The sequence below is a fragment of the Pistacia vera genome, unplaced genomic scaffold (assembly GCF_008641045.1).
Source record: "Pistacia vera cultivar Batoury unplaced genomic scaffold, PisVer_v2 Contig845, whole genome shotgun sequence".
NCBI classification, from domain to species: domain Eukaryota; kingdom Viridiplantae; phylum Streptophyta; class Magnoliopsida; order Sapindales; family Anacardiaceae; genus Pistacia; species Pistacia vera.
The window spans coordinates 1,282-73,370 of record NW_022196718.1 but is presented as its reverse complement, the minus strand read 5'-3'; the positions used below and the strand labels follow the sequence as shown (position 1 = coordinate 73,370).

Below are 72,089 nucleotides of genomic sequence, written 5' to 3'. Positions count from 1 at the left end.
CAAAACATCGAAGTATGCTCATCTTGAAGGATTTCCAAGTTTTACATCGTATCTTCAACGCGTCACAACTTTCTCATTTCAACTCCGATTCTTTCACCGTTTGTTCCTACTCGTCATGAATTCCATCGACATCATTATTCTTCATTCAAATATCATTTTTAACATGAAAATACTCAAAATATACCCGTGATCCCATAAAAGGTATTTGTGAAATAATTAACTGATCAAATTTCACATTAAAAACACATTTTTCCACAAATAATCCAATTAAATCACTAACAAAATATGTATTTTCAAGCTCTTATCACAACCCCTAACCAGTTCTTGCTACTCCCTAGCAAACTAAGTGATAAAACAAGTCTTTAAGCTTGAAAATAAAACAAACAATTAAAACATTAAACCTATATCTAAACTATCCTAAATCACTTTCGTAAATTGACACGATTGCATTTAACATATTTAACAAGCCTTTAAAGCCCTAGGCGACCCTAATTGGACGAGTTATAGCCTCATGAGGGTTTCCAACGATGATACCCACAAACATCCACACTAAACTTAACCTAGACCCCAAAAAAGAAAAAAACATAAAAAGAACTAAAACTAACAAAAATTCTTGGATCAATTCATAAAGTTGTCTTAAAAATCACATATACACAAAGCAAATAGAATAATTAAAAATCGCCTAAACTCACAGACAATGCAAACATCAATTCCATTTTTGTTATTGACCCTAGAACATCCATACAACCATGAACCATTAGTCTACAAACCCGAATGGTTTTATGCAAAACATTCATGAACAAAATTTTGATCTCAGTATTCGGGTTATGACTTATAGGTGAATCATGAAATCAATCTCCATAAGCTCACTTTTCAAAGCACTCTCCACTAATATAGAACTTCACACTACCTTGGATTAATAGGTCTTTGTAAAGGTTGTAATGTTAGGCCAGGGTATGGGTTCATAAAAGAACGGAAAGGGAATTCAACAAAAATCAAATTAAGAGACTTAATCTTTATTCATTTTTATTACTATCATATAAAAACACTTTCCTTTTTCACTCAGCAGCTTCCCAACCTTTATCGAGCTCTTTCTTTTCGAAACTAAAATATACTCAATTGCATAATTTTACATCTTCTCAATGCTTTTCAAAGCCCACTTTTCTTTTCTTTCTCTTTTTTTTTTTTTTTTTTTTTTTTTTTTTTTTTTTTTTTTTTTTTTTTTTTTTTTTTTTTTTTTTCAATACAAAGAAAGTAGAAAACACACACACAGTCCCACTGATTTTACAGGCACTCCACAACCCCCAATCAATTTCTTCGCATAAACCTAGGTTGTGGCAAAACTACACTTCCTCACCAACACTCGTAATAAGCTTGAATTACAATTAAGTCTCTTAAAGATAAAATGGTTAAGATTGTGTTTTAGGCTCATAATCAGGGTAGGGTAAAATAATTAAGTTCAAAGGAAGAAAAATAAGGCTAAATTGTGTTTAAAAGGCTCAAAGGGTTAACTAGCAATGATAATAAAAAAGGTCGGCTTGAAAGGCTCAATCGGTCCAAAAACAGCCTAAATCATTTCCTAAGTAATGCGAACTCTAGGATTTCACCTCAAGTGGTTATCAAATAAGTTCTAGAGTTTGTTGAGATCACAAAAATGTCAATGAAAACTTCACACATAAAACATCTCTAAATGAGTCAACTTAGCCACTTTCAATCCACAAACCATTAGGGTCTCAAACTAAATGTCATTAACACTCACAATCATCCATAATTAAAGGAAAAAATTAATTTCCTCTATTTGTTACATGTTATTGCAATCATTTCCTATCCTAGACATATAATTTAATCCAAGAATAGATCCAAAATTCAAAACAGAACACAAAAATAAAAATAAAAAATTCTCATAAATCCATAAATTCAAAATCTTTGGGAAGAAACTTCCCTTACCCCCAACCTAAAATCTACATTGTCCCCAATGTACAAATGTAAACAAAAGGAAAAAGAGAAAAGGAAAAGTTACCCCCTTTTGCAATAGTGAAGTACGAATACGCGTGACAATTCGATCTCCAACTCTTTTCATTCCATTGTTGCCTTTTCATTCTGTCGAAACAAAGAAACTTGCGGTGCACCTCATCGGAAACACACATCACGTGTTAAATTTATGAATTTAGAGAAACAAACACAACATCAAAATTATTTACACTAAACAGAAAAATAAAAATTAAGCATACTTGAAAATTAACAACTGCAAAAATAACACACTAATCAATAAAAGAAAAAAAGAAAAAAAAGCTTGGTTTGCCTCCCAAAAGCACTTGGTTAAAGTCGTAAGCTTGACTTTTCATTTTCTTCAATCTGGATCATCTAGGAGAATCCAAGCCCTCATATCCTTAATTTCACCATTCACATAGGGCTTTAATCGTTGTTCATCTACCATCTCAAAGTCAACCTCCATAGTCCTAGAGTTGACTAAACAATTCTCTAGGGGTGAACTAGGGTAGTTTTCTTCTTATTTTTTATTCACTATGTTATCAAGGACACTAATCTCAAAGCATGTGTCTAAGTCGGATGGACGATTCTTAACATCAAAAACATTAAACTCTATTTGCTCATCTTCTACCCTTAAGATTAGTTTCCCTTTATGAACATCTATCAATTCTTTACCCATTGCTAGAAAAGGTCTTCCTAGGATTAAAGGCATTTCCTAATCTTCTCCATGTCTAACACCATGAAATCTACTGGGAAAATCAGTTTGTCTACCTTAATCAAGACGTCTTTTACCACCCCGATCTGCCAATTGGAGGGACACGGTGGTCGGCTTCACTTCTCCTAATCCAAGTTTCTTGTAAATAGAAAATGACATTAAATTTATGCTTGCCCCTAAATCACATAAAACCTTATAAAAATAACAACTACCAATAATACAAGGGATAGTAAAACTACCTGCATCTCGTAGTTTAGGTTGTAGTTTCTTTTGAATCAGTGTGCTGCATTCCTCCATTAACATGACTTGCTCGTGTTCCTCAAATTTTCTCTTGTGTGTGAGGATCTCCTTCAGAAACTTTGCATATTTCTGCATTTGTTCTAACATATCAACAAAATGAATATTAATATGCAAACTTTGAAACATATCAATAAACTTACCGAATTGCTTGTTGTTGTGGATTTTCGCAAGCGTACAAAATTGTGCAAGTAATAAAGTGTATAAATATGGATATCAAACCCAAGGGAATTACTATTATCAATTACCAAAATTAACTATCTAATTACTATTTGATTTATCACTTTTTTTTTTTTATCAAGGAAAATCTAAACTAAATTAACAATTGAATTTAAAAGAAAATTGAAAAGAAAACAACTAAAATAAACCTTTGGGTTTAGAGCAAGATGATTAGACCTAGGGCATAGACTTCACACCGACTCTTATTCATATGTATCGATCACTTATGCTAATTTTATTAAGCTCTTCCTATAGGTCAAACTCCCTAAATTTCTAATAAATTTCTCCTAAACAATTATCAAATTAACTCCTAATTACTAACCTGAATTATCTTTAATCAGTTTAAGCAATTGAAGATTATTACGCTCTATGGAGTTTACCAGAACCTCACAAGTCGCGGTAACCTATCTCTAACATTCACTCAACCTATGATTTTACTACCGTAGACCAACTAAGTATCATCTCTCGATCTCAACCTAGTCCATTAGTTCCTTCAATTCAAGGGCCGTTAAGAATCAAAAGCATTAGGTATAATAGTAAAACTTAGAAAAATTCTTAATAACAATTAACAAGCATAAATCAACACATAATCAAGAGATTGGGCTACATCTTATGCCTAAAGAATAAATTTAGTTCATAATAAACATGAAAGAAACAATCATCTTTATTAAAACAATCATCATGAGTTAATAAGAAAGGAACAAGAAAAACTTCTCTATATTGTGAATCAAAGCTCCAGAACTTCTGTCACTTTCCTTTTCTATAGGTTTTCCTTCTCTTTTTTTTCCCTAATAATTATCTAAAGACATATATTTATACTCCTAGGGTTTTAGGGTTATGATTCCCACTATCTTAGTCACTTTAGAAGTCTTAAAACAGGAAATACACGTCATAAATTTAACGTAGAAAAATCTAGAATCGCAGTTGTGCTGAGGCATTGTGCCTATGCATAGTTGATTCTGCCCCAAAACTTGCAATCTTTAAAAGATGGTGATGTTTGAGCATGATAACGTTCGAATCTGGCAAAGTGATAAAGATATGAATTGTAGCCATTTGAATCAGATTTCCAAAGGTCCATGAATCATCTTAATCTGAGTTCTACAGCTTGAGATATTTTCAAAAGACCAAAGTATGCTCAAGCTAGAGCGTAATCTAGAATCTTCTCTTTCCTTCAAACCTCCATAACTTCTTCAATTCAACTCCGATTCTTGATCTGTTTGTTTCTACTTATCACTCATTCCGTTACCAACATGATTCTTCATCTGAGCACAACATTTAAGCACTAGTAGCCTAAAAAACACTCAAACACACCCATGATCTTGTAAAAGACAATTATGAAAATATTAAACAACTTTACCAAATTAAGCCCAATTTCCCACAAATAATCCCCATAAACCACTAACTAAAAGTGTATTTTCAAGCTCTTATCACAACCCCCAACCAGCTTCTTGCTAGTCCCTAGCAAGCTAAGTGATAGAACAAGTCTTTTATCTTGAAAACACAAACAAAATAAAATCTATATGTAAACTATCCTAAATCACTTTCGTAGATTGTCACGGTTGCATTTAGTATATGCAACAAACCTTTAAACCCCTAGGCAACCCTAGTTGGATGAGTTGTAGTCTCGTGAGGGTTTCCAGTGATGATACCCCCAAATATCCAAACCTAACCTCACCTAGACTCAAAACTAAAGACTCAATAAACATTTTAGGACCCATACAAATAATCATCTCAAAAATTGTGTCAATGTGAACAAATTGAATAATTAACAAACGCAAATATAAAGAATAAGCAAATTTCAACTACACTTTTGTTTTTGACTCTCTCATAATCATTCACAAACCGTTCATCCAAAAACCCGAATGATTTGCATAGCTTTCACAGGCAAAGTAAGAAAATAAAACAAATGTACAATCAAACTCCATGGGCTCACTTTTCAAACCACTCTTAACTAATGTAGAATCCAATCACTACCTCGGATCATTAGGTCTTTATCATGGTAGTAACGTTAGGCTAGGGTAATGGTTTATGAAAGAACAGAACAGAATTTTAACAAATGTAAGAGACTTAATATTTTACAGTAAATGACCATGAACAATCTCCTTCTTGCTTCCTTTCTCATTCACTCTCTAACCTTTCACATTGATTAAACTCTTCCTTCCAACATTAGCACAAACCCTGATGTAATGTACCTCATTTCAAGTTCTTCTCACTAGCTACTTCTTCCTATTTTCTACAAAAAAAAATTTTCTTTTTTCTTTTCATTTTTTTTTTTTTTTTTAAGGAAGATAGTAACTCATAAAAAAATTGTCTACCCCACCTTGCTTCTACTATCAATTTTTTTTCTTTTCACAACCCCCAACCTATCTCATTGCACATACTCAGGTTGTGGTCCAAAAGATATATTTATTTTCTTCTACCACACTTCTTTTCATGAGTTTTCTTCTAAGGTCATCTCAAATTAAGTCTCTCACAATAAGATGGGTCAGAAAGTGTTTTAGGCTTCATCATCAAGGTGAGATATAGTGGGTTTAAAACAAAAAAAAAATAAGGCTTACCAAGTATATATATAGGCTCAAAGGGTTAACTAGGGATAAAATAATATAGGTTGGCTTGAAAGGCTCAATCATTCCAAAGAAAATTGCCTAAATAATATACTAAGCAATGCGGATTCTAGGATTTTGCCTCAAGTGGTTATCAAATGAGTTCTAGAGTTTATGTACAATTTTCATAAAAAAATTATTGCCCATAAAAACACACATAAACGTCTCTAAGTTTCCAAATTATTCAACCAATCAAACCCATTCCCAAGAGAGTCATAACTAAATGCAATTGTCATCTACTATCATCTTTACACTACGCGAAAGTTAATAAAATCTCAATGTCACAAATTCACAATCATGGTCTTATCATTGACTTATGTATGAGTTCCAAAACAAGACAAAATACATTAACTCTTTGACCTTACAACACACCTAAAACAATTCCACCTAAAAGCTTTTAAAGAAATAATTCAAAGCAAAAGATATTCAACGATGTCTATTGAATGAAACTAAATTTGGCCATAAAAAAAAAAAAAATTCTTCCTTACCCCCAACGTTAGAGATGAACATTGTCCTCAATGTGCAAAGAGAACAACTACAATACTCTTCGTGCATAACATTTATGTGGAGATATGCTTGTGAAGCCATGCATATTGTTTGTTGTATCCAATAGTCATTGGGAATCTAGTCAAAGGAAAACAAACTATGCGCCTTTCTTGGCCAATTTAGTGTGCATAAAAGAAATTATGGGTGAAACACAAACAACTAACATATCAAGCCAAACCAAAGTTATCATAACTTAACACATTAAACAAAAATCTAAAATAAATTCAAAACAAAAACCAAAATTAAAGTAAAGAGCTTGGGTTGCCTCCCAAGAAGCGCTTTATTAGAGTCCTAAGCTTGACTTTTTGAATCCTTCAATCTGGATTATCTAGGAAAATCCAAACCCTTATATCCTTCAATCCACCATACACATAAGGCTTCACTTGTTGTTCATTTACCCTCTCAAATTCAGCCTCCATAATCCTAGAATTGACTAAACAATTTTCTAGGGGTGAGCTAGGGTAGTTTTCTTCTAAGGTTTCTGCTACTTTGTCATCAAGGATGCTAATCTCAAAGCAAGTATCTAACTCAGATGGACATTTCATTGTGTTAAAAATATTGAACTCCACTTGTTTGTCTTCCACCCTTAAGATTAGTTTACCTTGGTGTACATCTATTAAAGTCCTACTTGTAGCTTGAAAAGGCCTTCCTAATATTAAAGGTATGTTCCAGTCTTCTTCCATATCAAGAACTACAAAATCTACCAGAAAGATAAAGTTGTCTACCTCTATTAGGAAATCCTCCACCACTCTCCTAGGATATGTTATGGATCTATCTGCTAATTGAATATGAATCGTGGTTGGCTTCACCTCTCCTAAACCAAGTTTCCTAAAAATAGAAAATGGCATCAAGTTAATACTAGCTCCTAAATCACATAAAGCTTTATCAAAATAAAAACTACCAATTGTGCAAGGAATATTAAAACTCCTTGGATCTCTTAATTTCAATGGTAGTTTCTTTTGAAGCAACGCGCTACATTTCTCGGTGAGCATGACCATCTCATGTTCTTCAAACCTCCTTTTGTGTGTAAGGATCTCCTTTAAGAACTTGGCATACTTTGGCATTTGCTCCAACATATCTACAAAAGGAATATTTATGTGTAAGCTTCTAAACATATACATGAACTTACCAGATTGCTTGTCTAATCTTTGTTTTTGTAGTCTACGAGGATATGGAAGAGAGGCTTCATCTTTCTTCACATCTTGGGCTTTGTTCTCAAGTTCTGGTTTTGTGCCTAGGCATTGTGTTGAGGCATTGTTGGTTCTGTCCAATTTTGTGTCTTCAGATTTTTCCTCAGTTTCTTTAGCTTTTCTTGATTCTTTCAGCTCCTTACCACTTCTCAACATGATGGCATTGAGTTGCTCCTTTGGATTCTTCTCGATATCACTCGAAAACATTCCTTGAACTCTTCTCGCTAAGATACTATGAATTTGTCCCATTTGAGTTTCAAGGTTCCTTATGGAAGTGGATTGATTTTGCAACAAGACTTCATATTTCTAAAGTTAAGCTTCATTCTTGTCAAATCTTTTACCCGATTCCTCTATAAACTTAGTAAGCACATCCTTCAAATTTGATTTCACCTGTTGAACTTGAAAACCAAGAGGTGGCTTAGGATAATTATTATTACTTTAAGAAAAATTTGGATGGTTTCGCCATCCAAAAGTATATGTATTAGAGTATGGATTCCGTTGCTCTCTTTGAAAATTGTTGACATAATTTGCTTGTTGAGGTGGAGCAAATGGATTCCTTACTTGACAATCTTTGGACAAATGATTCCTTGCACAAAATTCAAAAGTTAGAGAATGAGTTTCAATAGCATTTACCTTTAGGGAAACTCTGATAAGAGCTTGAAAATAAATATTTAGTTAGTGGTTTTTGGGGATTAATTTTGGGAAATTAGGCTTAATTTGGTAAAGTTGCTTAATATTTTCATAATTGCCTTTTTACGGGATCATGGGTGTTTTTGAGTGTTTTTCAGGATACTAGTGCTTAAATGTTATGCTCGGATAAAGAATCATGTTGGAAACAGAATGAGTGATGAGTGAAAACAAACGGATCAAGAATCGGAGTTGAATTGAAGAAGTTATGGAAGTTGAAGTAAAGAGAAGATTCTAGATTACGTTCCAGCTTGAGCATATCTCGGTATTTTAAGAATATCTTGAGATGTAGAACTAGGATTAAGATGATTCTTAAACTTTTGGAAATATGATTCAAAGGGCTACATTTCATATGTTTACCACTTTTCCAAATTTCATTGTTATCGAGTTCAAAAATCACCATCTCTGAAGAGCATTGGAATAATGCAGGAAGAAAGCCAGTACCTACTGTGCCGCAGCACAGTACCGCGGCACACTTTTTCCAGTAGCTACTGTGCCGCAGCATAGTGCCGGGGCATAGTCACAGAAGTTAAAAATTGGTTATCCGTTTTTAGGTAGGAGAATAGGGTTAAGAGTCCTAAACCAAATAGAATTAAGAAAAATAAAACCTTAACCGTTGTGGGATATAAATAGAAGTCTTTTAACATTATTCGGGGGATTCTTTGGTGAGAAGAAGAGGAGAAAAATCTGCAGAGAAGAGAAGTAATAGAAGTTCTGGAGCTTTGATTCACAATATAGAGAAGTTTTCCTTGTTATTTTCTTATAAACTCATGATGATTGTTTTAATAAAGATGATTATTTCTTTCATGTTTATTATGAACTAAATTTATTCTCTAAGGATAAGATGTAGCCCAATCTCTTGATTATGTATTGATCTTTGATTGTTAATGTTTATTAAGAATTCTTCCTAAGTTTTGCTATTATTCCTAATGCTTTTGATTCTTAAGGGCCCAAGAATTGAATGAACTAATGGACCAGGTTGAGATCAAGAGATGATACTCAGTTGGTCTACAATAGTAAAACCATAGGTTGAACGAACGCTAGAGATAGGTTACTGCGACTTGTGAGGTTTTGGTAAACTCCATAGAGTGTAATGATTTCCAATTGCTTAAATCTGATTAGAGATAATTCAGGTTAGTAATTAGGGGTTAATTTGACAATTGTTCTAGAGAAAGTTATTAGAAATTTAGGGAGTTTGACCTATAAGAAGAGCTTAATAAAATTAGCATAAGAGATCAATTCATATGAATAAGAGTTGGTGTGAAGTCTATGCCCTAGATCTAGTCATCTTGTTTTTACCCAAAGGTTTATTTTAATTGTTCTCTGTTCAGTTTTCTTTTTAATTTCAAGTGTTAATTTAGTTTAGATCTTCCTTGATACAATTTGGATTGATCAAATAGTAATATGATAGTTTAATTGGTAATTGATAATAGTAATTCCCTTGGATTCGATATCCGTAATTTTACACTTTATTACTTGCACGATTTCATACACTTGTGAAAATCTACAACAAGTTTTTGGCACCATTGCCAGGGAATTATTTTTTTTTCAATATCATTACGAACTATTTGGTTGCTAGTTTGATTTGTTTTATCTTTGTTTTGAAGTTAATTTTATTTATTTATTATTATTATCATTATTTTTGTTTCTCTTATTTTGTCGTGTGTGTTTTTTGTTTTAGATCCTAGAGAGCTTATGTTCAAAAGGTCGTGCTGATCTTAAATTTAGGGGTGAGCACGGGTAGCGGGTAGAACCGGAACCGGGGGTAAGAACCGGAACCAGAACCGGAACCTACCTAGAACCTACACTGTGCGGGTAGGTTCCGGTTCCAATTTTTTGGAACCGCTACTATGCGGTTCCGGTTCCGGTTTTTGCATGTGGAGGAACCGGAACCTGTAAAAAGGGTACCCTGTTTGGAACCTGTAGGGGGTACCCGATTTGGAACCTGTTTTGGAACCTGTTTGGAACCTGTTTGGAACCTGTTTGGAACCTGTTTTGGAACCTGCTTTGGAACCTGTTTTGGAACCTGTTTGGAACCTGTTTTGGAACCTGTTTTTGGAACCTGTTTAGAACCTATTTTGGAGCCTGGACTATAATGAAATATTTGTGAAATGTAAATAATGGGGGAGTTTCTATTATTTTACATATAAAAAAATTTAAAACAGAAAAAGTTAAATTTTTAGAATAACCTAATTAAATAAATATACGAATACAATTATACTTATTACATATAAATTACACCATATTAAAAGCTTTAATATATTATAATACATTAATATTAAAGTTTTGATCAATTAAGTGAATAATTGGAATTATGATCCAATTAAAAGTGTTTTACATTTTTAATGTTATTAAAAGAATTATTTTTGAATAAAATAGTATATTTGATTGAGTAATAATAGATTTGTATTTAGTTATTCTTTCAATTATCAAGTTCCAAGTATATCTATATAAATTAGTAATTAATTAATTATATATGATATTGTAAACATTAATAAATTTAACTACTAGTTAATATCATACTTAATCAATTATACCATTACATATAGTTAAATGTTACTTAATTATATAATTTTATAACATACTTAATTGATTTATAGTATAATTAATTATAGCATTACATAATTGATTACTACTTAATTAATTGACTTATAGTTATAACATAATTAAATAGTTATTAATTGACTTATAATTAGAATTTATTAGTTATGCATTACGTTATAGATTTGTAGTATAATTACTTAATCAATTATACATTTTATTATAAACATTAGTACAACTAATTAAATGATTAAAAATTTAATTAATTATAATATTACATTAAAAATTATAGTAGGATTACTTATATTATTCACTATAACATACATATAGTATGATTATTAATTAATTATAACATTACATACTAAATAATTACTTAATTGATTATGTCATTATATTATAAATATTGATAATTACTAATTTACTACATAAATATTAGCTAAATACTTAATTAAATGATAAGAAATTTAATTATTATAACATTACCTTTAAGCATTTCATTATAAACATTAATTCGCATTACATTATAGTTAAATAATTACTCAATTAAATTATATATTATTATATTACATTATATATATGATCACTTACTTAATTATAGCATTATACAGTTAAATGATTACATAATTACATAATTAGTTATGAATTATAATTCATTATAAACATTAGTAATTTACTAATTTTTATATTATTACATTACTTAATTAATTAAACGTTAAAAGTTTAATTAATTATAACATTACCTTATTATTTTAAATATGATTACTTAATCAATTATAACATTCCATAAAAACATTAGATATAATCAAATGATTTGAAATTTAATTAATTATTATTAAATTATAGATTTATAGTATGATTACTTAATTCATTATACATTACATTATACTATTATAGTATGATCATATAATTAATATAACATTTATAATTAAATGATTACTTAATTGATTAAGAGTTTAATATTATTTTTAAACATTAGTAATTACAATACTACATAAACATTAGCACAATACTTAATTAAATGATAAGAAATTTAATTATATAACATAATTAAACATTACATTATAGTTAAATATACTCAATTAAATTATATATTATTATATTACTTAATATTATGATCATTTACTTAATTATAGCATACATAGTTAGATTACATAATTTTAATTAGTTTATGAATTTTAACATTACATTATAAATATTGTAATTTACTATATTATTACATTACCTAATTAAACGATTAAAAATTTAATTAATTATAACATTACCTTATATATTTAAATATAATTACTTAATCAATTATAACATTCCATTATAACATTAGTATATTAATCAATGATTTGAAATTTAATTAATTATAATATTAAATTATAGTTTATAGTATGATATTTAATTCATTATATTTATTATACTATTATATTATGATTCTAATTAATATAACTTACATAATTAAACGATTACTTAATTGATTATGAGTTTGATATTATGTTTTAAACATTAGTAATTACTATTTACTACATACATTAGCACAATATTTAATTAAATGATAAGAAATTTAATTAATTAAAACATTACCTTAAAACATTAATTAAACATTATATATAGTTAAATAATTACTCATTAAATTATAATATTATTATATTACATATATTTATGATCACTTACTTAATTATAGCATTACATAGTTAAATGATTACATAATTACTAATTAGTTATAAATTTATAACATTACATTATAAACATTAGTAATTTACTATATTATTCATTACTTGTTAACAATTAAAAATTATTAATTATAACATTACCTTATATATTTATAAATGATTACTTAATCAATTATAACATTCCATTATAATATTAGTATATTAATCAAATGATTTGAAATTTAATTATTTATAATATTAAATTATAGATTTAAAGTATAATTACTTAATTCATTAACATTACATTATACTATTATAGTATGTCATATAATTAATATAACATTACATAATTAAATGATTACTTAATTGATTATGCCATTATATTATAAACTTAGTAATTTACTAATTTACACAATACTTAATCAAATTATTATAATTTATATTACTTATAACTTAATATAATTTATGGTATGATTATTTAATTAATTATAACATTCAATTATAAACAATAGTACAATACTTAATTAAATGATTAACAATTCAAGTGTTGTTTAGAGATTACAGGTTATGAGTTACATTGGACACAAATGAATGAATAATGAAAATTTGTTAGGGGTGTATTTGTAAACTTATAAGGTGTTTTTGTTATTTTTTAAACTAATAGGGGGGTAATTGACTTTTTACAGGGTACCTTGGAAAGGAACCGGAACCTGCATTTTAGGTTCTGGTTCCTTGAATTGAAGAACCTGCACTGTGCGGTTCCGGTTCCTTTTTTTGGGAACCTGCACTGTACGGTTCTGGTTCCGGTTCCCCCGAAAAATGCAGGGTACCCGGAACCGCTCAACCCTAATCTTAATCCTTTCAATTCTGAGATAGAGAGAACATCTAAACAGTTGAGAAAGGAAAAGAGACAAGCTAATAAAGAAAAAGCAGTAGCTGACAAGGGAAGTATAAATCAAGACATGAGTAATCCAGAAAATGAGGAAGTCCCAAGGGGCAGTGGAATTGCAGGAGGGGTAATGGTTCAACGAGCATTGAAGGACTACTCTAGTCCTACTATTGAAGGGTGTTATTCCAGCATCAGGAGGCCACCAGTTCAAGCAAATACGTTTGAAATAAAGCCAACAATTATTCAACTGATACAGCATGCGGTTCAATTTGTGGGGTTACTTAATGATGATCCCAACTTGCATATCGCTAACTTAATGGAGCTTTGCGACACATTCAAACACAATAGAGTATCCGATGATGCAATTAGGCTTAGACTTTTCCCATTCTCTCTTCGAGATAAAGCTAAGACTTGGTTGATTTCCTTGTTGTTAGGAAGTATTACTACATGGAATGAGTTGGTTCAAGCATTCCTTATGAAATACTTCCCACTTGTAAAGTCTGCTAAGACGAGGAGTGATATCACAAACTTTTTCCAACAAGATATGGAGTCACTCTATGAAGCTTGGGAGAGATTTAAGGATCTCTTATGAAGGTGTCCTCATCATGGGCTGCCAATATCATCGCAGGTGCAGACGTTTTACAATGGGTTGCTACCAAATATTCAAGTGATGATTGATGCTGCAAGTGGGGAGCTTTGAATAACAAAACACCGAAGAAGGCTTATAATCTGATTGAAGTAATGGCAAGCAATAACTACATGAGGTCTTCAGAGAGAAATTCAGACAAGGAAAGCAGCGGGAGTGCACGAAGTTGATGGTTACACCGCATTGGCTGCTCAACTCTCCGCCATTCAAAAGAAATTGGGAGTTGCTCTAAAGGTAAATGATATTGAATCATCTTCCCTAACTTGTGAACTTTGTGCAGGAAATCATTTATCAAAGGATTGTCAAGAAGGAAATCCATCTGCTCAAACAGAACAAGTTAACTATGTCAACAACTTTCAACGAGGGCAAGGGAATCCACATTCTAGTACATACACTCCAGCATGGCGCAACCATCCAAATTTTTCGTGGAGTAACAATAATGAGCATAAGTCACCACTGGGTTTTCAACCTCAAGAGAAGAGATCTAATATGGAGAATGTGCTCACTAAGTTCATGGAGGAGTAAGGAAAAAGATTTGACAAGAATGAGTCCTAACTCCAAAAGTATGAAGTGTTGTTACAAAACCAATCCGCTTCCATCAGAAATCTTGAAACTCAAATGTGGCAAATCCTAGGCATGGCAATGGGGCGGGGCGGGGATCTCATTCACCGTACCCATCCCCACCCTCAAAATCATTCCCTAGCCCCGCCACATCCCCGTTACGGGGATGATAGGAATTCCCCTTCCCCACCCCAAAGGGGAATGTTGGAGGCCCGTCCCCGCCCTGTTAATTTTATATAAACATAAATTAATTTGAGCATTACCAAACACAATAGTTAATTCTCGTCCACATAACAAACACTTAAATTAATCGTTTAAACATAATTAATTATACATAAATATGGGTCAGGGTTTGTTCTTGTTCAATTGTTTAGGGTGAGGGAAATTAGGAAAATATGGGTTTATATAGGTAGGATAATTATGTAATTAGGTGAAATATAGGGATACTAGTGAAAAGTAAATATATATATACATTTTTTTAATTTTATATATTATATACAGGGCGGGCCGGGGGAAAGGCATCACCCACCCCCGCCCCATCCCCGAGGACGAGGATTAAAACACCCCCCACCCCCGCCCCTATCCCCGAAAAAACCGGGGCTTCCCTCCCCGAAATCCCGGGGAACATTGCCATGCCTAGCAAATCCACAATATTTTAGCGGGAAGAGTTTAAGGAACATTGCCAAGTGATACTGAGAAGAATCCAAAGGAGAGAATTAATGTTGTCATACTGAGAAGTGGTAAGGAGTTGAAGGAAGTAAGGAAGGAAGAAGAAGCAAAGGCAAAACTCGAAGAAGGAAAAGAGGCCACAGGAGAAAAAAATGCCAAAAATGCCCAAGCTTCAACAAACAATGACTTAACACTCCCGTATCCTTACAGAGTGCAAAAACAGAGATTGGATAAGCAATTCGGTAAGTTCATGGACATGTTTAGAGCTTTATACATTAACATTCCTTTTGTAGACATGTTGGAGCAAATTTCGAAGTACGCAAAGTTTCTAAAGGAAATTACCACCAAAAAGAGGAGATTTGATGAACATGAGACGGTGATGCTTATAGAAGAGTGCAACGCATTGTTATTGAAGAAATTACCATAAAAGCTCAGAGATCCAGGGAGTTTCACAATTCCTTGCACAATAGGTAATGTTCATTTTGATAAAGTTTTATGTGACCTAGGAGCTAGTGTTAACCTCATGCCATTCTCAATTTATAAGAAACTAGGCCTAGGGGAAGTAAAACCAACCACATTCCATCTTCAACTAGATGATAGGTCTATAAAATACCCTAGGGGAGTAGTAGAAGATGTATAGATCAAGGTAGATAAGTTGATTTTCCCAATGGATTTTATTGTTCTTGACATGGAGGAAGATCGGGAAGTACCTCTAATTCTAGGAAGACCCTTTCTAGCTATGGGTAAAACTTAAATAGATGTTCACCAGGGGAAGCTAATCTTAAGAGTAGAGGATGAACAAGTAGAGTTTAATGTGTTTGATGCCATGAAGTACCCATCTGAGGGAGATACTTGTTTTGAAATTAGTGTCCTTGATAATGTCATTGCCAAAACCATGGAAGAAAATTACCCAAGCTCCCCCTTAGAGAATTGTCTAGTTCACGCAAGGACAAATGAAGATGAAGTGGATGGAGAAGAGTTGAAAGGGTGTTTAAGTTTCTTAAACTCTCTACCATCAATGAAATCCCCACCCACTAAGAAGTTCTTTGAGATCAATGCAATAGAAAGTCACTCCAATTCATCAACAAAAGAGCCTCCGAAACTCGAACTCAAACAACTTCCATCTCACTTGAGGTATGCATTTTTAGAAGATTCAAAGTTTTATCATGTTATTATTAATGCTTCTTTGAGTGATGTAAAGAAGGAAAGGCTATTGAGGGTGCTACGGACATACAAGACAGCTATTGGATGGACAATTTCAGACATCAAAGGTATAAGCCCCTCAATTTGCATGCACAAGATTTTAATGGAAGAAAGTTACAAGCCGACGGTGCAACCACAAAGAAGACTCAATCCAGCAATGAAAGAAGTGGTGAAGAAAGAGGTTTTAAAGTTGTTGGATGCAGGAATTATTTACCCAATTTCAGATAACGCATGGGTAAGTCCAGTCCAAGTTGTACCAAAGAAGGGAGGAATGACTGTGGTGAAAAACGACAACAATGAACTCATTCCAACAAGAACGGTTACAGGGTGGCGAGTGTGCATTGATTATCGGAAGCTTAACTCTACGATGCATAAGGATCACTTTCCACTTCCGTTCATTGATCAAATGCTAGAGAGATTAGCAGGTCATGCATTCTATTATTTCCTAGATGGATACTTAGGATACAATCAGATTGCAATAGCATTGGAGGACCAAGAAAAGACCACATTCACATGCCCATATGGAACATTTGCATACCGAAGGATGCCGTTTGGACTATGCAACGCACCAGCCACTTTTCAACATTGCATGATGTCTATCTTCTCGGATATGGTGGAGAACTCTATCGAGATTTTTATGGACGACTTCTATGTGGTAGGTAATTCCTTCGATTCTTGTTTATCTAACCTTTTTTTAGTTTTGTAGAGATGTGTGGAGACCAATCTAGTACTAAATTGGGAGAAGTGTCACTTCATGGTACAAGGAGGAATCGTACTAGGCCATAGAATCTCTATCAATGGGATCGAGATGGATCAAGCAAAGGTGGAGGTCATCGAGAAGTTACCACCCCCAAATTCTGTGAAAGCCATCCGAAGCTTCCTTGGACACCCCGGCTTCTATAGGAGATTTATCTAGGATTTTTCTAAAATCTCTAAACCTCTTTGTGATCTATTAGTTAAGGATACACCTTTTAATTTTACTAAAGAGTGTATAGAAGCATTTAAGTGCCTAAAAGCTAAATTGATATATGCTCCTATAATTGTTGTGCCTGATTGGGAATTACCTTTTGAATTATGTATGATGCTAGTGACTATGCAATAGGAGCTGTATTGGGGCAACAAAAAGGTAAAATTTTGCATGTTATTTACTATGCTAGTAAGATATTGAGGGGACCACAATTGAATTATGCTATGACAGAGAAAGAATTTTTAGCTGTTGTTTTTGCAATTGACAAGTTCCGTTCTTATTTGCTAGGTACAAAGGTCATCGTACATACCGACCATTCAGCTCTGAAGTATCTTCTAGCAAAGAAGGATTCCAAGCCAAGATTGCTTAGATGGGTGTTACTTCTTCAAGAGTTTGACTTGGAAATCCGAGACAAGAAAGGAACTGAGAATCAAGTAACGGACCATCTATCTCGATTGGAAAGAAGGGAAGAAGATCAAAATGATGAAAAGCCTATCAATGAACATTTCTCGGATGAGCAACTATTTGCGGTGCAAGATGGACCTTGGTTTGTTGACATTGCCAATTACTTAGCAAAGAAGACGCTACCTCTCGAAATGACATACTAAAGGAGGAAGAAATTTTTCTCCGACTTGAAACATTACTTTTGGGTGGATCCATTCTTATACAAGCAATGTGCGAACCAAATGGTCAGGAGATGTGTGCCGGAGGAAGAGATGGAGAATATAATTCGACATTGCCATTCTCTAGAGGTCGGAGGGCATTTTGGAGCAACACGAACGGCTGCTAAAGTTCTTCAATTAGGATTTTTCTGGCCCACTCTCTTTAAAGATGCATTTAATTATGTTCGAGCTTGTGATATGTGTCAAAGGCTGGGAATATTTCTTGGAAAAACAAAATGCCTCTTAGTAACATTTTAGAAGTGGAAATATTTGATGTATGGGGAATAGATTTCATGGGATTGTTTCCATCTTCTTTTTCTAATCGTTTCATTCTTGTGGTTGTAGATTACATCTCAAAATGGGTGGAAGTTGTGGCACTACCGACCAACGATGCTCATGTCATTGTCAAGTTCATAAAGAAGGGTAACTTCACAAGATTCGGCACGCCTAGAGCTATCATCAGTGATGTAGGAGCTCACTTTTGTAACTGACAATTCGAGACATTGTTGAGTAAGTATGGAGTTACACATCGAGTTGCAACACCATATCATCCGCAAACAAGTGGGCAAGTGGAGGTGTCTAACAGGGAGTTGAAGAGAATCCTAGAGAAAATTGTGAATGCCTCTTGGAAAGATTCATCCACCAAATTGGATGATGCACTATGGGCGTATAGAACGGCTTTCAAAACGTCAATAGGGATGTCACCATATAGGTTAGTATATGGAAAAGCATGTCACCTGCCGGTTGAGCTTGAGCATAGGTCATATTGGGCTATGAAGATATTAAATTTCGATCCGAAGGCGGTAAGTGCGAAGAGATTGTTGCAACTCAATGAGATGGAGGAATTTCTCCACAAAGCATATGAAAGTGCTCGGATTTATAAAGAGAAGACCAAACTTTGGCATGCTAAGCACATTGTGAAAAAGGAGTTCAAAATAGGAGAAAAATTTTTGTTATTCAACTTGAGACTTAGACTTTTTCCAGGAAAGTTACGATCAAGATGGTCCGGACCATTCATTGTAAGTAAGATTTTTCCGCATAGGGCCATCGAAGTTCATCATCCGGTGAAAGAGATGTTCAAAGTCAACGGACAAAGATTGAAACCCTATGTTGAGCATGAATCGGAAGAAGACAAAGTTTCGATTTTTCTCCATAAACCAAAGTGAACATAAAAAGGTGTCAAGCTAAGGACGTTAACTAAGTGCTTCGTGGGAGGCAACCCATGTTTTAAATTACTTTCATTTTTTTTCATTTTCGTTTTCCATGCATTTATTTATTTATTTATTTTTTGTTTCTTAAAAAAAAAAAAAAAAAAAAAAAAAAAAAAAAAAACAGGGGGTGTGCTGCAGCACGAAATGGGCAGAGGCGACTGTGCCACGACCCAGTCATGAACTGCTGGGGTTTTAAACCCAGCAGTTCGTCACCCACACTAACACTTTCCCCACCCTTTCACCTCTCTCACCTCAAAACTCATCCTTGCTTCCAAATCCCATTCTCATTCTAAGTTTTCTTCCTCTTTTGCAAGGATTTCAAGTGGAAATTCAAGAAAATCTTCTTGGTGGAGTTAGGGTTGTGAAATTGGGGATTTTTAAATTCAAGAAAAATTGGTGGAATTGTTGAGCAAGATTGTCTCTTTCCAACACAAGTAAGTATTTCTACACTCCATATTCACGAATTTGGCTTCCTATTACTTGATTTGGCAAGATTGCTTGGTGATTTTGCGTGCAAATTCGTTGGTTGAGAAAATTTTAGAATAAGGGTGATGTGCAATGTTCTTGTGTGGATTTTTAATCATACATTGTCATTCATGGAGTTGTTGATTTAAATTGGTGGTGACTTTGATTGGAATTAGTTTGTTGAGGGAAAAATTGGTGTTTAAGGGGGATAAGTTCAATCTTATTTGAAGAATTAGGTGAGTGTTTAATAGTGAATTGTGGCAATTCATTTTGTGTTGAAAACAAAAGAAAACAAATAATTTTCATGGCTCCAAAAATAGCTCCCAAGTGAAAAGTAAGAGGTGGGTAGGGTAGTCAAGTGAATGATCCTAAGTTTGTGAGTGGAAAAGCTAAGGAAGGGTTTGAAGATGCTCAGCAAAAAGTGAGGGGTTTCATACAAGAAAGGGGCATGGATTTTGATGATGATGACGTAGAAGAAATAATAGAAATAGTCTGGAAATTCGGTTGGCATAAATTCTCTCAAACACCCCCGTCAGCCATTGCTCCAATTGTTGAAGAATTCTATGCTAACTTACCCGAAAGTACCAATGGAAAAATGAAAGTTCGAGGAAAGGAGGTAAAATTTGATGCTAAGACAATTAACCAATATTATGAATTGCCACCAGTTGAAGAGGACGAATATGAGGAGTACTTGAAAAATGTTGATTATGACAAGATAAATAGGAGATTGACAAAAGGACAAGCAGAGTGAGTCATGGTGGGTGATTGATATAAGAAATTTTCCGCAGGAAATCTTCGCAATGCCACTCAAGTGTGGCAATATTTCATGAACACAAGATTGATGCCAACAACCCACAATAGTACTATGGATCGAGTGAGAGGAATCTTACTTTACTGTATCGTGACAAAGAAGCAGATGAATGTGGGTAACATAATTGTGTCTCAAACGTTATCCTGTGACAACAATCTTAACACGAGCTACTCCTTCTCGCAACTCATCACGACACTATGTCATCAAGCAGGAGTTTCTCATACTTCGAGAGAAAAGGTGATTCACCCTGGCATTTGTTTGACTTATAAGTTTATGAACAAATTCTCAATAGGACAAAAAAAGCTAACTGGATCAATGGGTGCTTCATCCTCAAAAGCTCCACCAGAGGAAAGAGATGAGAGTTTGTATGATAAGGTGGAAGCCATACACGATTATCAACGTCAACAAACCGAATGGATGAATGCTCAATTTCAAGTCCTCTTCAACATGAAACGAGATCAAATGGAGCAAGTGGGGTGTGACACTTCAAGGTACATATTGAGTGAGATGGTTTATCACCCAAGTGAGGCTGATGAAGAAGACGATGAGGAGGCGTCCGATGAGAGTATGGAGGAATAAGTAATGGGAGGAGCTTTAGTCAGAAAAGGAGATTTGATATGTTGCATTCTATGTTATTTCCTTCGCTTTATGTACTTTTCTTTTTGTGTTGTTTAAATACTCATATGGGTTGTTTGTTTGATGTAGGTTTTATGTGGATTGTTGTTTAAGGTTTTAAGTTGTGACAGATTTAGTGTGATTTGACATGTTAATCATTTTTGTTTCACCCATAAGTTTCGTTATGCACACTAAAGTGGCCAAGCATGGCGCATAGTTTGTTTTCTTTTTCATTAGATTCCTGATGACTATTGGATACGACAAACAATATGCATGCCTTCACAAGATTATCTCCACATAAATGTTGTGCACGAAAGGTACTGTCGTTGTTCTCTCTGCACATTGAGGGCAATGATCATCTCTAACGTTGGGGGTAAGGAATATTTTCTTATGGTCAAATTTAGTTTTATTCGATAGACATCTTTGAATATCTTTTGCTTTGAATTATCTCTTTAAAAGCTTTTGGGTGAAATTGTTTTAGGTGTGTTGCTCATATATAAGTCATTGATAAGACTATGATAGTGAATTTGTAACATTGAGATTTTATTAACTTTCGTGTAATGTAAAGATGATAGTAGATAACAATTGCATTTAGTTATGACTCTCTTGGGAATGGTTTTGATTGGTTGAATAATTCAGAAACTTAGAGATGTTTTATGTGTGTTTTTATGGGCAATAATATTTTTGTGAAAATTGTGCATAAACTCTAGAACTCATTTGATAACCACTTGAGGCGAAATCCTAGAATCTGCATTGCTTAGGATATGATTTAAGCAATTTTCTTTGGAACGATTGAGCCTTTCAAGCCAACCTATATTACTTTATCCCTAGTTAACCCTTTGAGCCTATTATTATACATTTGGTAAGCCTTATTTTTTTTGTTGTAAACCTACTATATCTCACCTTGACGATGAAGCCTAAAACACTTTCCGACCTATCTTAGTGTGAGAGACTTAATTTAGGGTGACCTTATAAGAAAAACTAATGAAAAGAAGTGTGGTAGAAGAAAATAAATATATCTTTTGGACCACAACTTGAGTATGTTCAATGTAGGTTGGGGGTTGTGAAAAGAAAAAAAAATGATAGTAGAGGCAAGGTGGGGTAGAAAAAAAATTTTTTGAGTTACAATCTTCCTTAAAAAAATAAAAAAATTGATTTTAAAAAATGAAAATAAAGAAGAATTTGCAAAAAAAATAGGAAGAAGTAGCTAGGGAGAATAACTTGAAATGAGGTACATTACATGAGGGTTTGTGCTAATGTTGAAAGGAAGAGTTCAATCAATGTGAAAGGGTAGAGGGTGAATGAGAAGGGAACCAAGAAAGAGATTGTTCATGGTCATTTACTGCAAAATATTAAGTCTCTTACATTTTGTTAAAAATTCCTTTCCGTTCTTTCATAAACCATTACCCTAGCGTAATGTTACAACCATGAAAAAGACCTAATGATCCGAGGTAGTGATTGGATTCTACATTAGTGGAGAGTGGTTTGAAAAATGAGCTTATGGAGTTTGATTGCACATTTGTTTTATTTTCGTACTTTGCCTATGGAAGCTATGCATAAAATCATTTGGGTTTTTGGATGAATGGTTTGTGAATGATTATGAGGGAGTCAATAACAAAAGTGTAGTTGAAATTCACTTATTCTTTGCATTTGCGTGTTGTTAATTATTCAATTTGTTCACATTGACACAATTTTTGAGACAATTATATGCATGGATCCTAAAATGTTTGTTTGAGTCTTTAGTTTTGAGTCTAGGTACGGTTAGGTTTGGAAGTTTGTGGGTATCATCACTGGAAACCCTCACGAGACTATAACTCGTCCAACTAGGGCCGCCTAGGGGTTTAAAGTCTTGTTGCATATGCTAAATGCAACCGTGACAACCTACAGAAGTGATTTAGGATAGTTTAGATATCGACTTTATTTTGTTTGTGGCTTCAAGCTAAAGGACATGTTCTATCACTTAGCTTGCTAGGGACTAGCAAGAAGCTAGTTGGGGGTTGTGATAAGAGATTGAAAATACACATTTAATTAGTGGTTTTTGGGGATTAATTGTGGGAAATTAGGCTTAATTTGGTAAAGTTGCTTAATATTTTCATAATTGCCTTTTACGGGATCATGCGTTTTTTTGAGTGTTTTTCAGGGTACTAGTGCTTAAATGTTATGCTCAGATGAAGAATCATGTTGGAAACTGAATGAGTGACGAGTGGAAACAAACAGATTAAGAATCAGAGTTGAATTGAAGAAGTTATGAAGTTGAAGTAAATAGAAGATTCTAGATTACATTCCAGCTTGAGCATACCTTGGTATTTTGAGAATATGTTGAGATGTAGAACTAGGATTAAGATTATTCTTAAACTTTTGGAAATATGATTCAAAGGGCTACATTTCATATGTTTACCACTTTTCCAAATTTCATCGTTATCGAGTTCAAAAATCACCATCTCTGAAGAATAGTGGAATAATGTGGGAAGAAAGCCAGTACCTATTGTGTCACAGCACAGTGCGCGACACACTTTTTCCAGTAGCTACTATGCCGCAGCATAGTGCCAGGGCATAGTCACAGAAGTTAAAAATTGGTTATCCGTTTTTAGGTAGGAGAATAGGGTTAAGAGTCCTAAACCAAATAGAATTAAGAAAAATAAAACCCTAACCCTTGTGGGATATAAATAGAAGTCTTTTAGCATTATTTGGGGGATTCTTTGGTGAGAAGAAGAGGAGAAAAATCTGTAGAGAAGAGAAGTAACAGAAGTTCTGGAGCTTTGATTCACAATATAGAGAAGTTTTCCTTGTTCTTTTCTTATAAGCTCACGATGATTGTTTTAATAAAGATGATTGTTTCTTTCATGTTTGTTATGAACTAAATTTATTCTCTAAGGATAAGATGTAGCCCAATCTCTTGATTATGTATTGATCTTTGATTGTTAATGTTTATTAAGAATTCTTCCTAAGTTTTACTATTATTCCTAATGCTTTTGATTCATAAGGGCCCAAGAATTGAATGAACTAATGGACTAGATTGAGATCGAGAGATGATACTTAATTGGTCTACGGTAGTAAAACCATAGGTTGAGCGAATGCTAGAGATAGGTTACCGCGACTTGTGAGGTTTTGGTAAACTCCATAGAGCATAATGATCTCCAATTGCTTAAATCTGATTAGAGATAATTCGGGTTAGTAATTAGGGGTTAATTTGATAATTGTTCGAGAGAAAGTTATTAGAAATTTAGGAAGTTTGACCTGTAAGAAGAGCTTAATAAAATTAGCATAAGAGATCAATTCATATGAATAAGAGTTGGTGTGAAGTCTATGCCCTAGGTCTAGTCATCTTGTTTTTACCCAAAGGTTTATTTTAGTTGTTCTATGTTCGGTTTTTCTTTTTACTTTCAATTGTTAATTTAGTTTATATCTTCCTTGATACAATTTGGATCGATCAAATAGTAATAGAATAGTTTAATTAGTAATTGATAATAGTAATTTCCTTGGGTTCAATATCCGTTATTTTACACTTTATTACTTGCATGATTTCGTACACTGGCGAAAATCTACAACAAACTCCTAATTGCTTTTGGACAGTTGAAAGTTGAGCAGCCAACGCGGTATAGCCATCAACTTCGTGCACTCATGCTGCTTTCCTTGTTGAATTTCTCTCTGAAGACCTCATGTAGTTTTTGCTTGCCATTACTTCAATCAAATTATAGGCTTCCTTCGGTGTTTTGTTAATCAAATTATAGGCTTCCTTCGGTGTTTTGTTATTCAAGGTCCCCCCACTTGCAGCATCTACCATGACTTGTATATTTGGCATCAACATATTGTAAAATGTTTGCACTTGCAACCATATTGGTAACCCATGATGAGGACACCTCCATAAGAGATCCTTATATCTCTCCCAAGCTTCATAAAACGACTCCATATCTTGCTTGAAAAAATTTGTGATGTCACTCCTCATCTTGGCAGACTTGATCGGTGGAAAATACTTCGCAAGGAACACTTGAACTAACTCGTTCCAAGTACTGATGCTTCCGGGTGGTAGAGAAATTAACCAAGCCTTAGCTTTATCCCGAAGAGAGAATGGGAAAAGCCTTAACCCAATTGCATCATCAGATACCCCATTATGTCGGAATGTATCGCATAGCTCTAGAAAATTTGCGATATGCAAATTAGGATCATCGCTAGACAACCCTGCGAATTGAATCGAATGTTGTATCATCTGAATAATGTATGGCTTTATCTTGAAGGTGTTTGCTTGAATCGTTGGTCTTCTAATACTAGAAGCACATCCCTCAATTGTAGGTCTTGAGTAATCCTTAATTGCCCTTTGAACTTCTTCTCTGCCCGTACCTGCCATTGAAACTAACTCTTCTGTAAGGTCCAACACTAAAAATGCAGAAATAAAAATTAAAGCACTAAAAACAAAAAATAAATTACAAACCAAATTAGCAACTAAATAGCTTGTATTGATACTGATAATATAAAAGCAATTCCCCAGTAACGGCGCCAAAAACTTGTTGTCGATTTTTGTAAGTGTATGAAATCATGCAAGTAATAAAGTGTATAAATACAGATATCGAACCCAAGGGAATTACTATTATCAATTACAAAAATTTACTATCTAATTACTATTTGATTTATCACAGTTTTTATCAAGGAAAATCTAAACTAAATTAACAATTGAATTTAAAAGAAAACTGAAAAGAAAACAACTAAAATAAACCTTTGGGTTTAGAGCAAAATGATTAGACCTAGGGCATAGACTTCACACCGACTCTTATTCATATGTATCGATCACTTATGCTAATTTTATTAAGCTCTTCCTACATGTCAAATTCCCTAAATTTTCAATAAATTTCTCTTGACGATTATCGAATTAACTCCTAATTACTAACCTGAATTATCTCTAATCAGATTTAAGCAATTGAAGATCATTATACTCTATGGAGTTTACCAGAACCTCACAAGTCACGGTAACCTATCTCTAGCGTTCACTCAACCTATGGTTTTACTACTGTAGATCAACTAAGTATCATCCCTCAATCTCAACCTAGTCCATTAGTTTATTCAATTCAAGGGCCCTTCAGAATCAAAAGCATTAGCCCCAGAGAATTCTTAATAGTAAAACTTAGAAAAAATTCTTATTAATAATTAACAAGCATAAATCAACACATAATCAAGAGATTGGGCTATTAGCCCTAGAGAATAAATTTAGTTCATAACAAACATGAAAGAAACAATCATCTTTATTAAAACAATCATCATGAGTTAATAAGAAAGGAACAAGAAAAACTTCTCTATATTGTGAATCAAAGCTCCAGAACTTCTGTCACTTTCCTTCTCTATAGGTTTTCCTTCTCTTATCCTCCCCCAAAAATCAGCCAAAGACATATATTTATACTCTTAGGGTTTTAGGGTTATGATTCCCACTATCCTAATTACTTTAGAAGTCTTAACACAGGAAATACACGTCATAAATTTAATGTAGAAAATTCTAGAATCGCACTTGTGTCGCGGCATGTGCCTAGGCATACTTGATTCTGTCCTAGAACTTGTAATATTTAAAAGATGGTGATTTTTGAGCATGATAACGTTCGAATCTGGCAAAGTGGTAAAGATATGAATTGTAGCCCTTTGAATCAGCTTTCCAAAGATGCATGAATCATCTTAATTCAAGTTCTACAGCTCAAGATATTTTTAAAAGTCTGAGGTATGCTCAAGCTGGAGCATAATCTAGAATCTTCTCTTTACTTCAAACCTCCATAACTTCTTCAATTCAACTCCGATTCTTGATGCATTTGTTTCTACTCATCCCTCATTCCATTGCCGACATGATTCTTCATTTGAGCATAAATTTAAGCAATAGTAGCCTGAAAAACACTCAAACACACCCATGATCCTGTAAAAGACAATTATGAAAATATTAAGCAACTTTACCAAACTAAGCCTAATTACCCACAAATAATCCCCATAAACCATTAACTAAATGTGTATTTTCAAGCTCTTGTCACTTTTCAAGCTTCTAATTCTTCAAACAATGTGGGTACGGAAGGTTTGCATGACTTGAAGAAATTTTCTGTTTAGATTCACAGTCGTCGCGGCCACCACTTTTATCGCCGTGGCAATGAGTGTGAACTTTTGACGATTCGAAAGCTAGTTCACGGTCGCTGCAGCCACCACTTTCATCGCTGTGACTACCATCCTTCATGCCGATGATCTTCTCCATATTTTCATGCTCGCCATGGCAACAACTTTCCTCGCCACGACAATTGTCCTTCTTCTCTTCCTTCAGATCTTTCTCTTGTTCTTGCTTCCGTTTTTCATCCTCTAAATTCTCCAAGGTTCTTCCACTCCTCCAGGTGATTGCATGCGCTTGTTCCTTAGGATTCTTCTCTGTATCACTTGGCAAAACTCCTTGAACTCTTCGCGCTAATATGTTATGGATCTGCCCCACTTTAGTTTCAAGGTTTCTAATAGAGGTTGATTGATTTTGGGCAAGGATTTCATTCTTTTCAAACCTCTTGCTTGTCTCTTCATGAATGAACTAGGTAAGCATATCTTCCAAAATTGATTTCTTCTCTTAAGCATGATAACCACGAGGTGGCGTAGGATCATTGTTGTTGCTCCAAGAGAAATCATGATGATTCTGCCATGTTGGGGTATAATTGTTGGAATATGGATTCCCTTGCCTTCTTTGGAAGTTGTTGACGTAATTGAAGTGATTGGGTTGTGCAAACTGTCTTCCTATTTGGCAATCTCTAATTTCACAAATTGAAGTAGGAGACTTGATAGCATTAACTTTATGTGCAGCACCCAATTGTTGTTGAATAGTTGAAACATGAGCGGCCAAAGCAGTGTAACCGTCTAAATCTAATTCATGAACTCCTGCTACTCTCCTTGAAAAATTCCATTCCGAAGGCATCATATAGTTGTTGCTTGCCATCACTTTTCTTAACTGTTAGATTGCTCTCTTTTTTTTATTGTTAAAAGGAACTAAGTCTACACTCTTAGTATGTGCACGATCCAAGACCTAAAAACAAGAAAACTTTGGTAAGCTAAACAAAATGTAAATATAAAAGAACAAACTAAACCTAATATTAAAACTAAACTAATTAAAATAACAAGGAAAAAAAAAATCAAATTAGCAACAAAATATTTCATATTGATATTGGTAAAAAAAAAATAGTTCTCCAACAATGGCGCTAAAAACTTGACAGGTTATTCGCAAGTGTATGAAATCGCGTAAGTAGTAAAGCTCGAGTAAACGAGTGTGGAATCCTAAGAGAACTACCTACCAAGTACCAAACTAGTATATTTTATTGCTATTTGATGAAACAAAATTTTAAGAATGAATTTAATGAAAAATAAAACAAACTAAAAACTAAACAAAAGTAGAATTTTATTAATACTTTGGTAAAAAGATCAATATGACTAAACCTAGGGCACAGATTTCACACCAATTTAATCATATGCATTGACAATTATTGCTAAGCTAATTAAAGTTATTCTAAAGGCCAAACTCCCTAATATTCCACTAAATTTCTCTTGAACAATTAGCAAATTAACCCTTAAGCAACAACCCAAAGTATCTCTAAGTTGGATTTAGAAGCTAAGAGATCATTAAGTTCTATGGAATTTACTAGAACCCCACAGATCGTGGTAACCTATCCCTAGCGTTTGCTCAATCTATGGTTTTATTACCTTAGACTAATCAGGTTTCATCTCTCGATCTCAACCCAGCCCATAAAATCATTCAACTCTCAGGCTCTTAAGAATTGAAAGCATTACACACAATAATAAAACTTAGAATTAATGCTCAATTTAAAATCAACAACAATAATGTAAACACATATTCATAAATTGGGCTACATCTTTAGCCCTAGAAAAGGGATTTAGTTCATAATTGCAGTAATAAAAACAACCATTGTATTTAATAACATGAGTTCAAGAAAGAAAAATAAAAAAACTTCTCTAATTGGTGAATGAGAACTGCAAGAATTCCGATCTCCAAAATAGTAGCTGCCCTTTCTCCTTCTCTAATCTCCCTAAAAACTAATTAAAGACACTTATTTATAGTGCTAGGGTTTGGAGGTTAATTAGGAAAGAATTAAATGCCTTAAAACATTCAGATTTGGACTAGGAGAATACAATAACCCAAACAGGTCCGTGATCCATCACTGCAGTGATCGTTCATTTATGTCCCACGAGTCTGGAATATTCAAAATTTGGAAAAGTCATCAACACAAACTTTGTAGCTCTCTGAATAAGCTTTCTAACGCCAATACAATGATCGAATTCAGATTTCTATAACTCAAGTTATGATCGAAGCATGCTCATCTTGAAGGATTTCCAGGTTTTACGTCATATCTTCAATGCATCACAACTTTCTTGTTTCAACTCCGATTCTTGCACCGTTTGTTCCTACTCATCATGAATTCCATCGACATCATTTTTCTTCATTCAAATATCATTTTTAAACTGAAAATACTCAAAATACACCCGTGATCCCATAAAAGGTATTTATGAGATAATTAACTCAAAATTCACATTAAAAACACTTTTTTCCACAAATAATCCAATTAAATCACTAACAAAATATGTGTTTTCAAGCTCTTATCAATTTCCTTATTGAAAACAGGGTCAACTATTGTAGACTAGTGAAATCAACTAGGACAAAGAATATGTCTTATAATAACGACACAACAATGTTGTTAATCAAGTTATATAATTACACATTATTGTTCTTGAAGAAACAAAAATTAAACAAGAGTAATATTGGTTTATACATGTAATGATAATGTTGATGAAATCAGCTGCTTAAGTTTTACCAATTGTTTGCTTATATGTCAATTACATTTTCTTACACCTTCTTGTACCTAATGTAGCTCAAACCCAGTAGAATATGAAGGTAGATCAAGTTCCTACAGCTCCTAATATAGGTTTGCTACTACGTTCTATCTTATTTTTAATTTATGTACTTGCATGATAACAGTTAGAGCACTGAATGCATTATATGAAAAATGGGGGATATCTGCAAATAAAAATCAAGTTATAATAATGAAACCAACAATGGGTTGACCCAGTGGTAAAGGCTTGGGGCCAAGGGATTCACTCCCCTTGTGATCTTAGGTTCAAATCACAAGAAGGGTTGCCAATATTGTTCACCACGGACTGTTGGGCTTGCCCTGTTTTGGAAGCCTTGTTTGCGGTCAGGGGATTAGTCGAGATGTGCATAAGTTTTAAAGTTGTTAATGAAGTTATAATTACAAGTTATTATTCTTGAAGAAACAAATATTAAACAAGAGTAACATTGGTTTTCTTGCACCTTCTTGAACTTGATATTGCTCCAAATGAAGCTTAAGCCACTACAGCTCCTCGTGAAGGTCTGCTTCTAAGTAAAATTTTACTTATCTTCTTTTTATTATTTTAACTCTGAAATATGCTTCACATTCAGACTTTATCACTCACTTCATTCTTCTCATTTTTTGAATTGCTTCTCTTCCATAACAATGGCAGCATTGAATGTGATTTTTGAAAAATGGGGGAATTCTAAAAATCAAATCAATAGAATATAAGTGGAGAGCCATGTAGTGGAGCTGCCATTGATGACTTTATTGCCCTTGCTACCAAAGGTTACAACCCCTTTATCAAATGTGGTTGTTCTTTCAACGAAGACACTCTTTACCAGATTATCGAGATGTAAGTAGAAAAAGAAAAATTTTGAGAACTCAAGCCTTTTTTTAATTTCAGGTTGCTTAGTTTTACAATATCTTAAATTATAGGAGAATTTCCGCACTGGAAGTTGACGGTGTGATCCCAGATGAGCTATGGAGTTTGAAGTTCCTTACCTCCCTATATGGTTTTGTATATTTCATATAAAGTAAAGGACATGTTCCCACCTGTTATGCCTGGGAAAATAGGGCTGACGTGGCACCTAGTTAAGTGTGAAAGGTCAGACCTCGGGAAGAGCTTACTGGCATTCTGGCGCAACTGTGTCGTGTGATCATGGTAACACCCACAGCTTGCTTCCGTCAAAATAATGGGTGCACGTCAGGCTAGCCAGGAGTTGTGATGATCCCACATGTCCAATCCCTGCAGCAAATCACGTGAATTACTCTAAAAGAAGGATTTGCACGGATCATCCCACTAACTTACAGATTTAGTGATCATTATCTCAAGGCATCCCACTATAAAATGGGAGCTCCTCTCTCATTAAGAGGATTCGCACATTTTACTCTTGACAAAAACTCTCTCTCTCTCTAGAAAAGATAGTCTTTGATATCTTGTATCATCAATGTAAAGTCAGTCGTCTGAAGCGACCTGACCATTATCATTAATAAAAACATCATTGGACGTAGGATTTGCTTCCTTAGCATCCGAACCACTTTAAAACTCCTTTCTCACTGCATTTAGTGTCATTTTTCCTTTCAATTCACATGTGTCTTTTGGGCCAACCCAACATTTCACACGTGTGTTTCATTGGTGTCAAAATCACGCATCAACAGTTTGGCGCTAGAAGGAGGGCTGGTTTAGTGTTCATCCTTCATCAGGAGAATCTTCAACCTACCAGTCCTACAGCAACAAGTGGCCTGCCAACCAGAGCCTGAGCAAACAAACCAGGGCGCTGAGGGGCTCCCCCAAGTTCAGGGGGATGCTTCTTCCAAAAAAACTTTAGCCCCGCAAAATGCTATAGGAGATATCCTGTCAAGTTCACAGCATGACCCTGTTATTAGAAGCTACCTAGAGAGGTTTGATAATACTCTCCAAATGGTCAACCGAAGGCTAGACATTTTGGACCAAGGCGTGCCATCCAAGTCAGCTGCAGCAGTACAACCGCCAAAAACGCCTACAGGTCGCGCGAAAGCGCAGCAAAGGGAAATAGCCCGTGCCGCGAGCACTGTAGCGCGTAGACAAAAAGGTAAACAAGTGGCAAAAAGCAAGCCCATGGGCTCCAAAGGGCCAGTAAATTCTGATCGCGTCCCGAGCAGAATACCAATCTCGTTGAGACTCTGTGAAAGGACACAGCCCGAGCTGTCTCATGCCACGTCGCAAGAGCACACCCATAAAAGTGCTGGTTGGGGCGATTCCTATCACCACCAGCAAAACGATCCTAATCATCACCGTACGAGAGGGTCCCACACTTCACAGGGTGGTTCTTACCACCGCGAAGGTCGTGAAAATACCACGCACCTTTCATCGCCATCACACGCCTCTAGCCGGCGTGTGTCGAGAGTGGCCGGAACCGATGGCCGAGTCGAAGAGGAACCCGACCTCCAGACTTTCCTCAACCGTAATCACGAGGTCGAACTCGCATGGGTAAAAGCAATCCCCAAGCGGCTCCATTGCCCCAAATTGAGCAGCTGTAGCGAGCTCTAGATAAACTGCGAGCTCAACAAAATGAGCAGGGGCATGTCACATCTGCATCTCCCTTCTCTACTAAAGTGTTAGCCACTCCTCTCTCACCAGGATTCAAGATGCCCGACATGCAGGCATTTGATGGGAACTCTGATCCGCAAGATCATTTGTATGAATTTAACGACTTGATGGAGCTTCACCAGGTCTCAGATCTAGTAAAATGTCATTATTTGGCAGTGACTTTGACCTCCCATGCCAAACGGTGGTTCAGGTCACTCCCAGCGGGATCCATCAGTTCGTGGCCTCAGATGAGCGCGACGTTTCTAAGGCATTTTCAAGCAAATCAGAAGTTCTCGATGCCTTTGAGCTACCTTAGCAATATAAGGCAAGAAAGGGATGAATCCCTCTAGTCCTACATTGACCGTTTCCATAGAGAACTCAACAAGGTGGCTGATACTCCTGAAGAGTCTATTCGGACTCTCATCATAGCCGGAGTCCATCCACAGACTGACCTATGGAAAGAATTACAGGCTGAGGATGATGTTTTCCTCACTGGATTCTATAATCTCGCAGAGAAATACCTCCGAATAGAAAATTCAATGGCAGCACTCTGCCATTGCAACCATGACACTTTAGGCAGTGCACCTGGTCGGGGGGATAGTAGAAGAGCTAATCGCAGGGGTGACGCAAACGATCAGCAAAGAGGGAAGAAACCTCATTACGAGCCCAAAACGTCCTATGCCCCCGTCCCTCATCACAATCGCGATAGAAACCAATATACTCCATTGAACGCTTCTGTATCGGCTATTCTCGATAAATCCGAGGAGGCCAGCCTGCTCGGAGAGCCCGAGCCCATGAAAACTCTAGCGACAGCCAGAAATAATAAAAAATATTGTCGCTATCATCGGGATCATCGGGACAATGGGCACCATATCGATGAATGTCGAGCTCTCAAGCAGGCGATCGAAAACCTTATCAAACAGGGACATTTCAAGGAGTATATTGATGACTCTGCTCCCTTGCAAGAGAAAAATCAGGGGGAGTCAAGTAAGAAGCATTGTGATCAGAAAGGAGTATGCACCCTCAATTTAATTTTTGGGGGACCGCACTTCGCGGGAAACTCGCGAGGTGCCCAAGAAAGGTATGCTCGCGAGGCACATCACGAGCCCATTAGAGCGTTGAGTGTGGCGCAGCGACCATAGAAGGTTTGCCAGAAAAAGATGTGGCCCGACTACATCATCCTCACAAAGATGCCCTTGTGATAACGCCCCTTATAGGGTGCCATAATGTCTAGAGAATGTTAGTGGATAACGGAAGTGCTGTGAACATCCTGTTCACTTCAAATTTCGAAAGAATGAATTTGGACGAGGCAGACTTGAAACCTGCCTCGTTCCTTCTATATGGCTTCATAGGGGACCACATGCTCCCCAAGGGCATGATCTCACTCCCAGTCACGTTGGCTGACTTCGACGAAGTGACCAGAGTAATTGAGTTTTTGGTAGTAGATTGCCCATCCGCTTGTAATGGAGTAATGGAATTCCGAGGCGACCTCTGCTGAGACACTTCAAGGCGGTCACCTCAGTATACCATTTGAAAATGAAGTTTCCCACCCCGACGGGGATTGGGAAAGTTAACGGGTCTCAGCGTGCAGCTCGGGACTGCTAAGTGAAAGCAATTCAGATGGCGTGCAAAGGCAAAGGCACCTCACGCGGCGATCACAACCAGACAATGACGATCAGCCGGATAGAGCCACAGCCTAGCCCAGCCGAGGATAATATAGAGCCCTTCCAGTAGGCCAGTTGAGGACCTGACTAAAGTACTGGTCGACCAAACTGAACCTAGCAGGGTGCTAAGGATCGGTAAAAATCTCAATCCCCAGCTCGCTACCGACCTTACCAGCTTCCTTAGGGAAAACATCGATGTGTTTGCATGGTCGCACGCAGATATGGTCGGGATCAGCCTGAATGTTATTTGCCATGCATTAAACATCGACAGTGAAGCCAAGCTAGTTCGCTAAAAGAAGAGAGCGATGGACCTGGAGCGATATGCTGCCTTGAAGCTCGAAGTGGATAACCTCCTCCGAAATGGGTCCATCCGAGAAGCACTTTATCTGACCTGGGGTGCCAACCTAGTTCTAGTAAAGAAGCCTAACGGCAAATGGCAGACCTGTGTCGACTTCATCGACCTCAACAAGGCATGTCCAAAAGATAGTTTCCCCATGCCAAGAATTTACGAGCTCATGGATGCCACCTCGAGGCATGAGCTGCTAAGTTTTATGGATGCATACTCAGGATACAATCAAATTCTGATGTACGGGGCCAGACGAAGAGCATACATCTTTTATTATAGATCGGGGACTGTATTGCTACAAAGTTATGCCCTTCGACCTCAAGAACGCTGGTGCAACTTACCAGCGACTGGTTAACCGGATGTTCTCTGAACAGATAGGCAGATCGATGGAGGACTACATAGACGACATGTTGGTGAAGTCCCATGTCGCTCCAGATCATGTAGCACATCTCGTTGAGATGTTCAGCATCCTCCGGCAGTACCAAATGAAGTTGAACCCCCTCAAATGTTCATTCGGAGTATCCTTGGGAAAGTTCCTAGGGTACATGGTTAACCAGTGGGGAATTGAGATCAACCCCAAAAAAATCCAAGCTCTCCTCAATATGAAGAGCCCGACAAAAAAAAAAAAAAAAAATTAGGTTATGAGCCTGAACGGGCATATATCTGTGCTAAGTCGCTTCATATCAAGGCTAACAGATCGCTGCTTGCCATTCTTCAATGTACTTAGGGCCAATAAGAAGTTTGAATGGACTTTCGAGTGTGAACAGGCCTTCCAGAGAATAAAAGAACACCTCGGGAAGCCACCACTTCTGTCTAAACCTTTCCCACAAGAGATCCTCCTTTTGTACCTGTCTGTCTCGCAGTTCGCAGTCAGTGCAGCTCAAGTTCAGGAAGAGAACGGAATGCAATGGCCAGTATATTACACAAGCAAACGTCTGTTGGATGCCAAGATGCGGTATATGGAAATGGAGCGATTAGCCTATGCCCTACTGATCGCTTCCCGAAAGTTGTGACCTTACTTCCATGCACATATAGTTCACGTATTGACTAATTACCTGCTCAGGCAGGTCCTCCAAAAACCAGAGGCATTGGGAAAATTGCTCAAATGGGCTATGGAACTCAACCAGTTTGATCTCCATTACAAACCAAAAGTAGCTATTAAAGGGCAGGCTATTGCCGACTTTATCTCAGAGTTTTCGCATCATCCAGCGAACGAGTCGGAACAGCCCAACGAAGTCATCTAGGAAACTGTTTAAAATCTCTTGACCTGGACCCTCTACGTCGATGGATCATTGAACAGAAAGAGGGCCGGAGTGGGCCTTCTCTTATTGAGTCTCGAAGGGGCTCGCATTCATGGCATTCTCCGGTTCGGTTTCAAAGCAACTAATAATGAGGCCAAGTATGAAGCTCTGCTCGCTGGACTCAGGTTGGCCAAGGAAATGGGCACAACCACGATCAGCATCCACAGTGACTCCATGCTGGTCATTAACCAGATTTTGGGAGAGTATCAAACAAAGGAAGAGAACATGATCAATTATCTGAAGAAAGCTAAGGCCGCACATGAGCCGTTCAAACACTTCGCAATCACTCAGATCCCCAGAGAAAACAATTCTATGGCAGACGCCTTGGCAAGGATAGCCCCATCATTAGACTCAGATGCACTAGAGAGCATTCCTGTTCGATTCATTGAAATCCCCAGTATCAGCCAAATCGAATAGGCCGTGAATGTAACGGGTTCAGGCTCATGGATGACACCCATTACTCGGTATCTCAAGGTTAAGATCTTACCAGACGATAAGGTCGAGGCAAGGGTTCTACAAACAAGATCTGCTTGCTACACCCTCATCGGAGACCAGCTTTACAGGTGAGGGTTTAGTGCCCCCCTCCTCCGATGTGTGACTAGCGAAGAAGCAGATTATATCATGAGAGAGATACATGAAGGGATCTGCGATAATCACAACGTTGTGTGATCTCTTGCGAACAAGGTTGTTAGTCAAGGGTACTATTGGCCCCGAATCCAAGATGACACCTGCAACTTTGTCAAAAGGTGTGATAAGTGCCAGCGGTTCGCGAATATACCACGAGCTCCCTCCCACGAACTGATAACCATGACTAGCCCTTGGCCTTTTTCCATGTGGGGGATCGATCTCATCAGTCCCATGCCAGTTGGTAAAGGGGGAGTCAAATATGCCGTGGTCGCGATAGATTACTTCACCAAATGGGTGAAAGCTGAACCGCTAGCCGTGATCACGACCAGAAAGCTCAAGGACTTCGTTTTCAAGAATATTGTGTGCCGCTACGGAATTCCTCATACCCTCATCTCAGACAACGGGAAACAGTTCGACAACGAGGAATTCAAACAGTTTTGCGACAAGTTGGGCATCCATAAAAAATTCGCCTCAGTAGCAAGCCCACAAGCAAATGGCCAAGTTGAAGCTGTCAACAAAACCATCAAGCACACTCTGAAGGCCAAACTTGGCACAGCCAAAGGGAATTAGGCTGACGACCTCCCTGAAGTCCTATGGGCATACAAAACTACTCCAAGAACCTCCACCTTAGAAACACCTTTTTCGCTAGCATACGGATGTGAAGTGATGATCCCTGTAGAGGTGGGAACTAGTTCATTTCGGAGGAACTTGTACAATGAGGCCGATAATGAAGCGCTTATAAGAGCAAGCCTAGACCTTGTTGAAGAACATCGCAACAAGGCATCGCTAAGCATATCGGCCTATCATTAACACGCGAAGAGGTTCTTCGATTCGAAGGTCAGGCGAAGAGACTTCCAGGTCGACGACCTTGTGCTAAAGGAAGTTCTTCTCGGTACTAGGGAACCAAGTGCAGGAGTGTTAGGACCAAACTGGGAAGGTCCATACCACATCGACAAAGTGATAAGACTGGGGACTTATCATCTCAAAAGGTTGAACGGTTCCAAGGTACCCCAAGCTTGGAATGCTGAGCACCTTCGACTATATGTAATTCTGAACTCAGTTTTCCTTGTAAATTAACTTGCAATTTGTGTAAATAATTTCCTTGTAAAGTGTCATTTTGTGCGCTTGTAACAATCTTCGCATGTAATCTTGTTCGTGTGAATGTGTTATGCCATCACACTTGTTTCAGTAAATGTAAGCAATCAGGAAGTACTCATGTATAATAAAGCAAACAGAAATTGTAAAAGAAGAAATGTATTTCATTAATATGGAGTACAACAGGCAAAATGACATGACTATAAGCCCTAATCCAGTTCCTAGAGGGCCAACCTCATTGTCCTAGGGCTGGTCGACTGAGGGCTTATCCGAGGCGTGTCCTGAACCTCCTGCTCGGGAGGCCGCCGCTTCATCATCCTCCCACGCCATGGACATAAGTGTATCTTGCCAGTCTTTCGGGAGGTCGGACAAGTCAAGTCGCGGATTTTTCGGTCGCAAGGCATAAATAGAGTCGATTGCCCATTCGACAGCCTTCTCCTCGACCTTCGCTGCCTAATCCTGCATCTCTTGTGTTAAGGAAGCAACCTTTTCTTGACTTTCCTGAAGTTCAACTTCGAGAGCTTGCCTTCACTTCTCAGAGGTGTCCCTCTCTGAGTTCAGTTCGCGAGGCCTGTAGATAGGTCGCTCTGAGCTCCTGGTCCTTCTCCCCGGCCTTCTTGGAGAGTCTGGCTATGGTCCTTTGTAGCTCCTTTACTTCGTCTCCATGCTTCTTGAGTTGCGCCTTCTGGAAGTCCACCGTATGAAGAGCCGCGTCTCTTTTGTTCAGGTACCTGTTCACCGACTCAGAAAATAAGTTTCTCTCTGTTTCGACAGCTTTCAAGCTTTGCTTGAGCATTGTGTTCTCTTCCTTCAGAGCAACACGTCCCTTTGTGGCTCCCAGTTGAACCTTCTCCATGGACATTCGTATGGAAAGAAGAGCCTACGAACAAAGAAAGATAGAGTTAGCTAATCAAAAGAGGCTAAGGGAAGTCCTCGTCGAGGACAATTCATTCACCTTGCTCAAGTGTTAGACCGATGTGGACATTAGGTCCACATCGCTGGAACTTGCAAACTGCTCGAATGATTCTGAGAGTTCGCATTCCAATAGGGCGTAGACCACTGGCTGCAGGTACTCCGGTAGGTTCCCCAGCAAGTCCAGCATTGGAGTATCCTTCTTCGTGGCCTCAACAGCCATCATGTCGTCCATAGGTTCCTTGACCGACTTGCTTGCGTCCGGCCGTGACCTCTTTGATTGATCGCCCTCTGATTCAGTCTCTGACTCCTCGACTCGAATCTGTTTCCTCTTCTTTCGCTGGGCCATTGTCTTCAGCCTCGGGCGAGCAAGCGATGGCTGGGAGACCTTTGCCGTTCGTACTAGTACGTCCTTTGATGGTTGCGCCTGAGAAGTTCTGAAAGGTCGCGCCTGGGCCTGATGTTACGCCTTCAGCCGGTGGAATGGTCAAAGCAGCTTCGGCCGCTTTGGCTTTTCTTTCCGAGGGAAAGTGAGCGGCCTTCGTCGCGGCTGCTCTAACTCTTTCGGAGGTATGGTCACTGCATGCAAAGCATCATTAGCCAAAATATCACTTTACACGACCAGAAAGGGATCAGTTAGCAGGACTTACTCAATGGGGGCTCTAACGACGCATTTGCATTGAAGAAACCGTATTTTCACAAACTCGTGGTCGTCACGAGTTTCTTCACATCGCGCTTGTCCTCGGGTAGGGAGCCGAAGTGCACGATCCTACTTCTATTGAAGAGCAGCCCTAGGTCGATCGTCTTGTTAATTGTCAAAAAGGAATCAGGTCGTTAGAAAAGCATATTTCGAGTCCAATGAATTTGTCAAAAAAAAAAAAAAAAAGCCTACTCGGTTACTAGAAGCAACAATGGCCGTCATAATGAAAGAAGAAAAACTTTGTTTCATAGGCCCCCGCGTTGCTCGGGTAGCTGTGTATCCCATCGGCGATAGTAGGTCGCCTAGACAAGCAGTAAGAGTCCTTGTCCTTGCTCTTTTTCAAATAATATGAGCAGCTGACCTCCATCGCGGTCAGCTTGTCCAGTCCGTTCCCTTGGCACGCAATGTACATTGCAACGACAATGACGTACGCGTTTGGAGTCAACTGCATCGACGCGACCCTTAAGTGGTCCAAAAGCGACCTGATGAAAGGGTGGAAAAGGATCAAACCCCCACCCTTGATGATCTCCTCGGAGACCGCGGCCAGACCACTTAGCTGGTACTGCGACAAGTGTGCCACATCAAGGAAAGCATCCACCTCGATGCCGTACTGCTTTATTACCCTCTCAAGCTCATTCTCGATAGGAACCGAGAAGACCTCGATAGGGATGTTTGGAGCACCCTGTGGGGACGAACCGGTTCCCTGTTCGGATCTGGTTACTAAGGGGTCCATTTTGCTAGTCTGCGAAAGCGACAAGCAGGAAGGTCATTTAGCCACTGTATGCTATTTCGTACAATGATGTGGGAGGAAACAAACTCCCTAAATTCCAAAGGAAACCCTAACGGCATGATTCGAGCCGCCATTCATGGCTCGAACCCAACCTAAGCATCTCGTCTCCGATAGGCTACTAGAAGACAGACGCCATTCAACCATGGAAAATAACGAAACAAAGACAGGGAAAAGCTCTTACCTCTCGGAGTATGAGAATAGCTTCCGCTTCGAATACTGAAAAAATGCTGGTTTGAAAGACAGAGGTTCCAAGTTTGCGAAAATCTTTTACTCTCTAAGAAAAAGGCTCTGGTGACATTGCCTGAGAATGACTCGAGGTTTTTATAGCGTATGAATTGGCATTTTAATTTCTTGGAATCGAAATGGCGTTTGGGCAATAAAGGTTTCTCACTGTTGATTATGGCCACGTGTCGCGCATCAGCGGGGAAGAGTGAGCGTCACGATTGGATAAAGTCAAACCTTTATCTCTTCCGTTGAAAAGCTCAAACGAAGACCATCTCTCTTCCTCAGAGCATTAATTGCGTCTCAAATCTACATTTAATGCTCTGATAAAGGGCGTCATTCTAACGTACAACACATTTAATGTCCTGATAAGGCGTACTGTGTCAACGCACAACGCATTTAATGCATCTGGCTGGCACTTATCACGTATAGGGCACATCTATCAGCACAGGGACTGTTTCATTAAATGCACGCATATCAAAAGGACAACAGGTGACATCTGATGAAATCAGGTCGCTCGTCCTCTGTAAACAATGAATGTGTGAGGTCGTTCTCAAAAAAGTGTCTTCCCGACCTACTTTCAGATAGGTCAGAATCACCAGAATCTCCAGGAATCATCCAATTGTGGCATGACTTGTAGTTTCCAAGGTTCGATTCTCAAACCTTAAAAACTAGGGGACTTCTGTTATGCCTGGGAAAATAGGGCTAACGTGGTGCCCAGTTAAGTGCGAAAGGTCAGACCTCGGGAAGAGCTTGCTGGCATTCTGGCATAGCTGCGTCGTGTGATCATGGTAACACCCACAGCTTGCTTCCGTTAGAGTAATGGGTGCATGTCAGGCCAGCCAGGAGTTGTGATGATCTCGCGTGTCCAATCCCTGCAGCAAATCACGTGAATTACTCTAAAGAAGGATTTGCACAGATCATCCCACCAACTTACAAATTCAGTGATCATTATCTCAAGGCATCCCACTATAAAATGGGAGCTCCTCTCTCATTAAGAGGATTCGCACATTTTACTCTTGACAAAAACTCTCTCTCTCTCTCTAGAAAAGACAATCTTTGATACCTTGTATCATCAGTGTAAAGTCAGTTGTCTAAAGCGACCTGACCATTATCATTAATAAAAACATCAATGGACGTAGGATTTGCTTCCTTAGCATCCGAACCACTTTAAAACTCATTTCTCACTGCATTTAGTGTCATTTTTCCTTTCAATTCACGTGTGTCTTTTGGGCCAACCCAACATTTCACACGTGCGTTTCGTTAGTGTCAAAATCACTCATCAACACCACCCAATCGCCACCCAAGGTTTAGCGATAGGGAATTCCCATGTTTCATAAATTTCAGGTTCCCACCATAAAGTAACACCATTAGTGATTGTTGGGTGTATTGACACATATGCAGAGGATGCTATTACCAAACTGCCCTTCCATCTTATTTCTTCTTTATCTCCCCCCCTCCTTCCATCTTCATCTTCTTCATCTCCCTCCCCTCTACCACTTCTCTCTCCCTCCCTCAACCACAACCACAACCTCCCATTTCTCCCCCTAACCAGTAGCCAAGATCCTCCCCTCCTCCCTCAAGCACACGATTGCATGAGTATCAGATTGAGAGAACTCTCACAATCAGATGGCGTGCCCTAGTCTTCTCTCTGCGTTGCCTACTGCTCTCTGAATGCCCACCTGATTGGATTTGATTGAGAGCTCTGATTACTTGATTTGAGTTGTGTGTTGCTTGATTGAGACAGCCAACCGCTTGATTTGAGTTGTGTGTTGTTAGCATCTAGGCCAAAGAGGGTGAGTGTTGCTTGATTGAGACAACCAATTGCTTGATTTGAGTTATGTGTTGTTGGCATCTAGGCCGAAGAGAGTGGCGGATTTGTTGGTCATGGTGGCCTTGGTGACGCTAAGTTATTTGTTGCTAACAATGTGGTGGAAGTAGAAGTGGAGATGGCTAAGCTTTTGTTTTTTTAGGCCAAAGGATTTCAGAGAGAGGGTTTTGGAGAAGTGGTTGGATTTTGCAGAGGTTAGGGTGGAGGAGATGAGGATTATGAGAAGAATTGGGATGGGTTTTGGGATAGTGGTGGCAGCAGTGATGGTTGCCAGGGCTTTTAGAGGGTTTGCAGCTGGTAGAGATCTAGGTGTTTGCTTGCTATTGGAAGAGATCAAGAGCCGAATTGACGTAATAGTAAATGAGTGTGAGTTCCATTTCGTAGCCATCCAATTCGCATTTCATTTTTTATTGTAGTAATGATAAGCTTAATTTTTCAGAGCTTCAGCTCGAGGGTGTGGTGAGAAGGTGGTGGCGTTGCTGTTGACCTTCTATGAATAAGAAGGTGTGGTGGCATCGCTTAGGTAGTGGCTGAGAGAATGTTTTTTTTTTTTTCAAAAATGAAAATATTAAAATATAAGAAATTACCATTTTAGCCATTTAACTGTTAAAAGAAACGAAATGGTGTTAATTTGTAGGTAGGAGTTTGGAATTTTTGAAACCTAGAAACTACCCACGCTAAACCTTGGGTGGGAACATGTTGTTTACTCTTTCATATATGCTTATTTTTAGATCATTAGATGAGGGTTGGTGGTTATTAAAATATTTTACTTTATTTCAATGAATTATGTTTAAATCTCTTGACACCATACTGTATCAACATCATAAAATGATTTTAGCTTTGTGTTCTTAAATATTAATCTTACCAGTTGTTCTGTTTTTAATAGGTGTTTGAAACTAACAGCTTGTCAAGTTCCTTTTCTCCATCTATCGGCAATCTAACTGCGTTAATAAACCTATAAGCAATTGATATAAACTTTTAATTTTGAAACTCATACTATTTTCCTTTTTTTTTTTTTTTTTGTTAATGCTAATTAGATCTCATTTTGGTCAGGGACTTCGACGTTAATAGATGATCTGGGCAGCTTCCAAAAGAGCTTGGGATGCTTTCTAAATTAGAATTCCTATAAGCTCAAACTCTTTCCCCTTCTTAACTATATAACTTTTGATAATTTACTGTACGAACTCCTTTTTTTTTTTTGTAATTGCATCACAATTATATAACTAAAGAGCTAAATTCTTGGGGATGTAGGGGAATTGGAGCAAACAACTTCTCTAGTCCTCTGCCATCTGAGCTTGGTAATTTGATGAAATTACAGTTATTGTAAGTTTTTTTTAGACTTTTTGGTTTCATTTTCAATGCAACATGTTGCTTCTATAACCTACTCTATAATGTTTTGTACAATCTTAGCTTTAACATAAACCAAATTCTCAGTTCCTTCACACAAGATTATACTATCATGTGTCAATTCGTTTACTTGGTGATGGCTTTTATTGTCAAGATACTGAATTATGATGGAATTTATAAATATTCTTTGCCTTGGTAGATATATTGACAATTCCGGAGTGAGTGGTCAGATTCCATCAAGTTTTTCTAATATAAAGAACCTATAGATACTATAAGGACATCTTGATTATGTTAATTTTCTAATTGGAAATTTTTTATTCTTAAATTAAACAGAAGAATTTTCTCCCTAAAGGGAAGAATGTGAGTAAACCAAATGCTAATGAAAAAATGGCTTGCATCAGATCTTAAATAAACTCTTATTATCATGCTCAGGTGCACTTTTGACATTAAACTTATAGGAAGGATCCTTGACTTTATAGGAAACTGGTCAAAACTGAAACAATTGTGAGAAAACTATTTTAGCTTTTTTTTTTTCTTTCTATTTTTTGCTAAATCACTCGTTAGTTATTTTAGGTTAAAGATTTTTAACTAAGAATTTCATTTTTTTTTTCTTGTCATACATTTTATTGTAGGAGGTTTCAAGGAAACTCTTTTGAGTGGCCGATATCGTCATCCTTTTCCAAGCTAACAAGTCTGACAGATTTGTGAGTGTTCACTAGCAATATTTCATTGATCATGTTTTACTATTGCAATTATCAATGCTAACAATCTTAATCCCATGAAAAATAAAAATTTAGGAGAATGAGCGATATATCAAATGGGAGCTCATCGTCATTGGCATTTATAAGGAATTTGAAATCTTTAACTACTTGTAAGGCAACATTGTCAAAGTTGTAATATCATGTGTTGAATTATGTCATATATGTCTTTCGTGTTTTTCTTTTTCTTCTTTCTTTGTTCATGACGGTTGGTTCCATATGATGCAGAGTACTAAGGAATAACAAAATTTCTGATTCAATTCCATCTCTCATTAGTGACAACGAGAGTTTGTAGCATCTGTAGGTTATTTATTCACTTTTATTCTTTTTATTTTTACCTCCATTACTTTTTGGTTGTTAGCAAGTTTCTTCGTCTTATAATTGTAAATTATAATATTTTTTCTTCAGAGATCTGAGTTTCAACAATATAAGTGGATAGATTCCTATCTCGCTTTTCAGTTTGAGTTCATAGGCTTTCTTGTAACCTACTGATGAGACCTCCCATTAGTAAAGTCTATCAATATAAAGGCATAAAAGGGGCAGTAGAGTGTTGGGTGTGTGAGTGTGCATGTGTGCTAGTGGGAGTTGGTTGAGAAATATCCACGTATTGGGGAATCAATTTGTTAGTGGGAGGAATATTTCAGTTAAGGGATTAGCATATAAAGGGAAGAGAGTTTACGGAAGGATAGGCATATTTTTCAAAGGGTCATTAAGGGAGGTCCCTAACTTCTCGAACTGCAAGGAAACATTGGTTCTCTTTGAATTGTTTGCTGCTTTTTTCCTTGTTAAAAAACCATTTCCATTCAATCAATACAATATCGATTAGTTCCAGAATTGGGTTGCCATATCTTGCGTTTTCGTACTGTTTTGTTACTGGATTTGTTGAAATTGATAGGGAGTTCCATCACCTACCAATTATGGTTTGTTGTGGCTATTACTTCCCTACTCATTATAGTGAAACATGAGTTACTAGTTTTGTATTTAGGTTTCTTGGAAATAATCAGTTAAATGGTACCCTCCTTGTAGATAAAAGTCCAAAACTTCTCAATGTGTAAGTACTTCTGACATATTTGCATCAACTCATTACGGCATTCCCAAAATAGAATGTTGAACTAATTGTACCAACCAAAAAGGTGTAGTTACAAGTTGAGTTTTTCTAGGAACCCTAGTTTGTATACAAAGTCACTCTAGCAAAATGCTAAACTTGCATTCTTAATCTAGACTTTCAAGTGCATAGCTTCTCCTGGATTAATGTATATTACTTAGACTTGTGGGGTTCCTGGGAAAAAAATTGGGGAGTATAAACAATGTTATTTGAATAATGCCTGAATTTTATAGTAGCAACCAACTATATTGTGTAGTTAACATTCTCCTCACTTGATGTTGCCAGAGACGTATCTTACAATAATCTATTCGGCAACCTACCTTCTTGGATTCGACAACAAAATTTACAACTGCACGTCCTCAACTTTTTTGAACATATAATTTATTTAACATCTTTACTATACATTTCACATTTTCTTAGATAAATTTCTACTTTCTAGTAAAGTATTTACACAATAATGAAACTAACATTCACAATGCTATTGGTGCAATTGTACTAACTTAGTGGCCAACAACTTCAACCTAGAAAGTTCTAATTATAAATGTAATTCTCTTGTTCTGTGTTTTGGTAGAATGCTAGAGACTTTCTATATCGATATTGAAATTGAATAATAATGAATAACTTATGAGATGGGTTCTTTATTAGTTAGTTCCCACTATCTAACATGATTTCTATTTTCCTCCCCTTCGTTCAATTTCTCCCGTATGGGCTGCACTTCTCCAACGCAATTTTCCTTGCAATCAGGGTTCTCGAATCTGTAAGTACAACTTCTCCATTTTGTGGTTTTGAGAGTTTAGGGTTAAAATTTAGGTAAAGTAACACCCGTCCCAGATTTAAATATTCTGTTAAAAACACTTCTAATTGTCATTCATCAACCCACAACATACATAACAAACATGTGATCTCCGTCCACACCAATATTTATTAAATACATCAATTCATACAAGTTCAAAGGATTATATATTTTCATAAAGTTACCTATCCTCATGGCTTTGAATAGGATCCAACTAAGTAGATATCATCCTCTGGCTTTAATCATTTGGATGTAGGCTTGCACGCGTTTGCTTTCGAGCTTCACACAACTGGACAACTGGTAAACAGCCAAAATGCATCTACTTAATTATAAGGACCTAAGCCTTATAAATTGAATCCTAAACTCATTTGCTAGCAATGGAGGATGAAACAAACTCTTTACCTTATGGACCTCAAATCCTCGTGAGGTCGTCACACTTCATTTTTGAGTCACGAACCGACTTTGATATCAATTGTCAATCCTAAATCCAACCAATTAAATATTCTCCAGCTCTAATAAATTTTTGTGTGCCTCTCTATTTTAACACAAACCAATTTTTCTACTATTTCTCTTTTTCTTTCCTTCTCCTCATTCTTTTCTTTTCCTTATTTTCTTCTCACCGGTAGCTAACTCTTTGTAAGAATGAGAGAAAGCTTATCTTCTTTTCTTTTTCTTTCTATTTGGCTAAGATACAAGACACCAAGATTTTTCATTTTTCTTTGCAATTAAACCCCTCCTATATATTACCTATCTTCATTATTTCCTTAGTCACCCTCACTCAAATTTTTAATTCACTCATAACAAAGATATATTATTTATTATTATATCTTTATAATACCCCTTTTCTCATTGTTGAAAAAGAAAAATGATTAATATGAAATATATGATCACAACTAATTAAATATTATAAATCAAACTTTTAGACATACATATTCTTAATGGTTTGCCTTGATAAGAGGTTACATTAATTGGTATGCAGATTCGAGCTTTGCAATTAAGTGTGCCAGTCAAACAATTACATCTCACAATATTGTGTATGAGAGTGACAATGAGCCTCTTGGTCCAGCTGCATACTATTTGACAGACACAAATAGATGGAGAGTTAGTAATGTTGGATACTTTATTGAGAACAATAATGTGGATATAAAATTGATTCCACATCTATAGTCACAAATACTCAAGAGTTGAGACTTTTTCGAAGTGCTCGAATCTCTACTTCATCTTTAAGATACTATGGTTTAGGCCTTCAAAATGGAAAGTACACTATGACTCTCCAGTTTGCAGAATTAGCTAGTTTCACTACTACTAGATGGAAAAGTCTCTGGAGGCATGTTTTCGATATATATCTTTAAGTATGTATTACATATTCAGATTATTTTAGCCAAATATGCCTCACCTATACATCACATAGGTTTATGTTGAGGTTAAAGCATGACGAATGACCTTAAATGTAATACGTTTCCCAATATATTTCCTTTCAACAGTTATTGGTTTTTGTTTCAACATTTAAATCTATTTATTCTAGGGAAATCTTGTTGAAAAAGATTTTGACATAATAAGGGCAGCGGGTGAAGTCCTTAAGAGAGCAGTTCAAAGAGAATATCCAACTCAAGTATCAGAAAACTACATGGAAATCCACTTTTCTTAGGCTGGGAAAAGGACTTGCTATATTCTTGACATTGGTACATATAAACATTCTATTTTGGCCATTAGTGCTACCCCACGTTCAATAAATAGCTTCTTGTCCTTTTTCCATTGTTTGGTTGATTTCCTTGCATTATATAAGATATTGAGTCAATTACTAAGCTTGATACAAATTTTGGTTGATTTGGTTGCATTATAAAGATATTAAGTTAAATACTATGATTTGATACAGATTTCAAACCTCTAAGTCAAAACAAGAGAACAGGCCTAATTGTGGGGATTGTTGTTGCTTTTGGGGTTATATTTCTGTTACTGGCAACTTTCTTCGTTGTCTAAAGAAGGAAACGGCCGCAGACTATTGATGATGGTAAATCAAAAGATCTTTCTACTGATGTCTTATCTGTAAAACTAGCTTAGGGTTTGCGAACAAAGCAGAAAAACAGAGAGAAATGTGTTTGATTTTCTTTACTTGATAACTAGATTCGTTACAAAGTACAGTAAAGGAAAACAACTTTACTCTTTTATATGAATACAAAGACAAAGAGTAAAGTTGTAAAGTACAGCTTATTATACAACTGATTTTACTAAAGTCACAAACGACACCGTCTTGCAGAATTACCTTTTTCTTCTGCTACTTGAATTTTTTGCATTTTCGTCCTTTGACCAACATTATCTATCATATATACTAGCTATGAAAATACTATTATTAGTCTGCATCCTGTTATAGTATTTTATTCAGGTTAGCATATCGGCCATATGCTAACTTAATCCTTCTAAAATGTTTGAATAAGAAGGTGAGTTACATAACTTGTCAAGTAAACTTTGGCTCATGTGCAAGAAAGCTTTTGTACATAAAAAAGAACAATGTATTTTACTAATGCTTGTTTAATTCTTAAAGCAGAGTTCCATTAGTAAGTTCTTAAGTGCATTAATTACAAGATATGAACTTGGATTCTAGAATAAGAACTTGGATTCTAGGTTAATTAAAAGGAACAGAACTATGCCATCTTTTTGAAATATATGGAACTCTTAGTCGTTTTAGTTTTCACCAAATTGCTTACCCTTTAGACACAAAACTGCGTTACAATGCCACAATTAGACAATTGCATTTGTTATTTCCAACATTTCACATATTTGACTTGACAACCCCACTAAAGTATTTGATTAGACAAACATTCCTGATAGTAAGCTAAGTTTGTTGTTAAATTTTCAGAGCTTATCGACATGCATGTTAGACCATACACTTTTAGTTATGTGGAACTAATGACTACTACAGAAGACTTCAATTCTACAAATAAGCTCGGAGAGGGAGGATATGGACCGGTTTATAAGGTAGGTCATTGTTCTAGTCAGTGCGTGAGTGGTGAGCACATTTGGTGTCTTAAGATTAACTGTTTTTTCTCGAACTAAATACAGGTTTCAACATTACTTTTTGTCCTATATTAAAGTAAAAAGACAATCTTTTTGGCTTTATATCGTTAATAGTCGGGTCATCTTTGAGTTCTATTCTCTTTGTTTCATGAAATAAAGACAGGATTTGGTTTTGGTCAATAATAATCATATAAAATTGATCAATTGTTAACTGATTTTTCTCACCATTTCAAGTTGAACATTTTACACAATTGGGAATACTCAGTGATGGAATAGTAATTACTGTGAAGCAATTATCTGCAGCATCCCACCAATGGAAGAGCCAGTTTGCTGCAGAAATTGCTACCATGTCTGTCGTGCAACATTGTAACCTAGTAAAACTTCATGGATGTTGTTATGAGAGAGCACAACGAATGCTTGTTTATGAATATCTGGAAAACAACAGTCTTGATAAAGCATTTTTGGTATGCGAATAGCATATATGTAGTACTAAGTTTTTCTTAGGAGTCCTAGCATTATTTGTCATGTTAATAATAGGTTGAACTTTTGTGACTTTGCAAAGCAGGAAAAGGAAGTTTGGACCTTGACTGGTCAACGCGTTATGATATTTGTTTAAGAGTAGCAAGAGGTCTATTTTATCTTTATGAGGAATCAAGGCTTCGAGTTATACAACGACACATGAAAGTCGGTAATATTCTGCTTAATGGTAATCTCATCCCCAAAATATCAGATTTTGGTTTGGCCAAACTTTATGATGATAAGAAGAGTCACATAAGCACTCATGTTGCAAGGACATTGTAAGACTTTTGATTAGCACCTAAAATTTATTAAAATATTATTTTTTTTCATTCATTAGATTATTGAAATGAATTTTGCCTCAATTGTATTGATGTAGTGGATATCTTGCGCTAGAGTATGCCATGCGTGGATATCTTACTGAGAAGATTGATGTGTTTGCCTTTAGCGTTGTGATTCTAGAGGTTGTTAGTGGGAGGCCAAACTTGGATTCAATTCAAGCTTGGAAGAAGAGAAGAATATCTTCTTGATTGGGTATGAATGACATTGATGTACCATTTTTTTCTCCTTTTACTATTTCTAGTACTTGATAAACAAATTTGAAAAAACCAAACGAGGCCAAACTTGATCTGCATATATATACCCTTTCCGCTTTTCTTTTCTACTTCTCCTCCTGATCCAATCACTCATATGTAACAACTTTTATCTTTCCTACTTAATTCCCAGGCTCGGCATCTATACAAGAACAACTGCCAACTAGAACTAGTGGACTCAAAACTATCTAAATTCTGTGAGGAAGAAGTAAGAGTCGTAATAGGAGTAGCTCTTTTGTGTACTCAAACATTGCCCACGTCGAGGCCATCAATGTTCCACATGATTGCTATGCTTCATGGAGATGTGGAAGTGAGTACAGTAAATTCTAAGCCTGGATACTTGACTGAATAGGCATTTGATGATGTGACCACCTTTGTTAATGATAATATAAATGAAGAATGTGAAGATACTAGCCATTACATCTCCTCAACAAGGTTAAGTATAGTGGATAAAACTCCAGAAATAAGTGTTAGTGAAGCCCCATTCCATTGATTGGCTTTTACTTTAGATTCCAGTTTTATTTCATGTTAGTTAAACACAACTGTTATTCACAACGTTAAAAAATTTAAGACCAAAAAACTCCAGTAAAAAATATACGGAATAGATTTTTAATTACTTCTTGTTCAACAAGCACAAGACTGAATCTTCACCATGAAATGGAAATTGATTTTGAATTACTTCTTCTTGAACAAGCACGGGGGCTAAAACTTCACCAGGAAATTGAAATAAAGGACTTCTCAGTGACATTATTGGAAGGGGTAGATAACAAATTAATATCTTTTGCTTGATTGAAGTGTGAGTTATTGAAGCTTCTTTTATGTATACTCTTTGATTTGAAAGGAAAGGTGCCCAACTGTTCTATAATCTTAGCCCTATTACCATGTTTCTGCAACCGACAGCTACTGATAGTCCATTCACTCAACCAGATTTTGTCTTGTCAAACAAGTCAGGAATACTAATTAAACATCCACTTAAAATGTTTTTAAACTTTAAATTCAAATCACTTCTAAAAAAGAATAAAACAATCAAGATCACCTCTTAAATCAAATTTCAAATTTCAGGATGTTACATTTTCTACTCACTAATAAAAATATAGTCCACTTAAAATGATGTATTGCTGTTGTTGAAGGTGGTCTATGTAAAGGGAACTGAAACTCAGCAACAATTAATGGAGAAATTAAAATGCAAATCAGTACTTGCCTATTTTGCCCTCTTTTTTATTTTGTTTGTTCTAAGTAATAACTGCGATTTTTTTGTGCTTCTACTAGCTCCAGATGCTGTTTGGCTGTTGAGAAATTTTTTTGTTAGGTGGTCAAAAAGAATGATAGAAAAGGAATAGGATAAATAATCAAGTAATTTCCAATTTCTTATTAAAGGATAAATCTTCACATAATTCTTTTTTCTGTAATAATATTTTATTTGAGTCGAGTTAACGATTAAATCTATATTAAATTACGTTAAATGAAAAAAAAAATTCCCAAATTAAGTTCAGATTTTGGACAGAATGGTAATTATGGGGAATCGATGGTGTTTGTTTGGTAATGTAGAGAAGTGGTGTAGAGGTAAAATCAGAATGTTGGGAAAATAGGATACGAGCGTCATTTGGGGTATTATTGGAGGCTAAAAATGGAAAGAAGAATTAAGTAGAGCAAGGACACATAATAATGGCATGGAAAATAATAGAGACACCGGAGTAGTGCACTGAATTTGTGCACCGAATGATGTGGCTTAATCCTGACCGTCGATTAATTATAACTTAATATAAATCGACGGTCAGGATTTCGTCACGTCATTCGGTGCACTACTCTCGGTGACTGTAGCATTACTCTTATGGGATATACTAGATGATGCCAATATGCAAAAGTTGAAAGCATCTAAGAAAGTGTATGCGTTACAACTTACAATCACTTTTTTTTTTTAATTACCAATAATGTGAAAAATATTTTATTCTGTTCTTATTTTTATTATTTATTTTGGTGAAAATCTTCTATCAAATGATTATATATGTGTTCGACCAATAAGTAAAAAACACATTGGCAACTTAAGTTTGTTATTACCAGGTATGTAAAATGACAAATGATGATAACTCTGTCGATATAAAAGGTACATTTCAAATCGATAGATTCTAGGAACATTAATAAATCAAATATATGATAAGAAAGTTTAGATCTATATGGGTGATAGATTATGGCAACCGTTTAATACAAACAGATTTATACATCATTGTCAAAAAGACAGATGTCATATTTTAGATGGATAGATTTTCCAAGATACAAGACAAGTTAGTAGAAATTTGTGTGAATTATAGATTCTAGAAGTCATTCAGTAGATGACAAACAATAGATGGTAGATTCTAGGAACTATTTATGTAGATATACAAACTATAGATGATAAACTTGCGTGTTGGCAAAAAATTAGAGGAGCGACCACTTGGCTTGTGGCCTGATGGCAAGACTGCGGGTTACTTAGAGGTCTTGTGTTCGAGCCACACAAAGTGACCACCTACCACATTTGTGATTTACCTGGCCCATTAGGCTTGTGGGGTGTTCAATAGACCATAGGGATTAATTGAGGTGCACGTAAACTTTGTTGAATTTTATTTGTGGGAATGTTTGACATTTTATTTTTCTAGCGAAGGATGATTTTGTTAAATTATCAGTGTCTTGTGAGTGGATGGGAACATTTGATTTTGTATTTGTTTTATTTAAGGAATAGTGATTTTTTTGAAATTTCTATATGCCTAGTCTGCAGATTTCATTTTTAGGAATAACTGAATTGTTTTAGATGAACTTGTATGTATGCATGTATATATTATTTTATTTTGTTCTGCAATTTATGTCCACTTTGTTAACTAGTTTGTAGAGTCAATTGTTAGGAAATTTGATAAGAACTATTCATAGTGAATCTGGAGCCTCACAACAACGGTTATTGGAGAGGAATATTTGGTGTATGTGATGTTCGCATGAGTATCGTTGATGGAGTTGCAGTTGAGTCAAATGAAGGATGCATTGGGTATAGGTTTGGTTATAGTGATACTTATGAGATGAAGCAACTCTAAACGTGTCTATGAGGTATGTTTGGTTATTACTAACTAGCCTTGTTGTTGTTAGTTGTGATTTTCTTAATTGATTTCCCTAATCTTTTTATAATTGGGCTGCTCATTTCCATTCTTGAAAGAGTTAAACCTTGGATGGCTAGAAAGCCCTTTTTGCAATGAAGTTATGTGAACTCAATGACACTTCACATATTCCTGGTAAATTATTACATGTGTTTCAAGATCCATTGATTTGTAATTTGATTGCAATTCCTTATTTTGAACCTAAATAATACTACAATAATATTTGATTCAAAGCTTATGAAAATAATTATCCCAAATTTAAGGTAATTTTCTATAGCTTTATTTAAGGTTGTTGCTTGCTTGGAACATAGTTATTATACAATTTGACCAAATTGGATGAAAATGAAATTTCATTAATGGATGACCGATTACATAATAACAATATTCTATCACAACTTAAGACGTACTTATGTAAATTTTCTTAGGACTATACTTAAATAGTGATAGAATTTGAGGTGGGTCTGACTCCTCAACCAATAAGGTCTTGTTGAGTGTGAGGATTACCCTCTCTTATAAACCAGTAGGCTTGAGCATGCATAATCCCTCACGGTCAAGCCCATATGTTAGGTCATGCATGTTGATGAAGGTAGTTGCTAGCTCTAACTCCTCACGGTCAAGCCCATATGTTGGGTCATGCCAATTGATAGAGGTAGTTGTTAGCTCCTCACCCGCTAGTCAAGCACTCAGCTCAATTGGACCTAGCTCTGATACCATGACAGAATTTGAGGTGGGTCTGACTCCTCACCTAATAAGACCCTCTTGAATGGGAGGATTAACCTTTTTTATAACCCAGTAGGCTTGAGCGTGCTTAGTACGTGTGGGACTCCAACAAATACCATTGGATTTATCTGAAAAAATATCAATACCACTAAATTGCCTCTTTCATAACTAGTAAACTCTAAAAAAATTACAGAGGACAAAAAAATTCAACTATATAATAATATATTGTCTCTAGTTAGAACTTGTTATATGTGTTGAATCCAACAACTTCACTTATTCTATATAATTTTATTCTATTTATTTTCATCACTTGGGTTGTGCATTCTTGGCCTGTTATTTTTTAACCAATGTCTGAAGTCCTTAGGCTTGTGTCATTTGAGCTGGAGGGTTTATTTAGGCTTTTGGGTTTGCAGCATTTCTTTATATGAAAATGTTGTATAGTTAGCTTTAGGGCTTCTGTCAAGGCCTTAGTTTTGATACGGCTTAGCTGGTAGAGGATTGTTTCTCCTATGTTATTGCCTTTGTTCTTGTTAGTTTGATCCTTGGGTTTGTCCAAGGCTCTTTTGGGGGAAGGGCTCCCCTTCCTAGGTTGTAATTTTTTTTCTTTTTTATTTAATTACTGGGTTCATCCAAAGAAAATCACATTTTTCCAAAATAAGTAAACAGAAAAACAATTAAAAAAAACCCAGAAATGAAACAATATATTAAGATATTATTTCCACTTATAACTTCTTATATGGGTTGCATCCAACAACTTTCCATGTATTATTCCAAAGAAAGAAAAAAATGAATTTAACGATTAATATTGTAGGAAATTTTAACTATTAAAATTTAAATATAGAGTGAAGGTAATGTCTTTAAGGTTAAATTAATGAGGCTAATTACTTTCTCACCACTTTAAGACTTCAACAAATTAAAGTACTTGATTTGAAAATTTGGGTTACTTTCATACATCTTTTAAGAAAAATATTATTATCTTGTCATGCAAAATGTGTTTGATCTTGTTTTCTAACTAAAATAAAATGATCAACAAAAAAGCATATTTATTTATTATATTTTTGTTGAATTGATAACATAAAATAGCCAGTAATTGATTCAAAAGCCTACAACCTTCATTACGGCATATGTGTATCACATGAGATAAGACTATGAGCCTAAAATCTTGATTTCTAAGAGACTAGCAATATGTATACATTTTTTACAAAATTATATAGATAAACTCTTTAAATTTAAATTTTATGAAGTATAAAATTTAAAATAATCTGTAATTTAAAATTTTAAAAACATTTAAAAAATCATTAGGGGAAAAAACATGATTTGAGAAAATAAAAATATGTTTTTATGTCGTTTTAGAGAAAATATACAAATTCCTTGCTACTTTATATTATGAACTATAGAATGTACCATTTATATTCTAATTTTTGGGTTTATTTTACTTTTTTGAAGAATACTAATTGGGAAACCAGTTTCATATATAGACTTGGAATAACTGAAAATTGGTAACAAATTAAAGAGATTATAATCTATTTTATTTATTAAAAAAAAAATAGTGGTTACTGTTATTAAAAAAAAAAAAAAGAGAGAGAGAGAGAGAGAGAGAGAGAGAGATTATAATGGATATTGTGAGAATAATATCACATCATTTTTATAAAAGTAATTTGTCATTGTAAATAAAGAAAATATTAATAGATTTATATTACTTCCCCACCGACAATTACTTTCTTTTAAAAAGGTCTTGTAATTTGTTCTCCAATTAGCTACTATAATAATTGGATTTTATGGAAAAAAAAATTACATACATGAACTTTTTTTATTGAATTAATACATTTATGATATATTAAAACTGTCTAAGAATTTGTCACTTCATGGGCCACATTCCTTTCTCTTGTAGGACAATAATTTAGGGAAAGTAAACTATTAATTTGGAATCAATTATTATTAATTTTTTTATCCCACAATATTAGTATTAGTTAAAGGTAAATTTTGATTTTAAAAATCAATTATTAACACAAACTTTTATGTTTATGGGTTAATCAACATAATAAAGATCTATTTTGATGTAAAGTAAACAGCCACTATTTCAACCTAATATGTGTAACGAAGGATTACTATCTTTAATAAATAGAATGGGTTATTTTATATTTTAGTGCAATTTTTTTTGGCACCCACCAAATTGCTTCTTCCAGAATGAGTCATCTAAAAAGCAATTAAAAAGCCTAGAAATTAATAATATATTAAAATATTACTCCATTTATAACTTCCTAAATGGGTTGAGCCGCTAGGTCTAACAACTTTTCATTTTTTCAAAGAAAGTAAAAAGGTGTAATTTAATTATTAATTTTAAATATATAAATATAGAGTAAAGTAATTGCTTTTTGATTATGGGAATAAGAAGGAAAAAAATAGCCAAAAGAATCAAAGATTGATAATATATTCCCTTATTGAAGACAGGGTCAACTATGGTTGACTAGTGAAGTCTCAACTGGGACAAAGAACAAGTCTTATAATAACTCTAGTTAGTAAATATGGGTACGACAAAAAAATGGTACAGGAATTTTATGGGTATAATATGGCAAATGGTAAAAAATACGTTTGTAAAATTTCGGCCATAAAATTTGGATATGGGAAAAATACGGTACGCGTATATACGGGTTTAATACGGTCATTGTTAATAATATGTTTTGAAAAATACAACAATATCAATCTTGGTTTTTACACTTTTCATGGACCACCTAGTTAAAATCAATATAGCATTTCAAATGCAAAGTATTCAATTAACTAATATCCATTAGACTTAATAATATAACACAATATATAATTGAGATTCAAATTATAGTCTTCAGACTCAAACGCAATATATAGCCAAGATTCAATTATAGTCTCAAATCAAACACATAACAAAACCAAAATTCAAAATTGAACTAGCGCTCCAAAGAAATAAAATAAATAAATAATATAATCAAGATTCAAATTATAGTCTATAACAAAAACTCACCCTAGTTAGTAAATACGGATACGAGAATTTTACAAATATGATACGACAAATAGTGAAAAATACGTTTGTAAAATTTCGGTAAAAATTTGGATACGGGAATAATTCGCGAATAACACGACTGAGGCATATAATTCACGAATAATATAGCTGAGCTGATAAAATATGACTGTTTGTGAATAATACACAAATTATACGGCTGGGCATATAATTCACTAATTTACTAACTAGGATAATAACGACATAGCATTAGAGCTGTTAATCAAGTTATAATTAAACATTATTATTCTTGAAGAAACAAATATTAAATAAGAGTAATATTGGTTTATACATGTAACGATGATGTTGATGAAATCAGCCGCTTCAGTTTCAGCAATTGTTTGCTTGTATGTCAGTTACATTTTCTTGGACATTCTTGCACTTGATGTAGCTAAAACTCAAGCTCAAGCTACTACAGCTCCTCGTGAAGGTCTTCTTCTAAGTAAAAATTTATTTATCTTCTTTTTATTATTTTAACTCTAAAAGATGCTTCACATTCAGACTTTATCACTCACTTCATTCTTCTCATTTTTTGAGTTGCTTCTCTTCTATCCGTGGCAGCATTGAATAGAATTTTTGAAAAATGGGGGATTTCTGCAAATCAAAATCAATGGAATATAAGTGGAGAGCCATGTAGTGGAGCCGCAATTGACGACTCCATTGCCATTTATACCAATGGTTACAACCCATTTATCAAATGTGATTGTTCTTACAACAATAATGCTCTTTGCCACATTATCGAGATGTAAGTAGAAAAAGACCAAATTTTGAGAACTCGAGCCTTTATTTAATTTCAGGGTTGCTTACTTTTACAATTTCTTAAATTATAGGAGAGTTTTCAAACTGGAAGTTGATGGTGTCATCTCCGATGAGCTATGAAGTTTGAATTTCCTCATAAGACTATATGGTTTAGTATAAATATTGTTGATGCGTGATTTTTACACCAATGAAATACACGTGTGAAATGTTGAGCTGGCCCAAAAGGCACACGTGAATGTAAAGGAAAATGACAGTAAATGCAATGGGGACAATTTTTAAAGTGGTTCGGATGCTAAGGTAGCAAGTCCTACGTCCACTGATGCTTATATTAATGATAAGGGTCAGGTCGCTTTAGCTGACTGACTTTACAATGGTAATACAAGGTATCAAATGCTGAAAATTTTAGAGAGAGAGAGAGAGAGTAGCTAATCAAATGTAAAATATGCGAATCCCCTTAACGAGGGAGGAGCTCTCAATTTATAGTGAGATGCCTAAAGCTAATGATTATTGAATCTGCAACTTGGTGGGATTATCCGTGCAAATCCTTCTTTATGTCACATTGCCCACCTTCCAAAGTGATTTGCGCGATTTAGAGCAGGGATTGGACACGTGGGATCATCACAGCTTCTGGCTGGTCTGGCACACACCCACTACTCTGACGAAAGCAGGCAGCAGGTGTACCCATGATCTAACTCTTGCATGCTGACTGGACCTTACGTCAGCCCTTATATTTTTTAGGCATAACAGAAGTCCCCTAGTTTTTAAGATTTGAGAATCGAACCTTGGAAACTATGTCACGTCGCGTCGGAGTAGCACTTTTTGCGAACACGTCCTCGCATGGTCATTGTTCGTAGAGGATGAGCGACCTGATTTCGTCAGGCATTACCTGTTGTGCTTTTGATATGGGTGCATTTAATGAAGCAGTCCCTATGTTGACAGATGTGTCATGCGCGTGATAAGTGCCAGCTAGGTGCTTTAAATGCGTTGTATGCAGACACAGTACCACTTCATCAGAACATTAAATGCGCGGCATGCTGATTCGACGCCCCTCATCAGAGCATTAAATGTAGATTGGGGCGCAATTAATGCTCTGAGAAAGAGAGTGCCGTCGTTTGAGTTTCTCAACGGAAAAGATGAAGATTTGACTTTCTTTAATCATGACGCTCACTCTTTCCCACTGATCTGCGACACGTGGCTGTGATCAATGGTGAGAAATTTTTGCCGCCCAAATGTCGTTTTGATTCCGAGAGAAGCTAACGTCAGTACATGCGCTATAAAAACTCAGACCTTTCTCAGGCAATGTCACCAGAGTTTTTTTCACAGAGAGCAAGAGATTTTCGCGAGCTTGAAACCTTTGTCTTCCAAACCGGCGTCTTTCCCATATTCGAAGCAGGAGCCATCTTCGTACTCCGAGAGGTAAGAACCTTTCTCTGTTTATTGTTTTCTTATTTTCCATGGTTAAATGGCGTCAGTCCTCCGGTAACCCATCAGAGACGAGACATTCATGTCGAGTTCGAGCCATGTATGGCGGCTCAAATCATGCTGTTAGGGTTTTCTTTGGGATTTATGGAGTTTGTTTACTTCCACGTCATCGTACGAAATAGCATACGGTGGCTAAATGACCCTTCTGCTTGTCGCTTTTGCAGACTGACGAAATGGACCCCTTAATAACCAAATCCGAACAGGGAACCGATTCATCCCCACAGGGTGCTCCGAGTATCCCTCCCGAGGTTTTCTTGGTACTTACCGGGGATGAGCTCGAGAGGGTAATAAAATAGTACGGTATTGAGGTGGACGTTTTCCTTGACGTGGCACACTCATCGCGCTACCCGTTACGTGGTCTGGGCGCAATCTCCGAGGAGATCATTAAGGGTGGGGGACTGATCCCCTTCCACCCTTTCATCAGGTCACTTTTGGATCACTTTCGGATCGCGTCGATGCAGCTGACTCCGAACTCGTACGTCATTGCCGTTGCAATGTACATCGCGTGTCGTGAGAACGGGTTGGGCGAGCTGACCACGGTGGAGCTCGGCTGTTCATATTTCTTGAAAAAAAGCAAGGACAAGGATTCTTATTACTTGTCCAGGTGACCTACTATCGCCGAAGGGATACACAGTTACCCTAGTAACGCGGGGGCCTATGAAACGAAGTTTTTCTTCTTTCACTATGACGGCCATTGCCGCTTCCAAGAACCGAGTAGGCCTCTTTTTTTTTTTTCTTTTTTTTTTTGACGAATTCATTAAATTCGAAATGTGGTTTCTTTCTAACGACCTAATTCCTTTCTGACAGTTAACAAGACTACTGACTTAGGGCTGCTCTTTGATCTGAATAGGATCTGGAATTTTGGCTTCCTGCTAGAGGACTGTCGCGACGCAAAGAAGCTCGTGACGACCGCGAATCTACAGAAATATGGTTTCTTTAACGCAAGTGAGTCTTTAGAGCCCCCTTTGGGTAAGTCTTGTTAATTGGTCCTTCTCTGGTTGTGAGATGAAATACTTTGCTAACGATGCTTTGCATGCAGCGGCCATGCCTCAGAAGGAGTCAGAGCAGCCGCGATGAAGGCCACTCAATTTTTCTCGGTCAAGAAAAGCCAAGGCAATCGATGCTGCTCTAACTGTTCCCCTGGCTGAAGGTGCCGCATCGGGCCCATCGGCGCGACCTACTGGAACTTCTCAACCCCAACCATTAGAGGACGTACCAATCCGAACCACAAAGGCCTCCCAACCATCGCCTACTCACCCGAGGCTAAAGACAATAGCTCAGCGAAAGAAGAGGAGGCAGATTCAGGTCGAAGAGTTAGAGATCGAATCTGAGGGCGATCAACCCAAGAGGTCGTGACCGTACATGAGGAGGTCGGGTAAGGAACTGATGGAAGACACGACCACTGTCGAAGGCGCGAAAAAGGATACTCTTGTGCTGAACTCGCTGGGGAACCTGCCGGAGTACCTGCAGCTGATAGTCTACACCTTACTGGAATGCGGACTCTTGGAATCATTTGAGCAATTTGCAGATTCTAGCGACGTGGACCTAATGTCCACATCAGTCTAACATTTAAGCAAGGTGAACGAACTATCCTTGGCGAGGACTACCCTTAGCTCCTTTTGATTAGCTAACTATTTCTTTGTTCGAAGGGCCTGCTTTCTATGCAAATGTCCTTGAAGAAGGTTCGACTGGGAGCTGCAAAGGGGGAGGTCGCTCTGAAGGAAGAGAATGCAACGCTTAAGCGAAGCCTAGAAGTCGTCGAAACAGAGAGAAACATGTCTTCTGAGTTGGCGAACCAGTACCTGAACGAAAGAGACACGGCTCTTCAAACGGTGGACTTCCAAAAAATGGAGCTCGAGCGGCATGCGAAGGAAACAAAAGAGCTTCAAAGGACCATAGTCAGGCTCTCTAAGAAGCTCGGAGAGAAGGACCAAGAGCTCAAAACGACCTGTCTGTGGGCTTTGCGAACAGAACAATAGAGGGATGCCTCCGAGAAGCAAAGGCAAGCTCTCGAGGCTGAACTTCATGCAAGTCAGGGAAAAGTTGCTTCCCTGACCAAAGAGATTCAGAATCAGGCAGCAGAGGTCGAGGAGAAGGCTGCCAATTGGGCGATCGAGTCTATCTATACCTTGCGACTGAAGAATCTGTGACTTGATATGTTCGACCTTCTGGAAGACTGGAAGGATACCCTCATGTCCATGGCGCGGGAGAATGACGAAGCGGTGGCCGCCCAAGCGTCTGATCAGACAGGAGGTTCCGGACATGCCTCAGAGAAACCCCCAGCCGACCAGCCCTAGCACGATGAGGTCGGTCCTCTAGGAGCTAGATTAGGGCGTATAGTTGTGCCATTTTGCCTGTTGTACTCTCCTCATTAGTGAAATACATTTTTGCTTTTACAATTTCTATTCGCTTTATTATTCATGAGTACATTCTGATTGCTTATATTTTGGAACAAGTGTGATAACATAACACATTTACACGAGCAAGATTACATGCGAAGATTGTTAAAAGCGCACAAAATAACACTTTACAAGGAAATGATTTACAAAAATCAGAAATTAATTTACAAGGAAAACTGAGTTCGAAATTACTAATAGTATGGTCGAAGGTGCTCAACATTCCAAGCTCGGGGTACTTTGGAACCGTTCAACCTTTTAAGATCATAAGTCCCCGGTCTTATCACTTTGTCAATGCGGTATGGACCTTCCCAGTTCGGTCCTAACACTCCCGCACTTGGTTCCCTGGTACTGAGAAGAACTTCCTTTAATAGAAGGTCACCGACCTGGAAGTCTCTTCCCCTGACCTTTGAATCAAACAACCTCTTCGCTCGTTGCTGGTAGGCTGCTATCCTTAGCAAAGCCTTGTTGCGATGTTCTTCTACAAGGTCTAGGCTTGCTCTCATAAGTGCTTCGTTGTCGGCCTCATTGTACAAGTCCCTCCGAAGTGAACCAGTTCCTACCTCTACAAGGATCATCGCTTCGCATCCGTATGCTAGCGAAAATGATGTTTCTGAGGTGGAGGTTCTTGGAGTTGTTCTGTATGCCCATAGGACTTCGGGGAGGTCGTCGGCCCAATTCCCTTTAGCTGCACCAAGTTTGGCCTTTAGAGTGTGCTTGATGGTTTCGTTGACAGCTTCAACTTGGCCATTTGCTTGTGGTCTTGCGATTGAGGCAAATTTTTTATGGATGCCCGGCTCGTCGCAAAAATGCTTGAATTCCTCGTTGTCGAACTGTTTCCCATTATCCGAGATGAGGGTATGCGGAATTCCGTAGCGGCACACAATATTCTTGAAAACGAAGTCTTTGAGCTTTCTGGTCGTGATTGCGGCTAGCGGTTCGGCTTCCACCCATTTGGTGAAGCAATCTACCACGACCACGACATATTTGACTCCCCCTTTATCGACTGGCATGGGACCGATGAGATCGATCCCCCATATGGAAAAAGGCCAAGGGCTAGTCATGATTATCAGTTCATGGGAGGGAGGTCGCGGTATGTTCGCGAATCGCTGACACTTATCACACCTCTTAACAAAGTTGTAGGCGTCATCTTGGATTCGGGGCCAATAGTACCCTTAACGAACAACCTTGTTCACAAGAGATCGAGTGGCGATGTGATTACCGCAGATCCCTTCATGTATTTCCCTCATGATGTATTCTGCTTCTTTGCTGGTTACACATCGAAGGAGAGGAGCACTAAATCCTCGCCTGTACAGCTGGTCCCCGATGAGGGTGTAACGAGCAGATCTTGTTCACAAAACCCTTGCCTCGACTTTTCGTCAGGCAAGATCCCATCCTTAAGGTATTGGAAAATGGGAGTCATCGAGGAATCTGATTCTGTCACATTCATGGCCTGTTCGATCGGGCTGATACCTGGGGCCTCAATGAATCAAACAAGAATACTATCCGGCACTTCTAAATCCAACAATGAGGCTATTCTTGCCAGGGTGTCTGCCACAGAGTTTCCATCTTTGTGAATCTGAGTGATCGCGAAGTGCTTGAACGGCTCGAGTGCGGCCTTAGCTTCTTTCAGATAACTGATCATGTTTTCTTCCTTGGCTTGGTATTCCCCTAAAATTTGATTAACAACCAACATGGAGTCGCTGTGGACACTGACCGTGGTTGCCGCTATTTTTCTGGCCAACCCGCAATCCAGCGAGTAGAGCTTCATACTCGGCCTCATTGTTAGTTGCCTTGAATCCGAATCGAAGAATGCCATGAATGCAAGCCCGTTCGGGGCTCAAAAGGAGAAGACCTGCACCAGCCCCTTTTTGTTCGATGATCCATCAACGTAGAGGCTCCAGGTCGATAGATTCTAAGTAGTTTCTTGGATGGCTTCGCTAGGCTGTTGCTTTGACTCACTTGGAAGATAGGAGAATTCTGAAATGAAGTCAGCAACAGCCTGCCCTTTGATAGTCGATCTTGGCTTGTACTTCAGATCGAACTGACTCAATTCCATGGCTCATTTAAGCAATTACCCGATGCCTTTGGCTTCTGGAGGACTTGCCTGAGGGGGTAATTAGTCATCACATGGATAGTATGGGCGTGGAAGTAAGGTCGCAGCTTTCTGGAAGCAATCAGTAGGGCATAGGCTAATCGCTCCATTTTTGGATAACGCATCTCGACATCCGTCAGACACTTGCTCGCATAGTACACTGGCCATTGGACCTTTTCCTCTTCTCGAATTAGGGCTGCACTGACCACGAACTGAGAGACAGATAGATACAGGGGCAGGATCTCTTGCGGAAAAGGCTTGGACAGGAGAGGTGGTTTCCCGAGGTGTTCTTTTATACTTTGGAACGCTTGTTCGCACTCGGGAGTCCACTCGAACTTCTTATTGGCCTTTAGAACATTGAAGAACCGTAAGCATCGATCTGTTAGCCTCGATATGAAGCGACTAAGTGCCGCTATTCGTCCATTAAGACTCATGACCTGTTTTTTGCTGGTCGGGATTTCCATATCAAGCAAAGCTTGAATTTTCTCGGGGTTGATTTCTATTCCCCTTTGGTTAACCATGTATCCTAGGAATTTACCTGACGATACCCCGAATGAACACTTGAGAGGATTCAGTTTCATTCTGTATAGTCGGATGATATCAAACATCTCAGCGAGATGCGCTATGTGATCTGCAGCAACATGGGATTTGACCAGCATGTCATCTATATAGACCTCCCTTGACTTGCCGATCTGGTCGGAGAACATCCAGTTAACCAATCTCTGCTAGGTCACGCCAGCGTTCTTGAGGCCGAAGGGCATAACTTTGTAGCAATACAGCCCCCGATCTGTAATAAAAGATGTATGCTCTTTGTCTGGCCCGTACATCAAAATTTGATTATATCCTGAGTACGCGTCCATAAAACTTAGCAGCTCATGCCCCAAGGTGGCATCCACGAGCTGGTCAATTCTTGGCAAGGGGAAGCTGTCTTTAGGACAGGCCTTGTTGAGGTCGCTGAAGTCGACACAGGTTCGCCACTTGCCATTGGGCTTCTTTACCATAACCAGGTTGGCAACCCAGGTTGGGTAGAGTGCCTCTCAGATGGACCCGTTTCGGAGGAGGTTATCCACCTCTAATTTTAAGGTGGCATATCGCTTCGGATCCATTGCTCTTCTTTTCTAGCGAACTGGCTTGGCTTCACTGTCGATGTTCAATGTATGACAAATGATATTCAGGCTGATCCCGACCATATCTGTGTGCGACAGGCGGACACATTGATATTTTCTTTCAGCAAGCTGACTAGCTCGGAGGCGAGCTGGGGGTTAAGACTGCTCATAATCCTTAAGACTCGGCTCGGCTCGGCTTCTTCGGGTCGACCAGCACTTCAGACAAATCCCCAACTGGCCCACTTGAAGGGCTTTCCTGAATTTGAGGATCCATATTATCCTCTGCTGGGCCAGGCTATGGCTCGATCCGACTGATCGCCATAGCATGTCGGAGAATACCACGCGAGATGCCTTTCCCTCTGCACGCCATCTGCACTACTTTTATGTAACAGTCGCGAGATGCACTTTGAGATGCGCTAACTTCCCCTATCATTGGCCACTAGCATTCTGCGGATGTTACGGTGCCCCATGAGGGCCGTGATCACAAGAGCGTCGTCATGAGGATGATGCAAATGGGTTGCATCCTTTTCGGAGAAGGCAATCAGCTCCTCCTTGTGAACCTTTTGTGGTCGCTCCAACGTGTTCATCACCCTGATTGGGTCGTGATGAGCCTCGCGAGCATATCTTTCTTGGGCACCTCGCGTGTTCCCTACGAGGTGCGGCCCTCCAAAGATTATGTTAACACTACTATACCCTTTGCGATCACGGCGCTTCTTTCCTTGCTCCCCTTGACTTTTCTCTTACGCGTGAGCGGAGTCATCAATATACTCTTTAAAATGCCCCTTCTTAATGAGCTCTTTGATTGCTTGTTTTAGAGCTCGACACTCGTCTGTGTGATGCCCATTGTCCCGATGGAAGCGATAGTATTTTTTATTATTTTTGGTTGTCGCGGGAGTTTTCATGAGCTCAGGCTCTTCGAGTAGGCTGGCTTCCTCGAATTTATCAAGAATAGCCAATACAGATGCGTTCAGTAGAGTATATTGGTTTCCGTCGCGATCGCGACGATGGACGGGAGCATAGGACTTTTTGGGCTCGTAACGAGGTTTCTTCCCTTTTCGCTGATCGTCAGCGTCCCCTCTGCAATCAGCTCTTCTACTATCCCCCCCCCCCCCCGACCAGACGTACTGCCTGAAGCACCGGGGTAGCGATGGTGGAGTGCCGCCAATGAATTTTCTATCCGGAGGTACTTCTCCGCAAGGTTATAGAATCCTGTGAGGGAAACATCGTCCTTAGCCTGTAATTCTTTCCACAGGTCGGTTTGTGGAAGAACTCCGACTATGATAAGAGTCCGAACAGACTCTTCGGGAGTATGAGCCACCTTGTTGAGTTCTCTGTGGAAACGGTCAATGTAGGACTGGAGGGATTCATCCCTTTCTAGCCTTATATTGCTAAGGTAGCTCAAAGGCGTCGAGAACTTTCAATTTGCTTGAAAATGCCTTAAAAACGTCGCGCTCATCTGAGGCCATGAACTAATTGATCCCGCTAGGAGCGACCTGAACCACCGTTTGGCATGAGAGGTCAAAGTCACTGCCAAACAATGACATTTTGCTAGATCTGAGACCTGATGAAGCTCTATCAGGTCGTTAAATTCATATAAATGATCCTGCGGATCAAAATTTCCATCAAACGCCCGCATGTCGGGCATCCTAAATCTTGGTGGGAGTGGAGCAGCTAACACTTCGGGAGAGAAGGGGGACGCAGATGCGACATGCCCCTCTTCATTTTGCTAAGCTCCTAGTCTGTCTAGAGCTCGCTACAGCTCCTCAATTTGCGGCAATGGAGCCGCTTGGGGATTGCTTTCACCCATGCGAGTTCGACCCTCGTGATTGCGAATGAGGAAAGTCCGAAGGTCGAGTTCCTCTTCGCCTCCGTCGGCGGTTCCAGCCACTCTTAACATACGCTGGCTAGAGGCGTGTGATGGCGACAAAAGGTGCGGGGTATTTTCATGACCTTCGCGGTGGTAAGAACCACCCCGCGAAGTGTGGGACCCTCTCGCATGGTGACGATCAGGATCTTTTTGTTGGCAGTGATAAGAATCGCCTCATCTAGCATTTTTATGGGTGTGTACTTGCGACGTGGCATGGGACAGCTCGGGCTGCGTCTTTTCACCGAGTCTTAACGAGACTGGTATTCTGTTTGGGACTCGGTCGGTGTTTGCTGGCCCTTTGGAGCCCGTGGGCTTGTTTTTTGCCACTTGCTTACCCTTTCGTCTACGTGCTGCAGTGCTCGCGGTGTGGGCTATTTCCCTTTGCGACGTTTTCGCGCAACCTATAGGCATTTTTGGCGGTTGCATCGCTGCAACTGACTTGGATGGCACGCTTTGGTCCAAACGGTCCAACCTTCGGCTGACTGTCTAGAGAGTATTGTCAAACCTCTCCAACTAGCTTCTGCTGGCAGGGTCAAGCTGTGAACTTGACAGGATATCCCCTGCAGCATTTTGCGAAGCTGAAGGTTTTTTGGAATAAGTGTCCCCCTGGACTTGGGGGAGCCCCTCGACGCCCTGGTTGGTTTGCTCAGGTTCTGGTTGGCGGGCCATTTGCTATTGTACGACCGGTAAGTTGGAGATTCTCCTGATGAATGATGAACACTAAATCAGCCCCTCCTTCTAGCGCCAAACTGTTGATGCGTGATTTTTACACCAATGAAATACACGTGTGAAATGTTGGGCTGGCCCAAAAGACTCACGTGAATGTAAAGGAAAATGACAGTAAATGCAATGGGGACAGTTTTTAAAGTGGTTCGGATGCTAAGGTAGCAAGTCCTACGTCCACTGATGCTTATATTAATGATAAGGGTCAGGTCGCTTTAGCTGACTGACTTTACAATGGTAATACAAGGTATCAAATGCTAAAAATTCTAGAGAGAGAGAGAGAGTAGCTAATCAAATGTAAAATATGTGAATCCCCTTAATGAGGGAGGAGCTCTCAATTTATAGTGAGATGCCTAAAGCTAATGATTATTGAATATGCAAGTTGGTGGGATTATCTGTGCAAATCATTCTTTATGTCACATTGCCTACCTTCCAGCGTGATTTGCGCGATTTAGAGCAGAGATTGGACACGTGGGATCATCACAGCTTCTGGCTGGTCTGGCAGACACCCACTACTCTGACGAAAGTAGGCAGCGGGTGTACCCATGATCTAACTCTTGCATGTTGACTGGACCTTACGTCAGCCCTTATATTTTTTAGGCATAACAAATATGTTAACTCTATTTAAGTTGGATTTGGTGGTCTTAAATATTAATCTTACTTGTTTCTAATAGGGACCTGAGATATAATCTCTTTTCATGTCCACTTTCTTCATCCATTAGCAATCTAACTTTTTTATGCTAAAAATTTGTTCTCATTTTGATTAGGGACTTAACAAGAAATACATTTTCTGGGCAACTTCCAAAAGAGCTTGGCATGCTTTCTGAGTTAGCGATATTGTAAGTTCGAAGTTTATCCCATTCATAACCTTATAAATATTTATCTAAATGAACTCTTTAGTGTAATTGCATTACAATTTTATAATTGAAGAACTAAATTCTTGGGGATGTAGGTATATTGGAGCAAACAACTTTTCTGGTTCTTTGCCACCTGAGCTTGGCAATTTATCAAATTTAGAACAACTGTGTATGGGGACATTGAGACTCTCTGGTCCTCTACCATGTGAGCTTGGTAATTTGTCAAAATTAAAGACATTGTAAGTTGTTATAGACTTTCCGGTTTCATTTTCAATGCAAAATTTTGATTATTTAAGCACAAGAATGCCAAACGTGAAATTCCCAGCTGGCTTTAGCCTTAGCTTTAACATAAACCAAATTCACAGTTATTTCACACAAGATTATACTATCGAGTGTCGCGTAATTCATTTATTGATGATGGCTTTATTGGAGTCAGGTTACTGAATTTGTAAGGAATTTATAAATATTCTTTGCCTTGTCAGATTTATGGACAGTTATGGAGCGAATGGTGAGATTCCTTTGAGTTTCACTAATTTAAAGAACCTGGAGAAAGTGTAAGGACTTTTCATTATGTCAATCTGCTAAGTGGAATTTTTTTTAATATAGATATGCATTCTGCTACTAAAAAATGGCTTGGATTAGGTCTTAAACTAATTGTTTTATTGTGCTCAGGTGGGCTTCTGACATTGAACTTACATGATTCCCGACTTCATGGGAAATTGGTGAACTCTTAATTTCTTGTCAAAAAACTATTTATTTTTTTCATCATTTTGTTCCCAGTCACCCCTAAGGTATTTTAGCTTCAGGCTTCTTAGCTAAGAATTGAGTTTCAAACACTGTAATTTTAATGTTTGAGACTGGGAATATCTATTCGGGTACTTTAAATGTTCCTACTTTGAATGCTATCCCATACAGTTCAAAATTGTTTTTCCATATGTTATTGTAGGAGATTGCAAAGAAATTTGTTTGAAGGGCCGATACAGTCATCTTTTGCCAGTCTGACTAATCTGATTGAGTTGTAAGTGTTCGCCTACAAGATTTCATTGATTATGTTTGAATTTTTCAATAATCAATACTAACAGTCTTACAAAAAAAAAAAATGAAAATGTAGCAGAATAAGTGATTTATCCAATGGGAGCTCCTCATCGTTAACATTTTTAAAGAATATGACAAAACTAATTTACTTGTAAGGCAACATGGTCAAAGTTCTAATATAATGTGTTGAATTACCTCATATATACTTTTTGGGTTTTTCTTCGTCTTCTTTCTTTGATATACAATGTTTGTTTAATTTACTACAGAGAGCTAAAAATAACAAAATTTTCGATTCAATTCCATCTAATATTGGGGACTACCTGAGTTTGCGACACCTGTATGTTATCTATTCTTTGCTCTCTTTTTATTTTTACCTCCATTACTTTTTGTTTTTTAACAAGTTTTCATCTTATAATTATGTAATTCTAATTTTTTTCTTCAGGGATCTGAGTTTCAACAATATCGTGGACAAATTCCCAGCTCGCTTTTCAATTTTTGTAATCTACCATTTCTGATTTGCTCTGTCTTTACTTCCCATTGTACTCGTTATATTGAAACATGACTTTTGTACTCAGGTTTCTTAGAAACAATAATCTAAATGGTACCCTCCCGAAAGAAAAAGGGACAACTCTTCTCAATGTGTAAGCACTTTTGACATATTTGACTCAACCTCATTACAATATACCCAGAATGGAATACTCTACTAATTAATGTTTCAACTGAAAAGGTAATAGTTACAAGATGAGTTTTTCTGGGAACCCTAGTTTTTAGCAAAAGTCACCCGAGCGAGAGGCTAAACTTGCATTTATATTAATCTATACTTACAAAAGTGCATTGCTTCTCCTAGCCAAATGCATGTGAATTAACATGTCTAGCTAAGCTTGTTACTTGTACTTGTGGGTTCTTACAAAAAAATCCAAAAGCTGATAGGGAAAAAAAATCAGTGTGATTTTAACAATACCTGGATTTTACACTCACAAGAAGCTGCATTGTGTAATTAACATCAACCAATGTTGGCAGAGATGTATCTTACAATAATCTATCTAGTAGCCTTCCTTTGTGGATTCAAGAAGAAAAATTACAACTGTACGTCCTTAATTTTTTTTAAACATATAATTTAATTAACATCTTTACTATGCATTTCATATTTTCTTAGATAAATTTTTACTTTCCAGTATAGTATTTACACAATTATGAAACTAACATTCAGAATGTTATTGGTGCAATGTGCAGTAGTAACTTAGTGGCCAACAACTTCAACCTAAAAAGGTCTAATTACGAAAGGTAATTCTCTTGTTTTGTGTTTTGTTAAAATCCTTGTGACACTCTATAACAATGTAGAAAATGAATAATAATGGATAACTTATGGAAATGGGTTCTTTGGTGGCTAGTTTCCTCTGTCTAGCATGAATTCTATGTCCGTCCCCCTCCTTTAGTTTTCTCCCGTATGGGCTAAACTGTCTCCAACGCAATTTTCCTTGCAATCAAGGTTTTGAAATCTATAAGTACAATCCATTTTGAGGTTTCAAGAGTTTAGCGTTAAAATTTCAGTAAAGTGACGTCTATTTTAATACTCATCCCAAATTTAAATATTCTACTAAACACACTTCTAATGGCCTTCATCAACCCACAATATACACAACAAACATGTGATCTTCGTCCACACCAATATTTATTAAATACATCAATTCATAAAACTCCAAAGGATTATATATTTTCATAATATATCTATATTTATGGCTTTGAATTGGGTTGAAGTTAATCATTTGGATGTAGGCTTGCATGGGTTTGCTTTCGGGCTTCACAGAATCCCCGAACACCAAAAATATGTCTATTAGTTATAAGGACATAAGCCTTCTAAATTGAATCATAAACTCATTTGCTAACAATGTTGTATATGACAAACCCAATTTTTCTACTATTTCTATTTTTCTTTCCTTCTCCTCGAGCTCTTCTTTTCCTTGTTTTCTTCTCACTTGAACTAGTGGACTCAAAATTGTTAGAATTCAGTGAGGAAGAAGTAAAAGCCCTAGTAGGAGTAGCGCTTTTGTGTACCCAAATATTGCCCTTATCGAAGCCCTCAATGTCCCACGTGATTGCTATGCTTTGTGGAGATATGGAAGTGAGTACAGTAAATTTTAAGCCTGGATAGTTGGCTGAATGGGCATTTGATGATGTGACCACCTTTGTTAGTGATGATATAAATGAAGAATGTGAAGATACTAGCCATTATATCTCCTCAACAAGGTTATGTACAGCGGATAAAACTTCAAAAATAAGTGGTAATGAAGCCATGTTCCCTTGATTGGCTTTTACTTTAGATTCCAGTTTTATTTCATGTTACTTCAACACAACTATTATTCATAATGTTAAAATATTTAAGACCAATAAACTCTAGTAAAAAATATACAGAATATATTTTGAACTATTTCTTGTTCAACAAGCACAGACTAAATCTTCACTAGGAAATGTAAATTGATTTTGAATTACTTCTTCTTCAACAAGCACATGTGCTAAAGCTTCACTAGGAAATTGAAATAAAGGACTTCTCCATTGTTAGAGGTGGTGAACTCTATTTCAATGTTTGGGTACCCATTTTTAGACAAGTAGTGGAAATATTTACCAAGTTGTGTTAGCACATTCCAATTTGTGATAAATCAAAAACTACAAGTTGAAAACGTAAAGCACACCAGCATTTACATGGTTCGGTTAAATCCACTTTTAGCCTACATCCATGGGAACTTGTCCAGATCGAAGC

General features: G+C 37.2%; 1 protein-coding gene, 2 non-coding genes and 1 pseudogene across 3 annotated transcripts; 3 read left to right on the top strand and 1 right to left on the bottom strand.

Moving 5' to 3' along the window:
• Window positions 1–13,819: 13,819 nt before the first annotated feature.
• On the bottom strand, window positions 13,820–13,925 carry LOC116118464. The gene has a single exon (XR_004126155.1). It is a non-coding gene; the product is annotated as a small nucleolar RNA R71 (small nucleolar RNA).
• An 11,040-nt stretch (window positions 13,926–24,965) lies between these two features.
• On the top strand, window positions 24,966–25,072 carry LOC116118465. Its single transcript, XR_004126156.1, has one exon. It is a non-coding gene; the product is annotated as a small nucleolar RNA R71 (small nucleolar RNA).
• Window positions 25,073–30,013: 4,941 nt separating this feature from the next.
• Window positions 30,014–50,493, top strand: LOC116118444 (annotated as a pseudogene).
• Window positions 50,494–57,311: 6,818 nt separating this feature from the next.
• On the top strand, window positions 57,312–57,890 carry LOC116118443 (probable LRR receptor-like serine/threonine-protein kinase At1g56130). The gene is made up of 3 exons (XM_031404438.1): window positions 57,312–57,453; window positions 57,573–57,756; window positions 57,842–57,890. Exons 1-3 carry the CDS (start codon window positions 57,312–57,314, stop codon window positions 57,888–57,890), a joined length of 375 nt encoding a protein of 124 aa, XP_031260298.1.
• The last annotated feature ends 14,199 nt before the right edge of the window (window positions 57,891–72,089 follow it).

Bases quoted from the DNA above. Each gene is read 5' to 3' on its own strand.
- LOC116118443 (XM_031404438.1), top strand. From the start codon at position 57,312: ATGATGTTGATGAAATCAGCCGCTTCAGTTTCAGCAATTGTTTGCTTG. The intron at 57,454-57,572 runs GTAAAAATTTAT...TATCCGTGGCAG, and splicing joins TCGTGAAGGTCTTCTTCTAA to CATTGAATAGAATTTTTGAA. The intron at 57,757-57,841 runs GTAAGTAGAAAA...CTTAAATTATAG, and splicing joins CTTTGCCACATTATCGAGAT to GAGAGTTTTCAAACTGGAAG.